Source organism: Chionomys nivalis, chromosome 8 (genome assembly GCF_950005125.1).
Source record: "Chionomys nivalis chromosome 8, mChiNiv1.1, whole genome shotgun sequence".
NCBI classification, from domain to species: domain Eukaryota; kingdom Metazoa; phylum Chordata; class Mammalia; order Rodentia; family Cricetidae; genus Chionomys; species Chionomys nivalis.
The window spans coordinates 70,095,495-70,149,331 of record NC_080093.1 but is presented as its reverse complement, the minus strand read 5'-3'; the positions used below and the strand labels follow the sequence as shown (position 1 = coordinate 70,149,331).

Sequence of the window (53,837 nt, the reverse complement as noted above, 5' to 3'; positions counted from 1 at the left end):
AAGTCAAAGCCATATGGTGAAGCACAGATTAATTGAGATGGGCTAAATCAATATGTAGGAGTTAGCCAATAAAAAGTTAGAGCTAATGGGTGAAGCAGTGATTTAATTAATAGAGTTTCTGTGTTGATTATTTCAGGTCTAAGCTAGCTGGGCGGCCTGGAACCAACTAGCGGCCTATCACTACAGTGGAGTTTAGACTAAGGCAACTCCCAGGGGAGGGGGCTTGAAATAGAACCTCCTGCCCAGCATTCCAAAGATGGATGCCAGGGGCTGGGATGAGGCCCCTGACTATAATAAGGACAGGGACAGACTTTGATCTCTGGTGTCCAGTCTTGGCACATTGGAGCAGGGAGAAGCAAGAGCAGCAAAGCACCAGATCAACAATGGCACATGAGTGACACCTGCTTCAAGATAAGGGCTGTGCAGCGCCCTCTGATGAGCTGCACTGAGGGCCTAGCCAGGAGGTAGGATGGGAGGGGCTGGTCTGGGGTGGGGCTGGGATAGGGATGGAGCTCAGGGCCAGGACAGGGCCAGGTGAGTGATGCTCCTGCCTGTGACACAGAAGGAAGTGGCAGCAGGCAGTCTCACCTCCTTCAGGTCTTCATAGAAGAGATAGAGAACAGGGTGAGAGCGTGTCAGCTCCCACCACTCCTTCACGTGCTGGTACCACGACCCATAGGACACTGGGGAAGGGAATGGGGCACAGACATGCCTGTCAGCTCCAGCTGTGCCCTCGGCCCCAGCCCGCTCTGTGCTCCAGACTCAGGTTCACCTTTCCCCTCCATGAAGTTGTCCAGGAAGCTGTCCCAGGTGCCTGGATCAGGGTGCACCTTGGCCATGTTGTAGAAGTTATAATAGGAGACGGCCACATCCTTTGCATTTCTGGCAATGTAGATCATCTGCAGAGGCAGACAGTCCCACACCCTCAGTACCAATCCTCACACACTAAACCCTACCCCAGTCCTGGTGCCACCGTGTGGTGTGTGTGTGTGTGTGTGTTTTACTAGAAAGGGATTGGTATATATATATTTTTTTTCTTTGTTTTATTGTTTTGTTCAGGGAGGGACAGAGTCTCCCTATGTAGTCCTGGCTATCCTGGAATTCACTCTGTAGATCAAGCTGTGCTTGAATTTACAGAGGTCTGCCTGTCTCTGATTTCTTAATGCTGGGATTAAATGCATGTGTCACCATGTCTGGCTGTCGTTTTGTTTTGGGAAGGGGGAGGTAAACAGGGTCTTTCTATGTAACCATGGCTGACCTGGAACTCACTATGTAGACCAGGTTGACCTCGAACTCTTGAAGACCTATTTGCTTCCACAGTGCTGAGATTAAAGGCATGTGACACCATACCTGGCCCACTCTTCACAGCACTCAATGGGGGAATTGTCTCCCGAGGTGGCAAAGGAGAAACAGGCTGGACTGTTGCTATCTTGTGGCGTGGGTACCACTACCCCGGGATTTATCCAGTGCTTGTTCTTGGCATGGGTTGGTTATGAGGGCTCATTCCCCCATGGTTCTCTTGTGGAAGGCTTGGTTGTAGCTGGGCAGCAGCACTGGGAAGTGACTAGCTGGTGAAGACTGACCTAATGCAGGGATTGGTCCTGCATGTTCGGCGGCATTCCTGGGAGGTGCTGAGAGCCAGGAGGTTGGCTTGGCTGGAAAGATGTGCAGCATCAATGCTGTTGTGGTACCTTACTGATTTTCCATGCACTTCTATCATGATATCCTGCCTCCCCACAACCCAGAAAAAAAGATTCACTGTGCCCTGAAACCATGAGTCAGAACAGACCCAGAGTTCTCTTTTATTCACATTGAGGATAAACAAGCTAACACAAAGGTCTAAAGCCAGGTTGGTCCCCAGGCGTGGGTCTTGTCAGCTCTCTCCCATGCTCTGTGAGCACCTTGTTCTGTGACCCCCTTCTCTTAGATCTGCACTCTAAACCCCACAACACTGAAAGATGGCCTCTCCCTTAATGAACCAGCTGAGACCTCGGCAACACAGGACCAAGGTCTATCCAGGACTAACACTGCCCTGGCTTCTCACCTTGACCTCATTCAGCAAACTATCAGGGACCAGAGACATGAGCAAGTTTGTCGTGAGGCATCGTGGGGCTGGCGTGTTTCCCAGAGCTTCAAGACCTAAGTGTGCATAGGGGAGGGCTGGTGATCAGGACCCTCGGGGCTTCATTTCCCCAGGGTTCCCTCACATACCTGAGGGGACACCGGGGCTTTTGAACTCTAGGAAGGGCACCCAGATATAGATGAGGTCCAGTGACATTTATCTGGGTTAACATCCTGATAGATCATGTCAAGTATCATACTGACCCAGGAGGTACCTGGAGAGGAGGAAGTGGAGGGTGAGCAGGGCTGAGGGCTCGGCTCTGCCTGCTCCAGGTGGAAGCTGCAGGCCTGGTGAGGAGACTCTTCTGGCTTCCCAGACTTCGGGTGTGGGCTGATGAGCTCATCAGGAAAGGCTTGCAAGTTTTGCTTTCAGCCATCCCCTTGGCAAAGTATTTGACCATCAGGATGGTCCGAAACAGTCAGCCCACTTCTGTTAGCAACACATCCCTACCGCCACCTAAGGCACTCCTACCTGAAGATAAAGAGCAGGAGGCGTTGGGGTTCCAAACGCTCAGCTGGAGCCCATGGAGCCAGCAAGTGCTAGGGCCGTGTGACTGGAAGGTTGATCTAACTCCAGGGCAGTGGTCACCATCTGTACAGCAGTTCAGCTTTGTTCATGTTATCACTCCTCCCTCTCTTCGATTGTATTCCAGGAGCTCGGCCCAGAGGTTAGCTGTGGATCTGCTTCCATCTGTTTCTGAATGAGGGTTCTGGCTTCTCTGGGACTGTGGACTGTAGACTGTTATCCTTTGCTTTATGTCTAATATGCACTTATGAGTAAGTACATACTACATTTGTCTGGGTCTGGGATACTGCATTCAGAATGTGGTTTTTTTTTTCCCTAGTTCCATCTATTTGCCTGCAAATTTCAAGATGTCATTGTTTTACTGCTGAGTTCTACTCCACTGTGTAAATGTACCACATTTTCTTTATCCATTCTTTTTTTTTTTTTTTTTTTTTTTTTGGGTTTTTCGAGACAGGGTTTCTCTGTGGTTTTGGAGCCTGTCCTGGAACTAGCTCTTGTAGACCAGGCTGGTCTCGAACTCACAGAGATCCGCCTGCCTCTGCCTCCCGAGTGCTGGGATTAAAGGCGTGCGCCACCACCGCCCGGCTTCTTTATCCATTCTTTAGTTGAGGGGCATCTAGGTTGTTTCTAGGTTCTGACTATTATGAATAATGCTGCTTTGAATATAGATGAGCAAGTGCCCTTATGATATGATTGAGCATCCTTCGGGTATATGCCCAAGAGTGATATTGCTGGGTCTTGAGGTAGACTGATTGCTAATTTTCTGAGAAATTGCCATACTGATTTCCACAGCTGCTGTGCAACTTTGCACTCCCACCAGCAATGGAGGAGTGTTCTCCTTACTCCACATCCTCTCCAGCAGAAGTTGTCATCAGTGTTTTTTATCTTAGCCATTCTGATTGGTGTAATATGGAATCTAAGTATTGACAGAGGTTTCTGCCTCACCAGGTCCCACAGTCGTTCAGTCCCAAAGAAATACACAGAGGTCTACATTAATCATAAACTGGTTGACCTAGTAGCTCAGGCTTCTTTTAATTAATTCTTACAAATTGTTACTTCTTACATCTTAATCCATAATTCCTGTCTGTGTCAGCCACGTGGCGTTCTCATCTGTGTCCTCCACGTCCGGGTGACAACCGCAGACTGAACTTTCCTCTTCCTAGAATTCTCTTGTTCTCGTTGCCCCACCTCTACTTCCTGCCTGGCTACTGGCCAATCAGCATTTTATTAAAAATAATACAAGTGACAGGATAAAAGACCATTGTCCTACAGCATCTAAGAGTTGTTTTGATTTGCATTTCTCTGAGGGCTAAGGATGTTGAGGATTTCTTTAAGCATCTTTTGGCCATTTGAGATTCTTCTTTTAGAATTCTGTTTAGAATTGTACCCCATTTTTTAATTGGGTTATATGGTAGTTTGATGTCTAGTTTCTTTGAGTTGTCTAATTTCTTGAGTTCTTTGTATATTTTGGAGATCTGATGTTGGGTTGGTGGAGATCTTTTCTGATTGTGTAGGTTGCCATTTTGTCTTGTTGACCATGTCCTTTGCTTTACAGAAGTTTCTCAGTTTCAGAAGGCCCCATTTATTGTTTCCCTCAATGTCTGTGCTACTGGGGTTATACTTAGGAAGTGGTCTCCTGTGCCAGTGTGTTCAAGTGTACTTCCCACTTTCTCTTCTAGAGGTTCAGTGTGGTTGGATTTATGTTGAGGTCTTTGATCCATTTGGACTTGAGTTTTGTGCATGGCGACAGATATGGATCTATTTGTATTCTTCTACAAGCCGACATCCAGTTTAGGGTGCACTTCTTAGATACCACCTGCCCAGCCCGTTTTCAACTTGGCATTAGGACAGATATAATTAGTTGGGGCACTGAGCTTGTTTAGAGGTCAGAGGCTTCTGTGTGCATGAGCAAAACTGACGGTTCACTGGGGTTGCCCCACTGAGCTCAGATAAGCATGAAGAAAGAGCATAGATGGGGAAAGTCCTGGCAGAGGTCAGACAGAAGCTGCCCATATAACCAGAGCCAGCCTGTGGAACACGATGGAGCAAGGTGTCAGGCAGGGCAAAGGCCATCTGTCTTATCTACCCACCTCATGCAGGCACTCACCTGACTTAAGAGGATCTGGCCTGTGGCCTCCTGGGCACACAGCTTACTGGGTACACAGCCTGGGGAGTGCAGGGCTCTTTCACCTGTTTGTTTGTAGAGTGCACCCACGGGTGGGCTGTTTCGTAGGATGCACCCATGGGTGGGCTGTTTTGCAGGATGCACCCATGGGTGGGCTGTTTTGCAGGATGCACCCACGGGTGGGCCGTTTTGTAGGGTGCACCCACGGGTGGGCTGTTTTGTAGGGTGCACCCACGGGTGGGCTGTTTTGCAGGACGCACCCATGGGCGCTGTTTTGTAGGATGCACCTATGGGTGGGCTGTTTTGTAGGGCATACCATGGGTGGGCTGTTTTGTAGGGCGCACCACAGGTGGGCTGTTTTGTAGGGCATACCATGGGGTGGGCTGTTTTGTAGGGCACACCACAGGTGGGCTGTTTTGTAGGATGCACCACAGGTGGGCTGTTTTGTAGGATGCACCCATGGGTGGGCTGTTTTGTAGGGCGCACCATGGGTGGGCTGTTTTGTAGGGTGCACCCACGGGTGGGCTGTTTTGTAGGGTGCACCCACAGGTGGGCTGTTTTGCTTCCCCAACAGTGGTCTACACCTGGGTTGGCTCTGGAAAATCCACTGCTGCAGGACAGGTCCTTTTCTAACAAACCAGGTCAAGGGGAGAAATGAAAGGGCAAGATGGGTGGGGCTAGTTTCCTTTCAGTTGGCTGCAGACCAGCAGTGAGGAAAACAAGAGCTGAGGGTAGGGCTTGTCCTCAGGTTTTTCTAAGAACTTCCTGGATTGTGAGAATTTGAAACCAGAGTGACAGGTATGTAAACATCTGTCACAATCATTCTGCTGCTGTCTAAAACTTCTGTTTTCACAAACCCAAAGAATTCTTTTGAGTTCCAGGGAGGCGAATAGAAGGATCCACCTCAAACAGGTCAGATATACCCTTATCAATTCCCTAGTCCTAAAAATTTTCCTAAACTTAACTTTGTCCTCTGTTCTGCCAATACCTTAAACAGGTATAAGAGACACCAGACATTTCCATACCACAAACACTGGACAGGAACAAAGAGACCAGCTACCCCAGGTTGTGACCAGCACCCAGCTTTCTCAGGTTCCCCAAGACAATGCCCACAAATAAGCAGGAAGCAGTCTTGATAATCTGCCGCCCCAATTCCTTTAACCTGTTGCACCTAACCTCCCGCCTTTTTATTATAAAAGAGATGGGAATGTAATGGTCTGTCCTGTCTCTTTAAGAGACAAGCCACGCCCACCCCCACCACACCACCACTGAGGCAAGTTGATCTTCAGCTTCCAGCTTGAGTCCCTCCCTTTCCATCTCTCTTGAAGAGGCAACTTCTGTTTCTCTCTTCTCCCAACTTCTCCCTTTCCCCCATCTCTGCTCCTCTCTCTCTCCCTCTCTCTGCCTCTCTTTCTGCTCTTCCCTCTTCTCCCCTTCCCTTCCTTTTTTTTTTTTTTTTTTGTTTTGTTTTGTTTTTCGAGACAGGGTTTCTCTGTGGTTTTGGAGCCTGTCCTGGAACTAGCTCTTGTAGACCAGGCTGGTCTCGAACTCACAGAGATCCACCTGCCTCTGCCTCCCAAGTGCTGGGATTAAAGGCGTGCACCACCACCGCCCGGCTCTTCCCTTCCTTCTCTAACCCACTAAATAAATATCCAACTTCACTCTGCATGACGTGCCTACCCGTCTTGGTCTCTCACCCACCACACGACTTCCTGCCTGGGACCCAGCTGCCTTTGTGGCCCACCATGGTCTCAGGACCACCTGCCCACTGCCTGCTGCTGCTCGGGGACCTGCAGCATTTTATTTAAAGCATTACAGGATGGACCTCATGAAGGGCCCATGGGTGGTTTAGAGCAGGGGGAAGCTGAGGAAATTACAGGCATCTAAGGGTCCTGTGAGAACCCTCATTAGAATAGTAGTTATTGGGGTAGTCTCATGAAGGCCCCAGAAGGGAGCCCCACCTCATGATCCCTGGGAAGGGAGCCAGAGAGCAACATGTAGGTGAACTACTGGGCTCTGTGGAGAGCAGGAAGCCTCTTCCACCATTTTGGTCTCAGTGTTTATGTAACTGGCCTGGCAGACATGATAGACCTAGTAGACTCTTGTGTCTCTCAAATTGTCTCTTAGACTATTGAAACAATGGACCCTAAAGAAATGGAAATTTCCTCCAGAAATATCATGCTGGGAAAAGAAAGGAGCCCAGCTAGAGGGGCAAATTGTCTTCCTGAAAGAGATCTCACATAGTCCAACACCTTGTCCAACCTCCTGACAGCATAAGACAGAAGCCCAGATGGTGTGTCAGTGGTGGGTATGACCAGGCCTTGACAGGACTGTGTGGGTATGCATATCCTTGGACAGCTATTTAAACTCAGTGAAGGACCTTGAAGATGGACTCAAAGGGTTTACTGGACCTCTTTATTCCTCTTCCCACTATAAATTTCCCTTTTCTGCTCTGAACTTTTACTTTGGCTCTTCTGGTTGGATTGCTGAGGACGGGTGGTCAGACCGACATGGTATAGGTTGGGACTCACGGGTTCAGTAACACCTGGATTGAGAGCTCGCAGCAAGCTTTACTCTGAGGGCTTGTGGGGCTCCCTGCAAACATCAGGGTTGGCAGAGGAATGGCGCGTGAGACAAGAAGGAAACACATGGTTCAGCACAACTCAGTAGCTGCTGTGAGTTCAAACTTCAAGAGTTTTACACCAGGCAGCTCACTGTACACGTATTAAAGTGCAGTACAATGTTGGAGAAAGTCTCCTTGTGTAACACAATCCTGTATGCGCAAGGAGACATGATTACACAGAAAGTCTTCTCAAAGTACCTGACACTTCATGAAGGTGAGGTCGGTAGGCTGCTGCTGCAGTATCTTCGCCAAGGGGAGGATCTGTCGTGGTCTCGGTCATACAGACAGTGTAGAGGTCATCTGGGCTATCAGCCACCTCTGGTCCTGGTTGTGGGAGTTTTGGGGGAGCCAGGTATGGAGGGACTCTACAGATAGGACAGTGCTGCCCAGACTGTTAGCCACCTCCATTCCCAGGCTTCTGGGCAGAAAACATACATATTTTCCCTCGAAAAGGCAACCATGCGTGCATAACCTGGCTTCCCTGGTGCTTCTCTGTGAGCACAGGACCTGTGTGCTCTCAACAGAGGCGTGCAGGCTCCAAGTCACAGGCACTGGTCTCCTGGGCTTTGGCTGTCAGCTTTGCATAGCCCAGCCTTACCTGAGGGATTCTCGATGGGGGACTGCCTCAGCCAGATGGACCTACGGGCATGTCTGTGGGGGCTTTTTCTTGATTGTTGATTGAGCTGAGAGGGCCCAGCTCACTGTGGACAGTGCCACCCCTACGCAGGTGGTCCTGGGTTGTGTAAGAGTCACTAAAGCACCACCAGAGAGACTGAGCCGGTAAGCAGCCTTCTCCTGGGGTCCGTTCCAGGTGCCAACCTGACTTTCACCAATGGGCAGTTACCTAGAAGCATAAGAAAAAACAAGCTCTTTTCTCCCCAAGTCACTGGTTCCAGGGTTTATCACAGTCACGGGAAAGCGAATGAACACAGTAACTGTTACCTCTGAGAAAGGCAAGGGAGTAGCAAGGCCACGTGGTCAGGTCCAGAGCCTTAACTTCACTTCATCCCTCCCTGCCCTTCTCCAAGAAAACACCAGGAGGTACCCTGAACTCAGCTTTTTTTATTGCGCTCAAGTAAAAGCTAACAAACACTGAAGAGAGAGGCAGAAAAGGACCAGGGGTGAGAAAGTTGGGGACACATGGGATCAGGTCTCTAGCAAGTCTGTCCAGTGCTCCTGGAAGGACAAAAGGGTAGGTCAGAGGTCGTCTAGGAGGACCAGGATAGGGTGGGACCAGAGCCTGCTCTCACCTCTTCTAATTCCAAGTCCTCTTCCTCCTCGGTGTCCACGTGGCACTGCCCGACCAGGCTTCCCCAGAGTAGAGACTTCTTACAGCTGCCAAAGGGTGCAGTTGGTGGAGATGGCAGAGTCAGGCATCCCCAGGCCCCTCCACCTAGGCCCTGAGTATCAAGGTGAGGTTCCCTAGCCAGGACGGAAACACGGGGCACCTTCTTTCCAGACCTACACAAGCTGGGAAGGAGCCTGGACTCACCTAGGACAACGACCCTCTAGGGGCAGAAGCTGCCCTGGCTCTTCCCGCAGGAACTCCGCTGCCAGGCAGATAATATGGGCTCTGAGGGGACAACCGGGGTGGGGGCAGCACAGGGGGCCTTCTTCATCCTGTCAGAGATGGCGGTAAGAAGACATGGGAGGAACTTGAAGTAACCAAGAGCAGCACGCAGCTCGTGAGACAAGAAAGAGACGGAAAAAGCAGGAAGCACACAGAAGAGCTATGACTTCAGGAGGCCAGGAAAGATCTCCATGGTGGCTGGTTGCCCAGTCAGAGGCGCTAATGGCCCGTGGTAGATACTGATGGGCCAGGAAACAGCCGAAAGTACCATCGTCCTCATGAGACTGGGTCAGGGTAGGTAAACTCTGGGGTCCCAGCCCCGATGTGCCCCTACCTGCAGCATACGTGCACACAGCATGCAGCTGCCCTTGGTGCCTCCATCCAGCTGGCGCTCGCTGTCAGTCTCACTTGCAGTGAGTTGCTTCGGGACCAAGGGCTGGGGTGGTACTGGCCCAAAGGCAATGGGCATGTGTGGTGGTGGCAATGGAGAAAGTTCATGGCGGAAGTCAGGTCGCAGCCAGCGCAGGGTTAGAGGGAGGCGCACCCACGGAGGAACTCGGAGCATGTGTGCCAACACACGCAGGTGGAAGGCGAAGGATGCCTCGCTGCGCAGGCGCGGCCCCACGTGAGTCAGGCGGCGTGAGGCTTGAGGATGCTGCCAGGCCCATTCAAACTATAGGAAGGGACACAGACGACAAAGTCAGGGCGGTCCAGGGCAAGGTCCTCTAGACAAACTCTAAACCCCCGGGCCAGCCCATCCTTAAGACACCTTTCTTACCCGAAGGGCGGCTACAGCAGACGGAAAACCGTGCAGGATCAGCACCATGTCCCTTGGGAGGAGAGTGCAAGGCCAATGAGTGAGTTCCTATCCCACCTCAATCCCGCTAGCAGCTGAATACCCCCCCCCCCCCCCCCCGCCACCCCAGGCCTGTGTTCCAGTTCACAGCACTTCACACCTGGTCATTAGGGCTTGAACCTTTCATGGAGATGTAAATCCCACGCACCTGCACCTCGGCCAGTCCTTGATTCCTGTCCTTTCTAAGTAGTAGTATTCTGACCCCAGCCTTGCTGACCACCACCCTTGATTCCAGTCTTCTCCCCACCCCCCCAAGACAGGGCTTCTCTGTGTAACCCTGGCTATCCTGGAAGCTGTTCTGCAGACCAGGCTAACCTCGAACTCACAGAGATCTGCCCTCCTCTGCCTTCCAATAGCTGAGATTAAAAGCGTGCACCACCACCGCCCAGTCTTTTTGTTTTGTTTTTCCTGAGTCCAGTCTTTAAAACAATTTTTACTGGTGTATATTAACTTACAAAGTAACAGTTGCATCAACACTCTCCTACTTATGTAATGTATTCTGACATTACTATTGTAACCACTTCCCCATTTTTTTTTTTGGCCTTCTTCCTCATTCCAAATAGTTACCTTCCTACTTTCATAACTTTTTCTTTAAATTCCGCATGGGAAAAAAGTTGAGATATTGTTATATAACTTAACACGGTGATGTCCAGTTCCATCCACTTTCTTTCAAGGGGTATAATTTCATTTACCATTATGGCTGAGTCAAATTGCATTTGGGGACTGGAGAGGGGATTCAGTTAGGAGCACTTGCTCTTGCATAGAACCTGGACTCTGAACTGTCTGTAACTCCCAACCCAGGAGATCTGGCGCCCTCTTCTGACCTCTGCGGGCACTGCATGAACATGTTGCACTTAGGATGAAGGCAAAACACTCAATATGAATCAAATAAAAATAAACCGGTTTTTAAAAACTACATCCTGTATATGTCACATTTTCTTTCTTCTCCCACTCACCCGTTAATGGGCCTGTGCTGGATAGTTTTATGTCAACTTGACACAAGGTGTCGTCATCAGAGAAGGGGGAGTCTCAACTGAGAAAATTCCTCCATAAGATCGAGCTGTATGCAAGCCTGTAGGGCATTCTATTAATTAGTGATTGATGGGGGGGCTAGGCCCTTTGTGGGTGGTGCCATCCCTGGGCTGGTGGTCCTAGGTCCACGGCCTCTGCATCAGCTCTTCCTTGTTTGTCCTGACTTCCTCCAATGATGAACAGTGCTTGGGAGAGTAAGCCAAATAAATGCTTTCCTCCCCAGGAAGCTTTTTGGTCACGGTGTTTCATCACAGCAATAGTAACCCTAAGACAAGCACTTTGGCTGACTCCATAACTTATCTTTTGTATTTAATTTTTTTCTTAGATTTATTTTAATATTTTATGTATATGAGTATCTTTGCCTCTATGTATGTATTTATATATGTGCACCACGTGCGTACCTGGTGGATGCAGAGGTCAGAAGAGGGCGTTCCATACCCTGGTACTGGAGTTACAGACCAGCCCTTAGCTTCTGATCTCGTTCCCCAATTAACCATCCCAAATCTTAACCCAGCGTTCACAGAGTCCACAAGGTGCCGCCCTCCCGCTACGCTCGCCCGGGTGACAGGCCAGGGACTCAGCACCGCCCGCGATCACAGAAATGGTCCCGCCTCTGTCTTCGGGCTTCTGTCCAGGCGGCCCGCCTCCAATCCGGAGCCTTCCGGCAAGACTCCGGCGCCCTCTTACCAGGGTCCTCGCCCGCTGGTCCGCCAGGCGCCACCTTTTTTGCGACCGGCGTTGTGTTGCCGGACGCGACGAGCAGGATTGACAGTGAATCCCACGTACACGCGGCCCCGATGCCGAGGGTTCTGGCAGTAGAGCAGGTAGACACCGTAGAAGCGCCCCGGTCTTGCTGTATGTCCCATCGGAACTTTCTGGGTTAGAGGTCCGAAGTGGGGGGTGGTTTCTGGGACCTCGGACCTCGGAAAGGGCGGGGTAGCCAGGACTGCAAAACGTTTGTTTAGAAAAAAGCACTCGAGGGTGATCGTCCAGCGCGCTGGAAACCCGACAGCGCCGCTTGGTGCGCCGCCTGCTGGCAGGAGGAGGATGTGCAAACGCGGCCGCAGCGCCCGCGGCCCTCCAGCTCGGCTCCGATTGGCTAACTGCTGGGGCGGAGCCTCCCAAGCGTTGCGACTTCACCTGTGCCAGGAGACGGAAGTGCTGCCTTCCAGGCCGCCTCAGGAAGGGCGGAAGTGAGCGGCGTGAGAGGAAGTGGCTTCAATGAGGGCGGAAGGCGGGGCTCTGGGCACGCCTGCCTGTTCCTCCACCGGGCTGTGGCTATGGAACTCAGCGCGGAGTACCTCCGCGAGAAGCTGCGGCGGGACCTGGAGGCAGAGCATGTGGTGAGTGCGGGGACGGGGACTCGGGCGGCGGGGAAGGGCTCCAGGGCAAACGCCCCATCGTCCGGGTCTTCTGCCGGCTAGGAGGTGGAGGACACGACTCTCAACCGTTGCGCGACCAGCTTTCGAGTCCTGGTGGTGTCCGCTAAGTTCGAGGGAAAGCCATTGCTCCAGAGACACCGGTGAGCCCCCGGGAGCCCCTCGCCCAGCGCTTTGGGCTCGGGGCGGTAGCCCCGGTCTCTGACCTCTCGGGTGGGGACTAACTCACCCCCAAGCCCCGCGATGTGGCCCATAACCCGAGGGTGCGCCTGCCTTTGTGGTTAGGCATCCGTCCTCTCCTCCAATCCCCACTTCCTGGAGACATCTCCGATCTCCCTGATCATGCTCGCCCACCACCGCAGCCGAGGGCGGACATTTCTCATTCCCATCTTTCGCCCAGGCTGGTGAATGAATGCCTAGCTGAAGAGCTCCCGCACATCCATGCCTTTGAGCAGAAAACTCTGACCCCAGAGCAGTGGACCCGAGAGCGGCTGAAATGAGGGACCCGGGCCTGAACAGCCATTAAATTGTAAATCAGGTCCATTTGGTGTCAGTGTGCTGTTTGAGGTCTCTGAGGCTGAGTCAGGTACTTGGCTTTCCCCTCCCCCCTCCATCATTGTTTGGGTATTGTCCTGTCCTTTAGTCTCTGCCGAGGGTGTCTGTCACCAAGGTCCGCCCTCAGAAAGCTGGGTGTTCCTGCTCTGCCAACCGCCCAGGACCAGAAACCCTCAGCTTTTGAGAGAGAGAGAGAGAGAGAGAGAGAGAGAGAGAGAGAGAGAGAGAGAGAAGATACACGATACACGATTCCTGTCAGTCTCTTTTCAGGCCTCAGGGGACATGGTATTCAATCCAGTTCCTCCACATCTAATCTTCTTTGGTTTTGTCTTGTTTTGTCTTGGAGACGGGATCTCAATGTGTTTTCCAGACTGTTCTTAGATTCATGAACTCAGATGGTCCTCTCGCCTCAGTCTTCATGCAGCCGTGACTCAGATGTCTATCACCACACTCAGTTCCTATCCATATTGTCAAAGCCTGTCTCTGACACTTAGCGCTGTTACCTCCGCCTCCACCTTCTCATTCTTCCATCAAATAAACTGGTCCAACTGGAGTCATAGTCGTCGCTGGTCAGGCCTTCTCCATCCCCAGGATCATTTCCTGGATGTTTTTTGTTCCTCTGGAGAGGCAGTGATTCAGTCACAGGAAAGATGCCTAGCCTGTATCTCTAGAGGAGTGACCCCTTTATTCCCCAGTGACGGCCCTCCTCCAGTTTACAGGGGAGAAGGGACTTGCCCGGGATCACATGTCCTGCCAGAGGGTGAAACACAGCTGGGCAGGCAGGCCTGTTTGTGTGCCGTTCTCTATATCCAGATAGTTCTTTGGCATGCTGAAGAAGAAAGGGCTGGGGTCCTGGGTATTCTCTGGACAGTATGAATTCAGCCTTGGCACGGCCATGATACCCTCCTGGGCCCCTCTATATCATTCCAGCTCTGGAGTCTCCCATCTACTAGGCACCAAAAGCTACTCCCATGCTGAGGATATAGCTGTTGGCAGAGTGCTTGCCTAGCACACGTTAAGCCCTAGGTTCAGTCCTCAGGGCCACATAAACCAGGCATCGTGGTGCACTCCTGGAATAGCACTTGAGAGGTAGAGGCAGAAGAGTTAGGAGTTCAAGACCATCCTGGGCTGTGTGAGACAGTCAGAAACACACAAAAACAAACACTCCCTCCTATAGACAGGGTATAAGAGATCTGTTCTTCCCTGTCTTCCTCAGACTCCAGGTCCTGTGAAATCCACAGGAAATGCTCCAAGGCCACAGAATGTTGTGAATGGAAGGGGGTTTCTTAAACTGGATCCTCAGAACTGCCCTTCAGCCAGCCCTCATCTCTGTGTTTTAGTCCAGGTTCAGGCTGTTTCCTGGTTTCTAAGCTTTACCTTTATGGGATTTTGTCTGTTTTGTGAGGTAGTTTTTGTTTGTTTGTGTGTTTGTTTGAGACGGGGTCTCAGTGTAGCCCTGGATGTCCTGGAACTTAGAGATCAGCTTGCCTCTGCTACCACAGCAAAAGCCCAGCTCACCATGTCTGGCTTATTTGTCTTTGTGGACTTGCCTGTAGTTGCTTGCAGAGGGCGTCAAGTTTCATGAAGCTGGAGTTGCGGGTGGTGTGGAGCGCCTGATGCGGATGTGGGGACCTGAACTCTGGTCCTCTGAAAGGGCCGCTGATCTACATGTCTAGCACAAGAGTTATTTTTACTTATGTGTATGTAGTAATGTGTGTGTGTGCGCAGGTGTATGCGCCTGTACACGTGAATGGAGGCCAGAAGAGGATGTCAGATGTCTTCTGTCACTTTCTACTTATTCATTTGAGGCAGGTTCTCTCCCTGAAACTGGTGCTTGTATCTCTGTTAGGCTGGAAGCCAGCCAGCCCCACAGTCCTGTCTCTATCCACATCAGACCTACCGGGGTTACAGGCGTTTGCGGGAACACCCATGCTGTTATGTGGGTGCTGGGATTTGGTTAGCATCCCTCATGATCGCAGAGCAAACACTAACCCACTAAGTCATCTTTCTGGCCTTTTGTTGTTGTTGTTGTTATCTTATTACCAGTTGTTTTGAGACAGGGTCTCCATCTTAGGCTGTCTTTGAACTTCTGATCCTTCTGCCATCACCTCCCAAGTGCTGAGATTACAGGTGTGGGTTTCCACACCTGATTTCTGCAGTGCTGGGGATCAAACCCAGGACCTGGTGGAGGCTGCCAACCAGGGTACATCCCAAGCTCCATTTCTGGTTTGGTTTTTGAGGCAGTATCTCAATTTATCACCACTCTCAACTGAGTTTCTGGCTTGAAACCCCCAGCAGTTGCTCAGTCTCCCAAGAGTCTGGATTACAGGTGTGAGTGAGTTCTGATCAGAAGTCTTGTTTTTGTTCTTTGAATTTATAGTTTGAAAAACGTCACCATGTGCTGGTTGGTTTCGCCATAAGCACTGGTGTCAGTACAATTGTATGCAGTTTGTGTGCAAGTTAACCAGGAAATGCTAATTTGGGGTTGGGGCTAGAGGCATAGCTAGAGTGATAGAGAGCTCGCCTTTCATGTGAGTGGTCATAGCTCTGTTCCCCAGCACTGCCATAGAAAACACAAGAAAAGACTTGGGTGGATTTGGAAAATCTGGGGCCCTAAGATAGGGATTTGGGTGACTCAGACCTTCCACTCCGAGATGGAGCTAGGAAGCAGAACAGCTCTCAGCTCCATCACTGGGTATCCATCCTTCCATCCAAGGCCCCATTCATTTGCTACAGTGCATTTGGGAGTGACCTGCAACCCTGCATGGGATAGTGCATTCAGAACCATCAAGGGGAAGCCCGTGGGGCTGGTCAGTTCACCAGAGTCGAAGAGGTACCAGAAAATAAAGCCATTTTATTATTTTCGTCTTATTCACCGTATGGCCTGAGGGTGGGGTGGGAGTAGAGTGAATGGCTGGCCCCGCTGAAGGCTCTGGGGTGCTCTACTTGGCCTGAACAGTCTCCTCCAGCCTGTCCATGCGCTTCTGTAGCTCTTGTACTGTGGCCTGCAGGTTCCTCATCTCTTCCTCCAGCCGAGACACAGTGTCCTGGGGGAGCCAGACTAAATCAGACCCCGCTTTTCTATATATTCCGTTCCTCTGACATCAGCTAGCCTTTCCAAGAACCCCAAAGCCTGGGCCCTTTGGTCCCGACAGCTGATAATCAGATCAATGCATTTGATTTCTAAGGCCACAGGGTCACCCACTCCTTGTCCTCCCAGAATTTCCCGCCATTTGGAGCTCAGACATCCCCACAAATACATCTCTGTCCCGATGAGACACTGAGCACACCCATGCAGCCTTTGCCCTAATCAGTCTTCCTGCCCCGACTCCCCAGCAGCCTTACTGAGCTGGGAGTGCCACTGGCCTCTGGTGTGGCTCTCTTGCGTACGCTGTCCAAGCCCCTGTTGACTCTCAGCTCCCGGCTCTTTGGGGGCACGTAGCCATCCTTGAGGGAGATGAGGAGGGGGCCAGCATCCCGGCCACCCAGCCACTCCTCAGCTGTGAGGGCAGGGTCTGGTCCTGCAGTGGGTGGATACAGGTCCTCCTGGAACAGGTCCGACTGTGGGCAAGGCCAGAGCTGGTCACGAGAGTGTTTATGTTCCTGCCCTTCCCTACAAGCCCAGTAGTCAGTTCCTACCCTGGCCCAGGGAGGAGCATAGGAACATCACCTTTCTAGGCACTGTCATGGCGATGGGCTCACATTTCCGCTCATGAAGCTTGTAGAACCTGCAGAAACAGGAAGGTGAGCGGCACTGCACAGCACGAGTGGGCACTGAAGGTCTGGTCAGAATCGGGGCACTCACCTGGCAATCTCACACTTATTCACTTCCAGGCCACGTTTGGGCATGTAGCCCATACCACGCTGGGACTCCTTGGAACTGAACATGGAAAGATAGTGCAGGAACGGAGCCTCAGAAGTGATCTCAAAATATCGGATAGAGCTGTCACCCTGTAGGTGGTGCGGGCAAGAGAGTCAGTGTCAGCACAGGCCACCAGCCTTTGTGCTCACTTACCCACTTCCCTGCCCCCAGTCACCTTGCCACAGAGGTAGACAATGTTGGTGTCAGGGTCAAAAAAAGGCAGCAGAACTCCGCTGCTTGTGTCCAGCTCCTGCAGGGACAGCGGCTCTTCTAGGTGCTTCTGTAGAGACAAAGGGGGTAGCAAGGCTGAGCCATGACAAGTCTTCACTAGACAGCAAGCAGTCAAGGGCCCTCAGACTAAGCAGTAGAAACTTCCCATCTAATAGATAAACTGAGGCCATGGTCATGTGGTAGGGTTGTGACTTAGCCTCCATCTGGCCTTGGCTCCAGTCTAAAGGGTCCCATTTCTCAGCACTCACTGTGTCCCACAGCGCCACCTGCCGCTCACTCATGCGACTGAAACCCGTGGTTAGGATCTTCCCTTCTGATACAAACACAGCATGCACTGGCCGAGTTCCCTCATGAGGACGGTCCTTTTCCTGAGAGGCAAGCATTGTGGTCAGTCAGCTTCTCTTGGTCTCACCAAGAGACTAGAACCTCGGTGGGTGCAGGGAGAGCAACATCCTGGGGCCAAGGTTTAAGGTTCAACTTACAGCCACCACAGTGCCTTTCCGAGGCTCAATGATGCGAACACGCTTGTCGCGGCAGGAGGTACAGATGAGACCGCCGTCCCGGCTCCAGTCCACACTGTAGATCGTGTCCGGGTGCACGTCGGGACCCAATGTCAGCACAGCTTCTCCAGTGCCCACATCCCACACCAGGATCACATTGTCACAACCTGCACAATTGTCCAACGTGGAACTGTGAGCACGTGCCCCCGTCAGGCCCCCAGGCCTCCCCTCCGCACCCTTATAGCACCTGCGCTGAGTAGCACATTCTGGGCTGTGGGGTGCCAGGCCACGATGCCCACCCGCTTGGTGTGACCTTCCAGAGTGACAACAGGCTCCCGCAGGGGCAGCACCAGGCCCCCATCAGGGATCTCCCACACCTGCAGAGAGGGGCATGTGAGTTGCTGGGGCTTCAGAAGCCAGGTTCCTCTGGAGACCCCTCCTGGCTCACCATCCTACCAAGACTCACCATAACTGTGCAGTCCTCAGAGCCACTGGCAATGACATTGTCATTGTGTGGGCACCAGGCGATGTCTAGCACAGGAGCAGTGTGGCCGCAAACCAGGGGCACGTTCTTGTCCACTCGTCCAGTCTGGAGGGCACAGCAAGGCTTCTGATGGAGGTGCTTTTGACCTCCAAACCCAATCCAACCTCCCCACACCCCTGCAAAGGGACACACAGGAAAGTGTGGGGTCCCCAGGAGCACTGAGGTGAGGATTTTTCCCAGTCCCAGGAAGGCTAGCACCAAACTGCCTGAGATTCTGATCCCTCTAACTCCATGTCATCTGTGGACAGCACAGGCCCTGGGCCTAGGACAAACAGGGTTGGGGTCCCCAAGAGGAGAGTGTGTGACCAGGGAGCTATGGGATGTGTCCTGTTGGATAGATAGAAGCCTGGAAGTCTGTCCCCATGCCTCTGCACAGCAGCAGTTTGAAAATGGCCTCTTCTGAGGGCCAACTGCTTCCTGTGTAGAGAGCTGCGCAGGGTGCAGGCCCAGCTTCACCCCGACAACCACTTCCTCTTCTCCTCAGCTCCCATCGGCCCTTTTAAGGTAACAACTCGGGGCCTATCTCCCCTTCCTGTTTCACCCCCTGAAGAGTCCAGGAGAGTACTGGGGCTGGAGGGCTGCAAACTTAGAGGGTAAGAAAAGGCTTTTTGCTTCATCTCCACCTGTGAGTGCCCAAAGGCTCTGTTCCTCACAGGTCAGCCCTGGAACCCTGGAGCAGCCCATCCCTGAGCAGAAAACCCCAGGCTGAGACTTGGGAGGCCTTTCCCCCACCCCCTTGTTTTGTCCCCAGAGAGCTTAAGCAAATGGCCCTGTCCCACTTTACAGATGACAACACCGAGGAAGGCTTGGTACCAGGTGCCCACTCAGGCCTGCACAGTCTCAGTGGATGGCAGGAGCCTCCTCAGGAGAGCTGCTGTACCAGAAGCTCACCTTGCCTAGGGGCAGCACCAGGAAGGCCCCTCCCCCACTGGCCTCACAGATCAGAGCCATGAACTTGGGGTTGACGGCACAGAAGCCGCTGTCCCAGGTGGTCTGCGAGACGCGCACATCCTCGTAGCACTGGTCAGCTTTGGCTGGCTGTCCAAACACATGGCGGAATTTACTGGAGCGAACCACCTGCCGGCTCATCCTGAGGGACACAGATTGTAAACTTTCTCAATTCTGGCCAACACTGTCAGCCCTAGAGCAGCCCTTGGCCTGCCTTTTGGGGTTCCAGTGTCATGTCTGAGGCACCCTGACCTATTCTCCATGAGTGACAGTCTGCTTACCCTCCCCAGTTTTTCTTATGTCAACCCCAACACTTCAAGCCACACCCTCAATCCTGCACCATCAGCCCCTACCATAGCCCGATATGGGGCAGGCACCAGGGTCCCCTTCATAGTGGTCCTGACATCCTCGAGGCTGTTCCGTCCTACGGACCTCTTGCAGAGCCTACATCCCTCACACCCACATAGAGCTTCCTAAAGGCAGGGCAGGGCTGCTCCTGCCTAGCCTTCCAGCTCAGGGATGGCACACAGGGAGATGTGTGCCAGCTTGCCCAGAAGGGAATGAAGTAGCAGGATGGCTTCCCCAGGTTTCTGGCCACAAGAAGTAGCAATGGCTTGGGTCCCAGCATCTCCCTGTACCTCTGCCTCTCAGCCTCCGCTCAGGAAAAGCAGGTGTTCTGTGCCGTCTCCACTTCCGTTAAGGAAGGAGAGGCCCACCACGATTGCCCTGAGGCCCACTAAGATGGTCACCCCCTGTGGCTGGGCAGCCAGCGAAGCCCAGGGACTGCCTGTATCCTACTGTTCCGAAGCCCCATCCTTGGGCTCAATCCCTCCACCTTCCTACTCGATGAAGGAGCCTGGGCTGCCCTGTGGAAAGCATCCTGCCCAGAGCCTCTGCCCACTTCCCCAGCCTCACCCATCTGCTCGGCCTTAATGGGGAGCCCGTTCTTGCTAGGGCTTCAACCCTCACCCACCCTGCTAACCCTAAGGAGGCTCCCAGGTCTACACAGAAAGGAGGCGAAATGCACGAGTGAAGTCTCCAAGACAAGAAGGGGCCATAAGCCCCCGCTGTGAGCAGTCTAGATTTGGAAGAAGGAAACCCCAATCTAGAGGTAAGGGCAGGAAGATGTGCCCCACCCGACCTCCTCCCCCACCCAGGTACCAAGCCCGGAAACCACGGAAAGGGGAACTTGGTCTTTTCTTGTTTTGCACTCAACCCCTTCCTGTCTCAAAGCTCCGGGCAGCTACTTGGCTCACCCCACCCTGGCCCCCACCCTCACCGCCCAGAAGCTCCCTCCCCGGGACATAGGTCCCAAGACCAGCTGCGGTCGCTCCCAGCGCGCCCACCTCCATCTTGGTCACGATGGTCCTTCGCCCTCACCTTGAAGCACTCTGGGACCTGCTTGCTGCTTCGCACTCCTTGGTCCCGAGCCCTCCCGGCCAGGCTCCTGCACAGGCTCCCTGACCACAGCCTGGTGGCCCTGACAGCTCGCCCGCCCCCACAGCCCTGCTCCCACGCTGGCGCTGGCCCCACAGGTGGCCCATGGCAGCGATGCCCGGCCCTTGTGACCAGCCCTCCCCCAGCGCCCAGTCTCACCTGCTGCGGGGAGCTGAGCGTGACCCCCGCAAGTGGAGGAGGAAGGAGAGGAGGATGGAGGAGCCGCAGGCTGGCCGCCGAGGATGCTCTGTCAAGACAATGAATGAGCAGCGGCCGAGCGCCGGCCTCCTCCTGGTGGCAGCGCCCCTTTGGGGCGGAGCTCATTGAGGCCCGGCCCTTCGCTCCCGGACAACTCTCTATCCGCGCCGTCAGCTCCAACCCCCCACTCCCCGACAGATGCTGACGCGAATCTGCTCTTCTTTTAATGTCAAAACGCAAAAATATCCCGTTCCTTCATCCCTCCCCCGGCCGCCCGCAGCCTGCTCGAGGTCCGTTCCCTGGCATCGGAGAAAGCTCCCGAAGGGCTGCGACCAGCTCGAGAGCCTTGTCGGCCGCAGGAGCACTGCTCTTGTCGCTGCCCTGAAACGGACTCCTGGGTGGCCGTGGGAATCATTTCTCCTCTCTCGGGGCTCAGGGCTTCAAAGGAGACACCCTTGCCCTCTGCTTCACAGGGTTGAGACCCAGAAGCAGTAAAAGAATTGGGCAGAGGCCGGGCGGTGGTGGCGCACGCCTTTAATCCCAGCACTCGGGAGGCAGAGACAGGCGGATCTCTGTGAGTTCGAGACCAGCCTGGTCTACAAGAGCTAGTTCCAGGACAGACTCCAAAACCACAGAGAAACCCTGTCTCAAAAAACCAAAAAAAAAAAAAAAAAAAAAAAAAAAAAGAATTGGGCAGTATGGAGCACCTGTTTTGTGCTCCGGACTGAGAGGACAAGCGAGCCAGGCTCTCCCCTCTATAGAGCTCTCAGCCTGGGGTAGGGTGGGGTGCTCTGCCACAGTTTCGAGGCCACTGAGTACAGACAAGTCTGACAGCGGGCACACAACTGACCCTCAGGGGGTGGTGGGTTGTCAAAAAAGCAAAGGCAGGGCAAGAAAGGCCTTTGCTAGAATCACAGTTCTGACTGCTGACTGTCACTCCTCCGTGTGACCTTTGACAGGACACTTTAATTTCATCTCAGCCCAATTTCCCCTCTATAATGGTCTTACTTACCCGCCTTACATGGAGAGCTGGACACACATCTACAGACTGGCAGGTACTAAGGAAAGTTAGGTCTTACAGCCAGATGTGGTGGCCCACACCTGCAAATCCATCACAGGAGAGCCTGGTCCACATATAAGTGCCAGGCCAGGGCTACATATGAGACCCTGCTTCAAAAAAAAAAAAAAAAACCAAAAGGTTCTTTTCATTATTGTCACTTGTCATGGCTTTGGCTATCCTGAGAGGGTGAGGAAACACCAGCCATGACTTTGGGGAGGTAGGGGCCAAGGCACAGTCTCGGCCAAGTTCGAGAAAGCAGGTGTGCTGATAGTCACCTGTAATCTGAGCACTCAGGAGGCTGAGGCAGGAGGCCACCCTGGACTACATAGCAAGACTCTGTCTGAAGAAACTGTTCTTCAAGGAAGAAGAAGTTCAAAGGAGCAAGAAGGGCCTGGCTCCAGTTCTGCTGGTTAGCTGTGTGATCTTGGGCAAAAGGCCCAATCTCTCCAAACCTCAGTTCTTTTAGATAAGGAGCAAAAAAGTGTCCTGCCCACCTCACGGTTCACAGGACCGTAATGGCGATTGGAGTGCTCAGTTACTCGGTGCAGGCCTGTGTTGTGCCTGCGGGTCTGTGACTGTGGGCAGGGACTGCAGAGTCTCCAGCTAAAGTGTGAGTTAGCATTAGCGGGGCGGAGAATGTGGCTCAGGGCAGAGACTGCAGAGTCTCCAGCTAAAGTGTGAGTTAGCATTAGCGGGGCCGAGAATGTGGCTCAGTTGGCAGAGTACCTACATTGCATGCGTAAAGCCAGGATCTCCAGCACCACATAAAGTAGGTGTTGGCGCTGGTGAGATGGCTGAGTGGTTAAGAGTTCTTGCTGTTCTTGCAGAGGACCTGGGTTCATTCCCCGCATCCACGTGGTGGCTCATACCCCTCTGTAGGCATGCTTGTGATGCATATACATTCAGGCAAGCAAAACAGTCACACACATTGCCTTGGTTACTGGTCTGTTGCTGTGAAGAGACACCACGACCAAGGCAATTCTTATAAAAGAAAACATTCAATCTTTTTTTGTTTTGTTTTTCAAGACAGTGCTGGGATTACAGGTGTGTGCACCATCTCCTGGCTTAGATTTTTAATTTTTATGTGTGGTGACTTGAATAAGAATGGGCCCCATACTTTAATCCCAGCACTCGGGAGGCAGAGGCAGGCGGATCTCTGGGAGTTCGAGGCCAGCCTGGTCTACAAGAGCTAGTTCTAGGACAGGCTCCAAAGCCACAGAGAAACCCTGTCTCGAAAAACCAAAAAAAAAAAAAAAAAAAAAAAAAAAGAATGGGCCCCATAGACTCCTGGGTTTGAATGCTCGGATCCCAGCTGGCAAACTGTTTGGGGTGAAGAGGTGTGACCTTGTTGGAATAGATGTTAGAGGAGCTTGTCACTGGGAGTGGACTTTGAGATTTCAAAAGCTCACACCAGGCCCAGTCAGTCAGTCAGTCTGTCTGCCTGTCCGTTTCTTTCTGCCTGGCTGTGGATGAGAATGTAAAACTCTCAGAACCATGCCTGTTTCCCACCATGATGATCATGGACTAACCCTCTACAACTGAAAGCAAGCTCCCACTGAATGCTTTCTTTCAGCTGGGTGGGGGTGGCACACACCTCTAATCCTAACCTTTAATCCTAACACTTAGGAGGCAGAGGCAAGTAGATCTCTGAGTTTGAGGCCAGCCTAGTCTACAGAGAGAGTTCCAGGACAGTCAGGACTACACAGAAACCCTGTCTCAGAAAAGAAATGAAAAATCTAGAAACAAAAGCAGGTGTGATGGTGCATGGTTATAACATCAACACGTGAGCAGCAGAAAGGTAGCAGGCTCAGAAATCCAGCATCAGGCTCAGCTGCAATAAGAGTTCAAGGCCAGCCTGGGCTACAAGAGATCCTGGCTCAGACCTTCCCTGCAAGTACTAATAACTAGTGTGTACTGTGAGCTACTATGTACTGTGCTGTTCTAAGCATTATAGACTTAAATGCTCACTGGGAATGGAAGTGCATATTTGCGGTTCCAATACACTGGAGCCTGAGGCAAGATGGCAGCCTAGGCTACACAGCAAGACTGAATCTCAAAAACAAATGAGCAAGAAACACCTAAGAGCGGCTAGCACTTGGTGGGACACTTCATTTCTCAGGGAGTATGTAGGCATACACCACCGTCACCCCTGGAGGGCCTAACACTCACACTTATACAGAGAATGAGCACATTGATAAAACCCATGCCTTTGGGGCAGTGAGCATTTGGGCCAGAGAGAGAAAGCTAGGCAGCCGTCTGCAGTTTGGGGAGAGGATGACATGGGGCTGTCATAGAGGACAGACACAGAAACCAGTGGGAGGGACTTCTCCAAAGCAGATGTCTACAGAACGCAAGAATGAGTTAGCTCAGTGGCGGGTTGGCCCAGCATCTCACTAACGCATGCCTGCCTGCCTGCGTGTGTGCGTGCGCTGGAAACCAAATCCAGGAACTTGAGCATGCCAGGCAAGCATTCTGGCACTAGTCTGTACCACCAGCCCTCATCTGTGGCACCACCTTGAATGTCTTTCAGGAACGAGGCATTCCATTATAGACCGTCTGGGATTCAGCATGTGGCCGTGCTTCCTGTCCAGTGAAACCCCTTCTCACTGGTTTAGCTCCACTGATTTGATTCAAGTTTGTGCTGTGAGAAAGAGGTTCATCTTGGAGCTGCAAGAGGTGGGGAAATCCTCTTTGCATTCTGGTTAGTAACCACATGTGAAAATGTAAACACAACCGTAATAGAGTAGCTTGTCCCCATGTAGAAAAAGCTAGTCAGAACCGTCCATGCAGAGAACTGCAGAGGCGGGATACAAAGACAGATCCTAAACATCACTGGAGTGTCTGGATCAGGCTGTGTCCAAATTGCTCAACCTTTCTGTGATATAAGTTAATAAGGTCTTTCCTCTATATAAGCCTGTAGGTTTGAGTGCCAACTGGTCTACCTGCCCTGGAGGGAGGCAGGATCAGAGACCCAAGGAGACAGACATGCATAGTAAAGATGGACCAAAATATAGGAAGTCCAAACTCTTGCAGGAGGTTCTCAAGGCCTTCTCTAGTCTGTCTCTAAAGAAGTGGAACATATGTTATGTGGAACATAACAGGACCCAATGACCCAGAGACACCTCCCTGGCTGTTTCTTTGTGGCTCCTCACCAAGTGATGTCAGCTTGTCTAGAAAGGACATAGCATGCTATTTTGATGGAGTGGGAAGACAAATGCATGCCATGTATCCTAATGGTGCCAGAGTCAGAGTCCTGGGTCATCTCACCTTCAAGTGAAAGAAACAAGCTTAGCTGAGGATAGACCCGATCCAGAGGACAATAGAGGAGAGAACAAGACAGAGCCCTGAGAACAATATTCCAGACCCATCCTTCACCCAGCGATACTTGAAGGAAGGATGTTCCATTTCTGTGAAACAACAAATTACCTACCTCTAAAAGCGTCACTTCTCTGCTGCTGTGAAGACGCCGTGACCAAGGCAGCTTACAAAAGAACGTGGTTCCTTGGGTTTAGGTTTCAGAGGGCTAAAGTCCACAATGGCCAAGCAAAGGTGTGGCAGCAGGACCAGCTGAGAGCTCACGGCTTGCTCCTCAAGCAGGAGGCAGATAGAACACTAGGAATGGCTCAGCTTTTTTAAAATCTCTAGTGCCCACCACCAGTGACACACCCCCTCCAACAAGGCCACACCTCTTAATCTTTCCCAAACAGTTCCACCAACTGAGGACCAACATATATATGAGCCTATGGGTACCATTCCCGTTCAAACCACCACCTCTCCTCCCTCCTTCTCTCCTCCCTCCCTCCTCCTTCTTTTCCATCTTGCTATTGCATCCTAGGCTAGCCTCACTTACCTGGTCTTCCAGGTCACCCATTACAGGTGCCTGGCTCATATCACTCCTTCCCAGTGTTACCAAGAATTAGACAACCAAAGTCTATGCTCATGCTATGAATATACAGCAACACCTTGAGAGTATTAATGCTAAGAAAATCATCATCATCATCATCATCTTGAATCCAATCATGCCTCTAAATATAACTATTGGTTTATAGGAAATAAGAAAGATAGATGACGCCTTTAATCCCAGCACTCGGGAGGCAGAGGCAGGCGGATCTCTGTGAGTTCGAGACCAGCCTGGTCTACAAGAGCTAGTTCCAGGACAGGCTCCAAAACCACAGAGAAACCCTGTCTCAAAAAAAAAAAAAAAAGAAAGATAGATGAACAGTCAATGCTATAGGAGGCAATTACATGAATCTTCAATGTGGGAAATTTCATAGGACACATGACCTGACTTTGACAAATAAATGGCAGTAAAAGCAAGTGGAGGAAGGGCGGGCCATACTTGTAAGGGTGGAGAGTTTCAGCCCAGCTTGAGCAAGGTTTGCCCCTGTGGCCACGGCTGTAGCTACTCCGTTCTCCAATGCATTTTCATTCTTTTTCTCTCCACCATGACCAGACACTTGGCAGACATCAACTTAGTGGAGGAAGGGTTTAGCTCACAGTTCAGAAAGACGCAGTCTGCCAGGTTGGTTAAGGGGAAGTGGGTCAGGGATGGGAGGAACGGGACAGGACATAGTGGCAAGAACAGGAGATTGCCAGCCATGGTGTGCTCTCAGCCAGGAAGGAGAAGAGGGTGAATTCTGCTACTCGGCTCACTGCTTGCCTTTCCTTTCTATTCAGTCTGAGCCCTCAGCCTGTGGAACAGGGCCACCCACATTTAGGTGGGACTGTCCTCCTCACTTAAGTCTCTTTGGAAACACCCGCACAGACACGCCAAATCTGTGTCTCCCAGGTGATTTCAGACATCGCTGTGCTGGTAATGAAGATGACCCATCACACAATGACAGGGTGGCCTGAATAAGTGGTCACTCTGATCACTTGGCACTGCTGCTAACCAGGCTTACTGCACAGGGTACCGATCACTGAAACAACAGTTCTGCAAAAGAGGTTTATTCCTAAAGCAGCTGTGTGTGGAGAAGGACATGCAAGCCTCAATCAAATCCACCTCCCTGAGCACGGCACTGTAGTGTGGGAGAAAGCGACTCGAGGCTAATCAGAGGCAGGGATAAAGGGAAAAAGGATTTATTTCAGTGCCCTTTGGGTTCATTCATTCTGGGGTAATGTTGAGACCAGACTACACCATGTGCAAACCGACTCCATACTGTAAAACAGTGGTTCTTTTAGATAGGAATTTGCCTGGAGAGACTCTATTTATTTAACAAGCAGCATTTTTTTGTTTGTTTTTGTTTGTTTGTGGGGGGTGGTTTTTTGTTTTTGTTTTTGTTTTGAGACAGGGTCTTACTAGATAGGCTTGGTTGTCCTGGAATTTGCTATTGGAGATAGGCTGGTCTCGACCACACAGAGATCTGCCTACCTCTACCTTCCAAGTGCTAAGATTAAAGGTGTGTAACACTACACCTGGCTACAAGTAGCTTTTAAGGGCGAAGGGTGACTGCACCGGGTGAACAAGTGAACGGCACGTCTGTCTGCCACCATCCCTGCAGCACAAACTGATGCAGGACCGATTTCCGGGAGTGGACGCCGCCGAGGGGTTAGAAAGACTCAGCAGTTGAAAGGGCTTGCCACTCTCGCAGGTGGCCTGGGTTGTTTCCAGCACCCACATGCTGGCTCACAACTGTCAGTAATTCTAGTTCCAGGGGACCTGACCGCCCCCCTTCTGACCTCAGCAGGAACTAGGCAAACACCTGGCACACGTGGCCACACAGACAAAACACTCACATACGTGAAACAAAATAACCTACAACATTTTTTTAAATTCTTGGGTGAACTGAGACTGTAGTGTAGAGAAATGTTGGCACAGTAAAATAATTTAAGGGAAACCAGATCTGAGAACCTATTAGACACACCATTCGGAAGAAAATGTGTAACTCCCTCTCTTCTGCCCCACAAAGTGGTTGCGGCGATTGTGGCCCACCACCCTGCCATTTAACATCTCAGTATGTGTTTGCTCAGTTGCTATCTGTTGTGTTTGCTCATCTGGATCTGCCCATCCACCCACTCATTCCTTCATCTGCCCTCAGTCCTGCCCTTTTACCTCCGCAGCTGGACTCAGCCCCACCGCTCCGCTCCCAAACCTGTGACCTGCAACAGCAGCTTCTTCTCTGGTTTAGGGCCATTGTCTCATCTATACAGAGACTTTTCCATCCTCCCTCTGTCCCAGATTTCACTTCATGGGTCTTTGTAAGTACTCCGCAACCTACCTACATATACATATACATATGTGTGTGTATACATAGACACAGTCAGTGTGTGCTAACAACATGTGATACACACATAGACACAGCCACTGTGTGCTAACAAGTGATCTGAAGACATCTTAGTCACTTCCCAATGCTGTGATAAACACCATGACCAAGGAAACTTACAAAAGAAAGCTTTTGATTTGTCTTACGGTTTCAGAGGGTTAGAGTCTGTGGTGGCAAAGCAAAGGCATGAAGGCAAGAATAGATGGGAGTTCACATCTTTATCCATGGCCGTGAAGCAGAGGAAGAGAGCATCAGGAACTACAGGTGAGTTTTGAAACCTCAAAGGCTTTTCTTGGTGACCGCCTCCTCATCTTTCCCAAATAGGCCCACTAATTGGGAACAAAGTATTCAAAAATATCAGCCTACGGGTTTCATCTCATTCAAACCACCACAAATAGTTAGTATAGCAATTAAAATTGGAGTAAGAAAACCCATGTTCTGGGCTGGAGAGATGGCTCAGTGGTTAAGAGCAGTGACTGCTTTGCATAGGACCCAGGTTCCATTCTCAGCACCCACATCGTGGCTCATAACTGTTCATAACTCCAGTTTCAAGTCAGGCATGGTGGAGCACTCCTTTAATCCCAGCACTTGGGAGTCAGAGGCAGGTGGATCTCTGTGAGTTCGAGGCCAGCCTGGTCTACAGAGTGAGTTCCAGGACAACCAGGGCTATGGAAAGAGAACCTGTTTCAAAACAAAACAAAAAAGAGGAGAACACTACAGTTCCAGGGGATCTAACTCCCTCTTCTGGCCTCCATGGACACTGCACACATGTTGCTCACAGAGAGAAATGCAGACAAAATGCCATGCACATAAAATAAAAATAAACTTTTTTTTTTTTTTTTTTAAAAAAAAAGAGACTGTGTTTACTTCTCCGGGGTTACCAAGGAAATGCAGGACTTACCTAGCATATTGCTGCCATTGGCACAACCGTTCTTTGTGAATTATTGTTATTCAGTAAATCTTGACATTGTGGAAAGACAGACCCCCCCCCGACTCCTTCCTTTAGAGATGGGATCTAACCATGTAACTCTGACTTGTCTAGAACTCACTATGTAGACCAGACATTTACAGAGCTCTACCTGGCGCAGCCTCCCAAGTGCTAGAATTAAAGGGTGTGCGCCACCACCTCCAGCCTACCTATGCTTCTGACATAGTGTGCTCATTCCAAACAAATTCTATTCTTTTAAAACAAGCCTGTGAGATGGCTCGGTGAGTAAATAGATTTGCTGCCTAGCCTGACCATCTGAGTGTGCATGAGCTCCAAAGCTTACGTGGTAGAAAGAAGTGATTCCTGCTAATTGTCCTTTGTCCTCTGTACACACGGTCTCTCTCTCTCTCTCTCTCTCTCTCTCTCTCTCTCTCTCTCTCTCTCTCTCTCTCTCTCTCTCTCTCCCACACACACACACAGAAAGAGAAGTAAAAAAACCACTTAAAGGGTGGGGTGTAATTCAGCGGTGAACAATACCCTAACACATATAGGCCCTAGGTTACACCTCTAGAACCACAGGAGGGAAAAGTTAAGCAAAGTCAGCCTGGGCTACACAGCAAGAACCTGTCAACCTGTCAAAACATAGTAAGTGTCCCATGTGTCAGGAGAACCTACAGCCCAAACCACTTCTCATCCCCCGCCCCCGTTCACACTCAGGGTTTGTGACTGACTTGTTTGTTTCTCCTTGTTTTCCCTTCCTCTTCACCTCCTTTCTTCCTGCTTGAGGCTTCTGCCTCTGGCGTGCCACATGGACTTGGCCTGGAAAAGGCCATCCATAATCCTGTGACCAGCAAATGAAACACTTGGCTTTCTCTGTGGTTCAGGGGGACTAAACTGTATGTGCTGGGCAGGTGTCCCCTGAGTCACCCCTCCAACTGCTCCACTGTCTTCCTTCTCTTGATGCCATAACCAAACCTTCTGTAGAGCACTGTCCTTTCTCGTGATGTCCCAGCATGCCACACTGTCTCATCCACACCTGTAGCCTCAGGTATCACCTTTGGTTGGCCACCTCCAGCCTGTGTCTGTGACTCAACCCCCTGCCCCTGGCCCTGTGGCTCTGACTCGTATGTCCCAATAGCACCTCAGGGTGCTTCCACCTTAGGGAGAAGGAAGTCTTGACCTTGAATCTCTCCCTTTTTCTCCATCTCTAACAGGGCTACCTGAGTTGAGTCTGTTGCACTAGGCCCCTGACCAGTCTGTTGGCCACCCACCTTCCCTTCCCGTGATACACAGCCCTTTATAACATTACCAGAACCACTTCTTAAGAGGCAAATGGAATCATCATAGCCTTGTTTGGTTGGTTTTCCAATGTTGTTTTCTACTAGGTTTCTATACAGCCTAGACAAGCTTCAAGTTCATGATCCCCCTGCCTCATTGTCCCAAGTTTTAGAACCTCAGGGGTGTACTACCATGCGGGTTTTTTTTTTTATGCCTACACTGGAAAACTCCATCACCCTAAGCTATGTTATGCTCCTGCTTTGAGCATAGTATTTGTTTTTTGAGACAAGGTTTCTCTGCAGCTTTAGAGCCTCTCCTGGAACTAGCTCTTTTAGACCAGGCTGGCCTCAAACTCATAGAGATCGGCCTGCCGCTCCCTCCTGAGTGCTGGGATTAAAGGTGTGTACCACCACCACCCAGCAAGCATAATATTTTTAAAACTTATTTCTCTCTTGTATTTGAAGTACTCTTCAAAGACATCCTGGGCCTGCGATTCTCTTCCCACAGCCCTTAACCACTATACGAGCTGCAGTCAGCCACAGTGCAGGGTTTCCCCTTTCTGTCAGTGTGCCCTGCCCATCCTCCTGGCTTCTGTTTGTTTTCGGCCCTAATTAGGATGTCTCGGGGCTCACCACAAAAGGGCCTCTGCATTGGCTCATCACACTCTGATGCAAGGACCCGAGACTGGGCTTAACTCTCTTAAGATTTGGCTCCACCATGGTTGAAGCCCTTCGTCAACTCTTGAGAACAGTATGGATGTCCTTTATGTTGAGCAGCAATGTCTCCTCAGCCACAGCGGTGGGCTGTGGGGTGTTTCGGGTGAAGCTAAATCTTCAGTGTGCCCAAGTTTCTGCCTCCTCGACTCCACCATGTCAAGGGAAAGGTGAAAATAAAGTAAATCTTGGAGAAAATAAGAAGAAACCTTTACGGTCCTGATGAAGTTCAGCTTCATATTCTACCCCCCACCCCCGCTGTGCCCTTGGTGACGTGGGAGAAGACGCTGTCAAGCTCAAGGCTCTAGAGACTCAGCCTCAGTTTTCTTTGACGAGTTTTTACCACTTTGGCTTTTGGGGTTTCATCTGTTTAGTTGGGTTTTATAAATGACATAAAGTCACAACTCCAGATTTATTGTTTAATGTGTGCGTGCTTTGTCCCTGAATATTCTAGCACCATCTATTCAAAGGCTGTTCATTCTTCCATGGAATTATCTTGGCGTCCTTGTCCAAAACCAACTGGCTTTAGTACTGTGGGTTTCTTCCCGAACTCTCTATTCTGTTTCATCGGTCTACGGAGCTCCTCTTTCTGTGTGTTTTGTTTTTGAGACAAGTTTTTACTATGTAGCCCTGGCTGGCCTGGAACTTGCTATGTTGACTAAGCCTTGAACTCACAGTGATTCACCTGCTCTCTGCTTCCTGAGGACTGGGATTAAAGGTGTGTGCGGCCATGCCTAGCTTGTGGGCCCGGTTCTCAAGCCAGTGCCACCAGGCATTCATATCTGTGGCTAGGTTGTTAACTTTTAAAGATAAGTAGCATATATCTGTGAACTTTATTCCTTTTCAAGATTACTATGGTGGCTTTTTGTCGCGGTCGTGAGCTTCTAGGCATGGCAGGCCTAGAGACGCCAACATGCCGGTTGCCAGAAGTCGGGTTTGTCGTAAGACCTATGTGACCCCAAGGAGACCTTCGAGAAGTCGCGTCTGGACCAGGAACTTGAAACTCATCGGAGAATATGGGCTCCGGAACAAGCGCGAGGTGTGGAGAGTCAAATTTACCCTGGCCAAGATCCGCAAGGCTGCCCAAGAGCTGCTAACGCTGGATGAAAAGGACCCACGGCGTCTTTTTGAAGGCAACGCTCTGCTGAGGTGACTTGTTCGCATTGGGGTGCTGGATGAGGGCAAGATGAAGCTGGATTACATCCTGGGCCTGAAGATTGAGGATTTCTTGGAGAGGCGGCTGCAGACCCAGGTCTTCAATCTGGGTTTGGCTAAATCTATTCACCATGCCCGTGTGCTCATCCGCCAGCGGCACATCAGGGTCCACAAGCAGGTGGTGAACATCCGTCCTTCATTGTTCGTCTGGACTCCCAGAAGCACATTGATTTCTCCCTCCGGTCTCCTTATGGTGGTAGCCGACCAGGCCGAGTGAAGAGGAAGAAGGGCCAGATGCCGGAGCTGGTGATGATGAGAAAGAAGATTAAGTTAATGTCTTCCCTGGACTGGAGAATTGTCTAGTTTTCCAGTTGGCTAATAAAACAGAATTAACACTTAAAAAAAAACAAAAAGGTTATTATGGTGGCCTGAACAGGGCAGTTTACATCTGTAATCTCAGCACTCGGGAAGTGGAGGCTAGGAGGTCACCATGGCTTTTAGGTCAGCCTGGACTACAGAGTAAAGCCGTGTCTCAAAATAGGGAGAAGGAGATGGGGCTGGAAAGATGGCTCAGTGCGTAAGAGCACTTGCTGCTCTTGCAGAGGACCTAGGTTTGTTTCCCAGCTCCCACACAGTAGTTCATCATTGCCTGTAACCCCAGTTCCAGGGGATCTGACACCTCCTTCTGGTCTCTTTGAGCATGAGGCACACTCGAGGTGCACATATATGCATGCATGCATTCAAACACATAAGACATAGATACGTGGGGGCTGGAAAGATAGTTCAGTGGTTAAGAGCGTTGCCTGCTCTTCCAAAGGTCCTGAGTTCAATTCCCAGCAACCACATGGTGGCTCACAACCATCTGTAATGGGGTCTGGTGCCCTCTTCTGGCCTGCAGACATGCACACAGAAAGAATATTGTATACATAATAAATAAATAAATAAATATTCTAAAAAAAGAGACATAGATACTTTTTTTAAAGAAAAGAACGAAGATGATGAAGGAACTGGGAGAGAGATCTGAGGGGACAGTGCTCACCAGGTGAATATGAGGGGCTGAGTGCAGAAGACGAGCATGGTGTGTGGTCTCAGAGCTCAAACAGCAGGATGTGGGCCACAGACAAGAGAATCCTGGCATGTCCTGAGAGGAGCGAGGGATAGCAAGGTGGAAAGCAGAAACTAGCATCCAGGTTGTCCTCTGACTTCTGCACCCACGTCACAGAGAGATGGCTCACTGGTTAAGAACACGTACTGCTCTTGCAGAGGACCAGAATCTGTCTCCCAATATCCATGTTGGGTGACTCCCAACTGCCTGTAACTGGCTCCAGGGAATCTAACACCCTCTGCTGGCCTCAACAGGCACCTCCACGCATGTGCACATCACACATACACAAAAATAAAGTAGATATTTTTAAGAGAGTGAGAAAATATATCCATCTGCCAAAGTGTTTTATAAAAACATGGCATTCTCCAGGGTTGGCAGAAGAACAATTCCCTAATTTTTTTTCTGGATTCCAGTCTGTAACAAAACAGAACTGTGGGTTGGTGCCCCAGAACCACAAAGATGGCATCGTTTGGCAGTGTGTGCTGCCTTAAAAAAATATCCCACCTCGGCACAGCCCTCCAGGAAAGCCAACCACCCCTTACTTTAAAACAAAACAAACCCCTCTCTTTTCCTTTGCTCAACGTCTACAAAAGATCCAGAGACTAAATACAATTGTAAGAGAATCAGGGGGATGACAAGATGAGCCAGCCGGTGATGGCGGCAGCCCTACACACCAGGAGACCCATGCTGGATCCCTGGAACCTGTATGAAGGGGACAGGAGAGAACTGACTCCACACAGCTGTCTGACACCCCGGCATGCACACCAACACACATGCATTGTGCACACACACAATAATTATAAAAAAAATCTCAAAAGGAAACTACTTAAAGAAGGGCAGGATGGATATCAGATACTTCTGCATCCATGAAGGTTCACCACAGGCCCCTCTACCACATCCCACTATAGATGGTTGTGAGTTGCCGTGTGGGTGCTGGGAATTGAACTCAGGACCTCTGGAAGAGCAGCCAGTGCTCTTCACTGCTGACATCTCTCCAGCCCAAGGTATCTAAATATTGTCAGACCAAAAACTATTGTCTGTCAATCTGGTAGAGATTTTTAAAGTATGTCCTTACGGTTGTCTGGAGTTCCTCTGTGTCTATTATGTCCCCCACTTTCATTTCTAATCTTGTTAACTCAGGTCTTCTATCTCTGCCTTTTAGTTCATTTGGATAAGGATTTGTCAATCTTATTGATTTCCCCAAAGAACCAACTCTTCATTTCATTGAGTCTTTGCAATTTTTTTTTGTTTGTTTGTGTGTGTTTCTATTTTATCAGTTTCAGGTCTGAGTTTATTTCTTGCCTTCTACTTTTTTTTTTTTTTTTTTTTTTTTTTTTTTTTTTTTTTTTTTTTTTTTTTTTTGATTTTCGAGTCAGGGTTTCTCTGTAGCTTTTGGTTCCTGTCCTGGAACTAGCTCTTGTAGACCAGGCTGGCCTCGAACTCACAGAGATCCGCCTGCCTCTGCCTCCCGAGTGCTGGGATTAAAGGCGTGCGCCACCACCGCCCGGCGCCTTCTACTTTTGTTGAGTGTGATTTCTTCTTTCTGTTCTAGAGCTTTCAGGTGTGCTGTTAGTATGAGATCTCCCCAATTTCTTTGATACATGCACTTAATGCTATGAACTTGCTTCTTAGAACCATGTGATTGTTTAAGTATGGATATTCATTTTCATTCAATTCTAATTTCTTTCTTAAATTCTGTATTGACCTATTTTCGCTCAGTAGAGAGTTGTTCAGTTTCCATGAGTTTATAAGCTTTCTGTTTCTTCTGTTGTTGTTGATATCCAGCTTTAATCTGCGGCAGTCACTTAGAAGACAGGTGTTATTTCACTACCATTTTCTTGTACCTTTTGAGACTTGCTTTGTGTCCAATTATGTGGTCAGTTTTGGAGAAAGTTCCATGAGATGCTGAGAAGGTAAATTCTTTTGTGTCTGGGTGAAATATTCTGTAAATATCTGTTAGGCTCACTTGGTTTATAACATCAATTAGCTCTAGCATTTCTCTGTTTAGCTTTTGTCTGGATGACCTGTCTGTTGGTGAGAGTAGGGTCTCATCATTGGTGTGAGAGGATCAATATGTGATTTAAGCTGTAGCAGTAGGGTTTTTTGTTTGTTTTGTTTGTTTTTTATTAACCAGGGTACCCTTGTTTTTGGTGCATGGATCTTATGAACTACAATATCCTTTTGGTGAATTTTTTCTTTGATGAGTATGTAGTGTCTTTCCCTATCTTTGGTTTGAAATCTATTTTATCAGATATTAAAATGGCTACACCATTTGCTTGAAATATCTTTTCCCGTCCTTTGACCCTGATAATGCCCATCCTTGACATTAAGGTTTGTTTCTTGGATACAGCAGAGGGATGGATTCTGTTTTTTAATCCATTCTATTGTCTGTCTTCTTCTTGGGAGATCAAGACATTGATGTAAAGAGATATCAATGAGCAATGTTTGCTGATTCCTGTTATTTTGTTGTGGTAGTAGCGGTGGTGGAAAGAGAGAGAAAGAAATAGTATTTCCTCTCCTGATTTTTTTCTCTGGGATTATTTATTTCTTGTGTTTTTCTGGGTGTGGTTAATCTTTTTAAATTGGAGTTTTTGTTCTAAAGCCTTCTGTAGACCTGGATTGGTAAATAGCTATTGCTGAAATTTGGTTTTATCATGGAATGTCTTATTTTCTCCATCTTTTGTGAGTGAATGTTTTGCTGGGTATCATACTCGAGGCTGGCTTATGTGATCTCTTAGAGTTTGTAGTACATCTGTCCAGGTCCTTCTAGATTTTAGAGACTCCATTGAAAAGTCAAGTGTTACTCTAATAGGTCTGTCTTTGTTTGTTATTTAATCTTTTTCCCTTACAGCTTTTTTCCATCTTTTTAAATTTTATTGATATTTATTGAGCTCTACATTCATCTTTGCTCTCCTGCCTGCCTCTCCCCTCCCCCTTCAATCCTCCCCCAAGGTCCCCATGCTCCCAATTTACTCAGGAGATCTTGTCTTTTTCTACTTTCTACTTCCCCATGTAGATTATATCTATGTAAATCTCTCTTAGTGTCCACATTGTTGTCTAAATTCTCTGGGATTGTGGTTTTTAGACTGGCTTTCTTTGCTTTATGCTTAAAAACCACCTATGAGTGAGTACATGTGATAATTGTCTTTCTGGGTCTGGGCTATCTCACTTAAAATAATGTTTTCTAGCTCCATCCATTTGCCTGCAAAATTCAAGGTGTCATTATTTTTTTCTGCCGTGTAGTACTCCATTGTGTAAATGTACCACACTTTTCTTATCCATTCTTCTATCGAGGGGCATTTAGGTTGTTTCCAGGTTCTGGTTATGACATACAATGCTGCTATGAACATAGGTGAGCACATGTCCTTGTGGCACAATTGAGCATCCTTTGGATATATACCCAAAAGTGGTATTACTGGGTCTTGAGGAAGGTGGTTTCCTAATTTTCTGAGAAATTGCCACACTGACATCCAAAGGGGTTGTATCAGCCTGCATTCCCACCAGCAATGCAGAAGTGTTCCCTTTACCCCACAACCTCTCCAGCATAAGTTGTCATCAGTGTTTTTGATCTTGGCCATTCTTACAGGTGTAAGATGGAATCTCAGAGTTGTTTTGATTTGCATTTCTCTGATGACTAAGGATGTTGAACATTTCCTTAAGTGTCTTTCAGCCATTTTAGAGTCTTCTGTTGAGAGTTCTCTATTTAGGTCTGTACTCCATTTTTTTTTATTGGATTAAGTGATCTTTTGATGGCCAATTTCTTGAGTTCTTTGTATAATTTGGAGATCAGACCTCTGTCTGATGTGAGATTAATGAAGATTTTATCAATTCTGTAGACTGTCGTTTTGTCTTGTTGAGCGTGTCCTTTGCTTTACAGAAGCTTCTCAGTTTCAGGAGGTCCCATTTATTGATTGTTTCTCTCAGTGTCTGTGCTGCTGGGGTTATATTTAGGAAGTGGTCTCCTGTGCCAATGCATTCGAGTGTACTTCCCACTTTCTCTTCTATGAGGTTCAGTGTGGCTGGCTTTATGTTGAGGTCTCTTACAGCTTTTAATATTCTTTCTTTGTTCTGTATATTTAGTGTTCTGATCATCATGTGCCGAGGGTAATTTCTTTTCTGGTCCAGTCTGTTTGGTGTTCTGTATGCTCCTTGTACCTTGACAGGCATTTCCTTAGGTTGGGGAAGTTTTCTTCTATGACTTTGTAAAAAATATTTTCTATGCCTTTAAATCCGGGATTCCTTTTCTTCCTCTAGTCCTGCTCTTCTTAGATTTGATCCTTTCATAAGTGTCCCATATTTCATTGTGTTCTCGATGTTTTGTGCCAGAACTTTTTAGATTTAACATTTTCTTTAACTGAGGTATCCATTTCTTCTATCCTGAATTCAATGCCTGAGATTCTCTCTTCTGTCTCTTGTATCCTGTTAGTGAAGCTTGCCTTTGAGGTTCCTTTGAAAGCCTACATTTTTCATTTCCAGATTTCCCTCAGTTTGGGTTTCTTGTTTGTTTGGTTTTGGTTTTTCGAGACAGGATTTCTCTGTAGCTTTGGAGCCTGTCCTGGAACTCGCTTTGTAGACCAGGCTGGCCTCGAACTCACAGAGATCTGCCTGCCTCTGCCTCCCGAGTGCTGGGATTAAAGGCATGTGTCATCACTGCCCGGTGGGTTTCTTTATTGATTCTATTTCCACTTTCAGGTCTTGAACCGTTTTATTCATTTCCTTCCATTGTTTGTATTTTCATAGATTTCTTTAAGGGATTTAATAATTTCTTCTTAAGGATCTCTATCACAGTCACACAGGCTGTTTTAAGGTCTTTGTCAAGTTCATCAGCTGTGTTAGGATATTCAGGACCTGCTGTGCTCTAAAGGCGACATTTTGTCTGGGTATTATTGATTGGGCTTTTACCCTGGCTTCCAGGTTTGGGAAGATTGAATTCTAAGTGCTGATAATTGGTCTTGTTTTGTTTGGTGGGTGTTTTGTTCTTCGGTTTCTTTTGCACTCTCTTGGAAGGGTGTGGTAGCTGTGTGTTCCTGGTAGAAAATTCTGGATTCCTGCTAGGTGTAGCCAGTAGCAGTTCTGGGTACTGGGAGTTGACCCTTAGGAATGGGGATGGGCTGAGGTGGGAAGGAGGAAAGCAGGGTGTTCCACCAGGATTAGTTCCCTGGCAATGGGGACAGGTAGAGAGAAGAGGTCACAACTAGTGGTTTGCTGCAGAGTTGGGGGTGAGACTGGGGACTGGATTTGGAGGAGAGTGGGAAGAGTGGAGAGCTGAAGCTTGGCTACTGACTGGGCCAGGTCCCCCGGGAAGGCCTGCTGGAGTTGGGGGCTGGGATAATAGGCTGAGTAGGGTGGAAGGTTGGAGGGAAAGATCAGCAGGAGTTAGGGGCAGACAGGAGAGGCCACAGCAGGTGGTCTGCTGAAGAGCTGGGGATGAGACTGGGGATTGGATTTGGAGGAATGAAGGAAAGAAGGGAGAGGAGAGGTGAAGATTCAAAGTATCTTACCTGCTTGAGTGTAATGGTTGCTTTTTTTGTTTTGTTTTGGTTTGTTTTGAGTTTCTCTGTGTAACAGTCCTGACTGTTCTGAAACTCACTCTGCAGACCAGGCTGATCTCAAACTCATAGAGATCTGCCTGTCTCTGCCGCCCCAGTGCCAGGATTAAATGCTTGATGCACCACCACCGACTGGCTAGTGGGTGCTTTTGAGTTGACAGCTCCTGCCTTGGTGAGGGCTCTCACCTCATCTCCCTGCGCTGCTCACTCCCAGGGCCAGCGAAGCACAAGCCTAATTGGTCTTTTATCAGTAAAATTCCGGAGTCAATTATGGGGTAAAACTTGAAAGGGAGAAACAAAGGAGCAGCCATCCTCACCTCTTACCTCTCTGAATCCTATGCTTGAAGGGGCTGAGATCCTGTCTATGTCCCCCGCCTTATCACTTCCTGTCTCCTGTCTGTACAGACCTCCACACCTCTATGGTTAAGTAGTGGCTAGCTCTGCCCTCTGATCTCCAGGGAAAGAAGGAAGGAAAGAGGAAGGGAAGGAGGGAAGAAGGGAGGGAGGGAGGGAGGGAGGAAGGAAGGAAATCAGCTTGCCAGGTGTAGAAATGCCTTTAATCCCAGCAATTGGGAGGCAGAGGCAGTCAGGTCTTTGTAAATTCAAGGCCAGCCTGACCTACAGAGCAAATTCCAAGCCCACCAGGACTACCTAGTGAGACCTGGTCTTTTTTTTTTTTTTTTTTTTTTTTTTTTGGTTTTTCGAGACAGGGTTTCTCTGTGGTTTTGGAGCCTGTCCTGGAACTAGCTCTTGTAGACCAGGCTGGACTTGAACTCACAGAGATTCGCCTGCCTCTGCCTCCCGAGTGCTGGGATTAAAGGTGTGCGCCACCAACAGAAAATTACTTTAATTAAGTGGTAGTAGAAATAAATCACTTGAATCCAGGTACTATTTAATTCCCCCCCATAGGCTCATATGTTGTCCACGCTACCCTTGCTCTGCCCTGTCTCAGCCTCCCAAATGCCAGCATCGTGCACAGACGCTACTGTGCCCAGATCTAAATGTCATTTCTTACTCAGTGAAACGTTAGCTGTCAAACTACAGTAACTAAAAATTAGCTCACATGTCTTAGGAGATATTTTACATATAGACTATCTAAAATAGGTAAATCTGTAGAAACAAAAATTAGCTTGGTGGGCTAGCAAGATGGCTCAGTTTGATCCCTTGGACACACATGGTGGAAGGAGAGAACCAACTCCCAAAAGTTGTTCTGTGACACACACACACACACACACACGTGCACGCGCTGTGGGGCATGTGAGTCCACACATAAATACACACTCCAACACAAAAACAAAATTTTTTTAAAGAACAGTGAAGCATTTTATTTTGTTTTTATTTATTATTTATATTTTCATTTTGGTTTTGGTTTTTCGAGACAGGGTTCCAGTGTTTCTCTGTGTAGCATTGGCTGTCCTGAATTCTCTCTATAGACGAGGCTGGCCTTGAACTCAGATCTACCTGCCTCTGCCCCCTGAGTGCTGGGATTACAAGTGTGTGCCACCACCACCCAGCCTTAAAATTTTATTTTGTTTGTGTGTGTGTGTGTGGGGGGATCATTCAGAGTCCAGAAGAGGGGTTGGACCCCCCAGACTGGAATTACAGGCAACTTTAAGACTCCCACTGTGGATGCTGGATCTGAACTCTGGCCTTCTGCAAGAGCAGCAAATACTCTTAGTGACTGAGCCGTCTCTTCAGGCCTGTACAGTGTGTTTTAATAATTATGAGGATTTACTCAGTGAGTCCAGTGAGAGCTACTGCTCCCTCATCCAAGTCTACTGTCAGCCAAGCCTGACACTCAGAGTTTGAGACTTCCCACTCCCTGTCTTTCTCCTCTGTTCCTTCAAACTGTGAAAATTGTGAAAAAGTCTCTCTCTCTCTCTCTCTCTCTCTCTCTCTCTCTCTCTCTCTCTCTCTCTCTCTCTTTCTCCCTGAGACAGTCTCATGTAGCCCAGGCTGGCTTCAAACTCACCATATAGTGAATAGTGAAGGAAGACCTAAAACATTTACGATCCTCTTGCCTCCATGTCTCAAGGATTAGGATTACAGGGATATGCCACTCGCTGTCTGCCAATACAACTTTCTATCTTCCTTCTACAAGAGTTTTTTTTTTAAAGCAATACTTCTGGAAATTTCTATACTAAATATAACTTGGAAATGTCTTTATGTTCCACTGCATCGTCTTGAAATGTTTGTATTGACCTCGCCAACATTCCTAGACCTGGTTTTCTCTGGAGGCTTCTACTCCAAAGACTGAGCTGAGGGAACAGTCTGTCCCTGCACCTCAGCTCTCAGGAACCAGGACCAGAATCTTGTGAACCTCATGGTCCCCTTCATCATGGTGGGGCCTACATTCAGGGCAGCCAGAGCTCCTTGTTAATCTGTGATGAAGGCCAGACCACAAGTAACTGTGTACTTTGTCCTGCCAACTCCACCCTTCCAATAAAGGAGCATCCAGCTAGTTCTGTCTCAAATCTGTTGTGTAGTCTCTCACTGCTTGTCTCTGTGAGAAGTACTCTTGAGATGCGGAAGGGGCGCAGTTACAGGAGGAAAGCCTCGGTCCACGGTCAGCTGACACAATTGCTTTTAGGCTGATGGAGAGACAGAAAGGACATGGCAGAATAGGCTGCTCGCCTCACAGCAACCACGTAACAGAGAGCAAAGGGGCCCAAATATGACCTACTCCTCCAGGGCACCAGCCAGTGACCTACTTCCTCCCACTAGGTCCCGCCTCCTAACAACCCAGCCAGCTGTGACTTTCATTGTTGAGTTTAGCGGTTTGATGATCCAAATGCTGCTCTATAGCTCATGGCTCAGGATCACGTCCTCATCCCACAGTCCTTCGAGGGACACAGGGACACTTTGTATCCAAACCATGACAGGTGAAAGAGTCCAGGTTGCTGTTCCCAGCATGGTCTCACATCCGTTGTTCAAACATCGGGTATCGTCTTGGCAGTGTCTAGGTTTTTCACCCTCCGTGACTGGTGGGATCGTGTGACATCACTGACACCAGCTGAGGCTCTTGTCAGGAAACAGCACGAATTGCCACATTCTGTCTATATTTGTAGATGTCTTCATCAACACTGGAATGTGTAAATGTGTCACTGTGACACCCAGGAGCTGACTGGCATCTTCACTGTTCCCGTTGCTACCAACAGAGGCCCTGGCCTCCTCATCCTAGCTCTCCGTGGCCTCCTCGCAGCTCATAAATCTTAATTCCTTCATTTCGGGGCATTCATTGACCCCGAAGGACCCCTTTAGGGGTCAGGTGGCTGACCAACGCAGGGGGAGTTATTTACGAGACTGAGAAACAAAATCTCGAGCTCGTGTGACGTCAGAACCCAGGAGGACAGGACAGATTTCTTTCTGTTTTCAAGACAGAGTCTCTCTGTGTAGCCCTGGCCTCTCCATAGGCCAGGCTTGACTGGAACACAGAGATCCTCCTGCCTCACCTCCTGGGGGCTGAGATAAAAGGTGTGCACTGGCAAGACCAGCTCCTGATTTTCTTTTCGAAAGATAGAGATTGGGCCCTTCAATCAAGGCTAGCCTTCTTGGAAGAGATGTGACGAGCCTGAGAAGACCTCAGGAGCACCCTGAAACTATGTCAGAGTGACCCAACAGCAAAGGCCTCACAGGCTCAGTCGACAGGGAATTTCTATTTTTTTATTTTTATTTATTTTTTTGAACCATCTTCAGCCTCACTTGCTACTCACTCTGCCATCTTGGTTTTCCCTCTAGGGCTTTCTACTTGTGTGTGTGTGTGTGTGTGTAGGTGTGTGTTAGTATGCTTGTGGACATATGTGTATACAGGTACACCTATGTGCAGATGCAAGTGGAGGTCAGAGGTCAACATTGAGTGTTGCTTCCTAGATGATTGATTGATTGATTGATTGATTGATTGATTGATTGATTGATTGATTAAACAGGATTTCACTTGCTACACAGACCAGGATGGCCTGGAACTCACAGAGATTCACCTGCCTCTGGCTCCTGAGTGCTGGGTTTAAGGGTGTATATCAACACACACTTGATTCGACCTTTTGTTTTGGGTTTGTTTTTGTTTGTTTGTTTTAGACAGGGTCGTGGGGTTGGAAAGGTGTTTTAGTGGTTAATAGTATTTGCTCTAGAATCCCGAGGGCCAGAGTTGGGATCCAGCACCCATGTAAACGTGGGGTGTCCACAAATGCCTGAAATTTTAGCTTTGGGGGATATAATGCCCTCTACTGGTCTCTGCACACTCACACAGCCAGGCACATGTACACACACACCCACACATTTGAAAAATATCTTTTTATTTTATGTGTATGAGTATTTTGTCTGCATTATATCTGTGTAGCATGTGTGTGTGACATCTGTAGAGGCCAGAAAAGGACATTGGATTCTGGAACTGAAGTTATAGGCAGTTGTTAGCTAGCAGGTAAGTACTGGGAACTGAACCCAAGTCTTCTGCAAGCTCAACAATTGGTCGTAATGACTGAATGAGCCATCTCTCTGGCCCCAAACAGAAATATAAAAATTGTTTTCTTGATTTCATTAAAAAGTAAAAAGATCCTCAATTGGTTATCCAGTACCAATGTGTTACCCCAAAATCTTATTACAAAACATTCACCCAGCTTCCAGTAGGCCCATGCTAAGTATGAGCAGACACCCAAGTCACCAGACACTAAAAAAGCATCTGATGTAAAATCCATGTGTCCAAATTAACAAAACCCCAGCCTCCCCTCTTGCCTCCCCCATGGGGTAATGTCTTTATCTGTCCTCTGTTTGGAACACTGGGGGCTGTGTGGTTTATAAAGAATGGAGATTCATCCAGCTCACCATTCTGGAGGCCAGGAAGTCCGTTCTCAGGGTGCAGGCATCGAATGAAACCCAGTTTCTGTGCCAGGCTTGAGAAGAAGAAAGCTTCACACAGGGGTGCATGCCTTTAACCCCAGCACTGAGGCAGAGGGAATAGATTCCTGGTAGTTTCAGGCCGGCCTGGTCTACATAGTGAGACTGTCTCAAGGGGAAAGAGGAGGAAGGGAAGGCTCACTGACTCCTCACTGTGCGACACTCTCAGGCTCACTGACTCCTCACTGTGCGACACTCTCAGCCGGATGCGGCAGCAGAAAATGGGCATCACTGCTCCTGAGAAGTGGAATTCAGACTGAGCTTTTCTTGCACTGTCCTCACGCAGCTCACACCCAATTCTGTAATAGTAGACGAAAACAGAAATTAGTCCCCAGATGCACTCAGCCAGCTTAGTGAGTCAAACAGACCCAGAACGAGACCTGAAGATTCTCTGGGCAAGGAAGACTTCACAGGCTTCTTGAGGGTTTCATAACCTAGAGTGAGATCGCACTCCTGCCCCTCCCTCTCCTCCCCCTCTTTTCCCACCACTAGTGTGTGTGTGTGCGCATGTGTGCGTGCGTGCGTGCATGTGTGTCTGTGTCTGTGTGTGTTTTAGCTTTAATTCCAGCCATCAGGAGGTAGAGGGAGAAGCAGGCAGATCTCTGTGAGTTCAAGGCCAGCCCGGTCTACATAGTAAGTTCCAGGGCTACATGGAGAGTCCCTGTCTCAAAGAAAAAAAAATCAACAACAAAGAAGACAGAGTCCCACATAATCCAGGCTAGCCTCACTCAAACTCATATACAGGCAAGGATGACATTGAATTCCTGATCCTCCTGCCTCCACCTCCCACATGCTGGGATGCTAGGCAAACTGCTGTATCGCCAGAAGAGTGTGCACAGTACATGGTCAGGGGACTAGCCATCCCTCCTGGGACAGAATTAACCTTTGTCTCCGTGCTGTTCTTTCTACCACCGAGTCCTCCTCTCACTGATAGGTGAGAGTTGACTTATTTTTTCCTAGGAACTCTGGTTTGGCACAATTATTGTGACATTGTTTCTGAATGGTCCAGACAGATCCCTTTGCCTGCTTTTACTTTTTGTTATCCCCTCTCGATTCTTTTTTTTTTTTTTTTGTTTTTTTTTGTTTTTCAAGACAGGGTTTCTCTGTGGCTTTGGAGCCTGTCCTGGAACTAGCTCTGTAGACCAGGCTGGTCTTGAACTCACAGAGATCCGCCTGCCTCTGCCTCCCAAGTGCTGGGATTAAAGGCGTGCGCCACCACCGCCCGGCCCCTCTTGATTCTTTATAAGCCCAATTTGAAAGCCTATCTAAGTTACTGAGGCCTGCCAGAGCTGCTCATGACCTACCATGGGACTCAGGAAAGCCATGGGAAACCCCAGCCTAGCCCTGAGGTCCCTGCCGAATTAACCTGCTTCTTAATTCTCTGGTGAACACAGTGCTTGTGGTGGCTTGAATGGGAATGTTCTCCATAGTCTCAGGCATTTGAACACTGAGTTCCCGGTTGGTGGCACAGTTTGGGAAGGTTTAGGAGGTGTGTCCTCTCTGGAGGAGGTGTGGCCTCACAGGAGGAGGTGTGGCCTCTCTGGAGGAGGTGTAGCCTTACAGGAGGAGGTGTGGCCTCTCTGGAGGATGTGTGGCTCTCTGGAGGAGGTGTGGCTTCACTGAAGAGGTTGTGGCCTCACAGGAGGAGGTGTGTTCTCACTGGAGGAGGTGTAGCCTCACAGTAGGAGGTGTGGCCTCTCTGGAGGAGGTGTGGCCTCTCTGGAGGAGGTGTCACCTCACTAGAGGAGGTGTGGCCTCACGGGAGGAGGCATATCACTGGGGGTGGGCTTGAGAGCTTAAGGCCCTGCACTACTTCCATTTGGCTCTTTCTGCTTTGAACTGATGGTTGAGGTGGAATCATCCAACACAGTGAGTGAAACAGACCCAGGAAAAGACCTACAAGCTTCTGTGCGCTCTCAGCTTCCTGCTCCTGCTCTATGCCTCATGCCTCACCACCATGGTGGACCCTTAACCCTCTGGAACTGAAAGTCAAATAAACTGTTTGTTTGTTTGTTTGTTTGTTTGATTTTTGAGCCTGGAACTAGCTCTTGTAGACTGTCCTTGAACTTACAGAGACGCACCTGCCTCTGCCACCCAAGCACTGGGATTAAAGGTGTGCGCAACCACCGCCCAGCTATAAACTCGTTCTTCTATAAGTTGCTTTGGTCATGGTCTTCTCATAGCAACAGAAAAAGTAACTAATTAGGTGTGATAATGCACGCCTTTAGTCCCAGCTCTCAAGAAGCAGAGGCAGATGGATCTCTGTGAGTTCCAGGCCAGCCTGGTCTATGTAGCGAGACCCTGTCTCAAAACAAAAACAAGAGAAGGGATTGGTAACTACTTGCAATCCTATCTTGGCCAATGAACTGGGCACAAATGCTGCCCTGCCATGCCCAGTTGCCCAGTAATTCCTGTTCTTTCTCCATGGTTTTCCAGCCCCTCATAGTCACAGTGACCTCAGCCAGTGACAAACAAGTGTTCGTAATGACGAGTAAGCTCAGGTACTAACTTTCTCATGCTGCCTCGGATGAGGGGCCTTTGTCTCAAGGTGGGTGACTGTGTGATGTGGTCGGTCCACTTCGATGGTACTCAGACCCCTCCCATCTCCATCATGTCTGGCAGCTTCATGAGCCGGATTGTGAGGCTCTTCCAGTGTGTTTAAAGTCTTTCCCAATCCAGGCAGCTGGGAGGCTGAGTGTCCCTGAGTATCACAGTTCCTGTGCCGGGCCTTTACCGGGGCTTCTGTTTGCTGAGTATGGACTTTCCCTTCCTCTGTGTTGAAGATTGGACCTGAAGGGTATCTTCCATCACTTCTTTGTTTCTCCCTTCTCCTCATCTGGTTCTTTCCTGTCTTCTGCTTCGTGACCGTTGGCTTACCGGGGTGCATGAGCTGCTTGTCCGTCCAGTGACTCACAGCCAGCACAGGCCACCTGAGATCCTGCCCCGCTGATGCTGCTTTCCGCCATTTTCTCTAGTCCATCAGCAATGTCGGGAATATTCCACCTTCAGAGAAGCAGCCTTGGTTGCAGATCTCACCACCCAGAGCAGAGGCAATGCACTCATCCCTACACCAAGAAGGCCAGCCAGCCATTCCAGACCATATGGGGCAGAACAGCCACATGGAGACTGTCCCCACGGACACTCTACCCTCAGACAGCACAGTGCCAGGTGCCCATCTTATATCACCCACAGCAGGGCCAGGGCAACTGCTCTTCCCAAAGTCACCTTTGCCCCTGCCGTGTCCTGATGTGACTTTTACTGGGGTGTCATTTTCTATTTACCCCATCTGGGGCAACCGCAGTCCGGGAATGCTTCTACTCAAGTCTGAGATGGATGAGTCAATGGTCACAAAATAACACACCAAGTCACTGGCAACTGCTTGGCAGACATTACCAGAGAAGAGTCTCGGCTCCCCTGCAACTGTAACTGAATACACACTGTCAGGGAGAGAAGGGGCCTCCTGAGCCTCCTGAGCCCAGGGCGCCTTACTCACCCTGTTCCTCCCCACGGAGGAGTGGTCCCACTCCCGAAAGAGCCCGGTGCAGAAGCTTTGTCATGCCAGAGGACAGAGTTCCACAGCACACAAAGCAACCTAGTGCCTGGTATGGAAGGCAGACCCAAAGTGCGCATGTCCCACATAGGTGTGTGTGCTGGAAGAGCAAAGAGTCATGTGCATGCAAGCGTGCACGGGCACACACACACACACACACACACCAGATAACACCCCAAACCGAAAAACAAAAGTACCACATGAGGCTACAGGACAGACGAATAAGTCAAAGGGGCTGAGCCAGCTGCTTCTAGAGAACAGGAAATGGCTGTCTGGGGAGCACCAGTTTTTTCATCTAAACCACACAGATTTCTGACATGTACATTTCTACCTTCACAGAACTCACAAATAAAAATAAACTGGGCAGTGGTGTGCACGTGCCTTTAATCCCAGCATTTGGGTGGCAGAGGCAGGTGGGTCTCTGAGTTCAAGGCCAGCAGCAAGTTCCAGGACAGCCAGGCTACACCCTGTCTTAGGAAGGAGGGAGGGAGGGAGGGAGGGAGGGAGGGAGAGAGAGAGAGAGAGAGAGAGAGAGAGAGAGAGAGGCTTTTGAAAGCCACCAGGGAACGCCAGCTGAGTGTGCTAGCCCCTGTAATAATAGCAGCTGGGAGGCCGAGACAGCAGAATCACTGTGAGTTTGAGGTCACATAATGAGACCCTGTCCAAAAAAAGAAATTGAAGGAGAAATCCCAGGTCCAGAGAGACAGCTCAGCAGTTCAGAGCACGGGCTACCCTCTCGGAGGACTCAGGTTTGGTTCCGAGCACCCAGTGTGTAACTCTAGTTCCGGGATCACATGCCATTTTCTGGCCTCCACAGACAAGTCATACACATAGTAGTACACAGACACACACACACAAAGGCAAGACAACCATACCCATGAAATATAATAATAGAAAAATTAAAGTGTAGCAGAAGTTTTGATCGCGCTTCATTGAAGTGTAGGGCCTTGCACATATTAGGTAAGTACTGTACTGCTAAGACAAATCCCCAGCCCTTGTTTCATTACAAAAAAAATTTTTAAACCAGATGCACACCTTTAATCCCAGCACTCGGGAGGCAGAGGCAGGTCTACACAATGAGTTCCAGGACAGCTACGTTAGAACGACCCAGCCTTAATAAAACAAAACATGTCTGGCAGGGCACAGGCCTGTAGTTCTAACACTTGGGAGTCTGAAGCCGGAGGACATCAAATCTGAGGCCAGCCTGGGCCACACAGTCTTAACTATCAAAAGAAGAAGGTGGTAGAAAAGAAAAATTCCTGACAAATAACTCGGAGGCCTTTTGATGATTCATACTTTATCTTTATGACTAAACATTTGTAAAGCTGCAGCGATAAAGTATCGTCATGATTTTTATGACAAAGCAATATAACTATTTTATTCAGTTTTCAATTCAGCGGGTGGGCTGAACAATTCTGGTCCGTAATTTTTTTTGGCTCTCCTCCCCATCAAGAGGTCTACAGGGCGTCCCTTGAATCTGAACTTGGCATCCCTGAGTAGAATGTGGAGGAAACAAGTGTACGGGACTCTCAAGGGTCTTCACCCTGCTCTCCGCAAACTCACTGCTGCAGTCTGGGATGCCCGCAGCCTGCAGAAGAAATACAGCTAAGCTGGGCACAGTGCACAGACCTAAAACCCTGTCACTCGGGAGAAGGCAGGGGGATCGTAAGTTTGAGGCTGGCCTGGGCTGTGTAGTGAGTTCTAGTCCAGTTTGGGAGACACAGATAGACACTGTATCAAGAAGAGGAGGAAGTGGAGGAGGAGAAGGAGGAAAAAGAAATATTCACGGTAGCCATGGTACAGCTGCTGACACAGCCAGCAGGGGAGGACTCTTACTGGCTCTACGGCCGCCAGTCCCACCCTTCAGCCGCCCGGATTACAAGTGTGCAGCCAGGAAGCCGGGTAGGAAGCAGGTTCCCACCCCAGCTGTGGCATCCTTCCTCTTGCTCCGGGCTTCAGTGGTCCCAGTGAGACTGAGTTGGGGTTTATCTCCTCTACACTCTAGACTCCACTCACAGAGCCAAGGAGCATCAAACAAAAACAAAAACAAACAAACAAACAAAAAAACAAAGTCTTGTTTTATGCCACAAATGTGGGGGTTTTGTTTGTTCACACACTATCTGTGTAGACCACACTTCAACATAGTGTCCCCCTGCCCCAGCCTATAGCTGAGATTAGAGGCATGCATTGCTTGCTTTGGTTTTGAGGTGGGTTTCCCTATGTAGCTCAGGCTCTGCACGAACTGGGAAAGCCAGGGAGGTAGATCAACAGGTAAAGACACTTGAGGACAAGCTTGATGACCTGAGTTCAGTATCTGGAATCTGTGGGGCAGAAGGAGAACTCTACAAGTTGTCCTCTGACCGCCACACATGCGCATTTCACAGGCACACACACACACACACACACACACACGCACAGGTTTGTTGTGGTTTTGTTTTTTTGTTTTTGTTTTTTGAGACAGGGTTTCTCTGTAGCTTTGGAGCCTGTCCTGGAACTTGCTCTGTAGACCAGGCTGGCCTTGAACTCACAGAGATCCACCTGCTTCTGCCTCCCAAGTGCTGGGATTAAAGGTGTGTGCCCCCTGCTGTTTTTTGTTGTTTGTTTGTTTGTTTTGTTTTTTAAAGAAAAGGCAGAAGGCTTCTACAACTCACACGGACAGTAGTAGGATGGCTGCAAGTAGATTAAGCTGAAATTACAAAACAGGTTACCACCAACAAAAAGGCTACAGCTATATTTGGAAGAAGGAAGAAACCAACCCAGAGCTTGGGGTGGATGGTGTAATATCAACAGATGACCAAGAGGAAACAGAACTTTGCAACTTTCATCTCGTTTGTCTTTTCAACCAGAAGAAGTTAATCAGGATTTAAAAGATTTAAGATTGCAGTTAGGGGCTAGGGTCATGCAGTGGCAAAGCAACTGCTGGCACAAGCAAGGCTCTCTGATCCCCAGAAGAAAAAAAAGAAGCAAGCAAACTAACAAAGAGAGAGAGGGGGAAGAAAAAGAAAGAAAGAAAGAAAGAAAGAAAGAAAGAAAGAAAGAAAGAAAGAAAGAAAGGGAAGAAAGGAAGAAAGGAAGAAAGGAAGAGCGAGCAAGAAATTATAGTCAAGAGGAAATGGGAAGGGGATGAGGGCATTAACTCTATCAAAACGTCTAGACCACAGACTTGGATCTGGGGTCTTCCTTTCGCCCCCAAGAGAAGCCGTGTGCAGTCTTGCAACTATTGTAGATAAACTTTGAGAGTTTTGGAAAAACAAAAATTCTGAGGATGAAGAATGTTCTGCCTTACACTTATAAACTATCTTAAATGCTTTAGCCATGAGTGTTGGTATCAGCGACCCTGGCGAGCTGTTAGCAGTGTAGACATGAGTGTTGGTATCAGCGACCATGGGGAGCTGTTAGCAGTGTAGACATGAGTGTTGGTATCAGCGACCCTGGCGAGCTGTTAGCAGTGTGGACATGAGTGTTGGTATCAGCGACCATGGGGAGCTGTTAGCAGTGTAGACATGAGTGTTGGTATCAGCCACCCTGGCGAGCTGTTAGCAGTGTGGACATGAGTGTTGGTATCAGCGACCATGGGGAGCTGTTAGCAGTGTAGACATGAGTGTTGGTATCAGCCACCCTGGCGAGCTGTTAGCAGTGTGGACATGAGTGTTGGTATCAGCCACCCTGGCAAGCTGTTAGCAGTGTGGACATGAGTGTTGGTATCAGCGACCATGGGGAGCTGTTAGCAGTGTAGACATGAGTGTTGGTATCAGCGACCCTGGCGAGCTGTTAGCAGTGTGGACATGAGTGTTGGTATCAGCGACCATGGGGAGCTGTTAGCAGTGTAGACATGAGTGTTGGTATCAGCGACCCTGGCGAGCTGTTAGCAGTGTAGACATGAGTGTTGGTATCAGCGACCATGGAGAGCTGTTAGCAGTGTGGACATGAGTGTTGGTATCAGCCACCCTGGCGAGCTGTATGGCAGGAAGAGCAGGAAGTTGCACGAGCTGATCAACTTCACTTCCTTCTCTCTTGGGTCGCCCAGTAGCGTTACTCCACCGCTAACAGGAGAACTTTGAGGGCTTCCTTTGCTTTCTGCCTTGATCTTGGGAAGAAATAAAGTCGTCTGGGAAATGCAGATGACACTGGGAAATAGGGACACAGGCTTAGTCGTTTGGTGGTGTTAGACTCTAGCGTCCAAACACCGAGGAAGAGTCGCCCCCAGAGACCATCTCATACACCACAGCCGATGCAAAAGCATGAGGATTTTATTAATTCTGTCATGACAGGGTCCCCCAGCATTCGGGAAGCCGAGGGACCCTGAATAGCTGGTACAGTCTTTTTTTTTTTTTTTTTTTTTTTTTTTTTTGGTTTTTCGAGTCAGGGTTTCTCTGTGGTTTTGGAGCCTGTCCTGGAACTAGCTCTTGTAGACCAGGCTGGTCTCGAACTCACAGAGATCCGCCTGCCTCTGCCTCCGGTACAGTCTATTTTTAAAGGGGCCACAGAAGCAAGGGGGGTTGTTCTTTGACTATTTTGATTGGCTTATTCGAAAGGGCTATTACCAATAATTGACTGGAGAGCTGTTGCCAGATCAGGTGAGGTAAGAGGTCATTTTGACCCCGTTTCCCAGGGGACTGAACCAAAACATACGTATATGGGTAATTGTTCAGGAACTGAGTATGTGTGAGTGTAGCTGTTAGGTCCTTGGTTCCCAGGGGAGGAGGGGAAGCAACATGGCACGGAGGCTGAGAGGATTCAGAATTGTCAAAACTGGCTTCAGGATTGTCTTAGAGTCTTACAGTGGCTCCCCAACAATTTGAACATTAGCCAAGTGTGGTGATGCACACCTGTAATCCCAGCACCTGAGAGCAGAGCCAGCCTGCACACCTGTAATCCCAGCACCTGAGAGCAGAGCCAGCCTGCACACCTGTAATCCCAGCACCTGAGAGCAGAGCCGGCCTGCACACCTGTAATCCCAGCACCTGTGAGCAGAGCCGGCCTGTATACACCTGTAATCCCAGCACCTGAGAGCAGAGCCAGCCTGCACACCTGTAATCCCAGCACCTGAGAGCAGAGCCAGCCTGCACACCTGTAATCCCAGCACCTGAGAGCAGAGCCAGCCTGCACACTTGTAATCCCAGCACCTGAGAGCAGAGCCAGCCTGCACACTTGTAATCCCAGCACATGTGAGCAGAGTCAGCCTGCACACCTGTAATCCCAGCACCTGTGAGCAGAACCAGCCTGTACACACCTGTAATCCCAGCACCTGTGAGCAGAGCCGGCCTGTACACACCTGTAATCCCAGCACCTGTGAGCAGAGCCAGCCTGTACACCTGTAATCCCAGCACCTGTGAGCAGAGCCAGCCTGTACACCTGTAATCCCAGCACCTGAGAGCAGAGCCAGCCTGCACACCTGTAATCCCAACACCTGTGAGCAGAGCCGGCCTGTATACACCTGTAATCCCAGCACCTGTGAGCAGAGCCGGCCTGTACACACCTGTAATCCCAGCACCTGTGAGCGGAGCCGGCCTGTATACACCTGTAGTCCCAGTACCTGTGAGCAGAGCCAGCCTGCACACCTGTAATCCCAGCACCTGAGAGCAGAGCCAGCCTGCACACTTGTAATCCCAGCACATGTGAGCAGAGTCAGCCTGCACACCTGTAATCCCAGCACCTGTGAGCAGAACCAGCCTGTACACACCTGTAATCCCAGCACCTGTGAGCAGAGCCAGCCTGCACACCTGTAATCCCAGCACCTGTGAGCAGAGCTGGCCTGGATAAGTAGGGAGACCCGCTTTCAAAAGCTACCAAGCCTGCTGCCACAGGCCCATACTTCCAGCTACTGAGGAGGCCGAGGAAAAGGAACACAACTTCAAGTCCACCCCAGACTCAGGACTATTCAGGAATATGCTGGGTGACTTGTCAAGGCCCAGTCTCAAAACAAAGCAGCAAAGATCAAGAGTTCAAAGTCATCCTCGGTGACATAGCAAGTTCAAGACTAGCCTGAGCTATTTGCCTGAAAAAAAATTAACAAACAAAATCAAAATCAAAAGTACTAAGTAGCAGAGCATTTCCTGGCATGCATGAGGCTCAAATTTCCAGGACTTGAAAAACAGAAGTAAGAATAATAATCTAGCAGGGCATGGTGGCCCATGCCTTTAACTCCAGCACTTGGTAAAGGCATGAGAATCTGAGTTTGAGGCCAGCCTGATCTACAAAATGAATTCAAGGCTAGCCAGAGTTACATAGTGAGGCCTTGTCTCAAAAGAAATTTTTTTGGATTTTTCGAGACAGGGTTTCTCCGTAGCTTTTGGTTCCTGTCCTGGAACTACCTCTTGTAGACCAGGCTGGTCTCGAACTCACAGAGATCTGCCTGCCTCTGCCTCCCGAGTGCTGGGATTAAAGACGTGCGCCACCACCGCCCGGCCTCAAAAAAATTTTATAGAGTCAGCAAAAATATTAAAGTAATGACCTATGGGAATTCATTCCTTAATAAAAGATATCAGGTTGGGCAGTGGTGGCGTATACCTTTAATCCCAACACTCGGGAGGCAGAGGCAGCAGATCTCTGTGCATTCAAGCCTAGCATGGTCTACAGAAAAAGTTCTAGGACTGGCTCCATAGCTACTGGGAAATCTTGCTCAAAAAACCAAAAAATAGGCTGGAGAGATGGCTCAGAGGTTAAGAGCATTGATTGCTCTTCCATAGGTCCTGAGTTCAATTCCCAACAACCACATGGTGGCTCACAGCCATCTATAATGAGATCTGGTGCCCTCTTCTGGCATGCAGGCAGACATGGAAGGAATGTTGTATACACAATAAATAAATAAATAAATAAATAAATAAATATTTTTAAAA

General features: G+C 49.4%; 3 protein-coding genes and 2 pseudogenes across 7 annotated transcripts; 2 read left to right on the top strand and 3 right to left on the bottom strand.

Moving 5' to 3' along the window:
* Positions 1-309: 309 nt before the first annotated feature.
* On the bottom strand, positions 310-2,537 carry LOC130879907 (sulfotransferase 1A1-like; annotated as a pseudogene).
* A 4,947-nt stretch (positions 2,538-7,484) lies between these two features.
* Positions 7,485-11,882, bottom strand: Slx1a (SLX1 homolog A, structure-specific endonuclease subunit). Of its 4 annotated transcripts, XR_009057623.1 has the most exons (7): positions 11,541-11,882; positions 9,744-9,795; positions 9,300-9,638; positions 8,888-9,015; positions 8,646-8,730; positions 8,338-8,571; positions 8,202-8,239 (listed from the first exon to the last, which is right to left on the bottom strand). XR_009057623.1 is itself a non-coding variant. In XM_057779963.1 (6 exons), the coding sequence occupies exons 1-6, from the start codon at positions 11,717-11,719 to the stop codon at positions 8,222-8,224; spliced, it is 801 nt and encodes a 266-aa protein (XP_057635946.1). In that variant the 5' UTR covers positions 11,720-11,726; the 3' UTR covers positions 7,485-8,221. The 4 variants fall into 4 exon arrangements, 3 of the variants coding, with proteins under 3 accessions (XP_057635946.1, XP_057635945.1, XP_057635943.1); XM_057779963.1 differs by lacking the exon at positions 8,338-8,571 and having other exon boundaries at positions 7,485-8,239; positions 11,541-11,726; XM_057779962.1 differs by lacking the exon at positions 8,202-8,239 and having other exon boundaries at positions 8,254-8,571.
* Positions 11,619-13,307, top strand: Bola2b (bolA family member 2B). Its single transcript, XM_057779964.1, has 4 exons — positions 11,619-11,677; positions 11,819-12,196; positions 12,278-12,375; positions 12,633-13,307. The coding sequence occupies exons 2-4, from the start codon at positions 12,134-12,136 to the stop codon at positions 12,730-12,732; spliced, it is 261 nt and encodes an 86-aa protein (XP_057635947.1). The 5' UTR covers positions 11,619-11,677; positions 11,819-12,133; the 3' UTR covers positions 12,733-13,307.
* A 2,314-nt stretch (positions 13,308-15,621) lies between these two features.
* Coro1a (coronin 1A) lies at positions 15,622-20,611 on the bottom strand. 2 transcript variants are annotated; one of them, XM_057779663.1, is made up of 11 exons: positions 20,469-20,611; positions 18,816-19,014; positions 17,847-17,969; positions 17,628-17,757; positions 17,363-17,547; positions 17,129-17,248; positions 16,825-16,929; positions 16,593-16,738; positions 16,458-16,515; positions 16,133-16,348; positions 15,622-15,834 (listed from the first exon to the last, which is right to left on the bottom strand). In XM_057779663.1, the coding sequence occupies exons 2-11, from the start codon at positions 19,011-19,013 to the stop codon at positions 15,730-15,732; spliced, it is 1,386 nt and encodes a 461-aa protein (XP_057635646.1). In that variant the 5' UTR covers position 19,014; positions 20,469-20,611; the 3' UTR covers positions 15,622-15,729. The 2 variants fall into 2 exon arrangements, with proteins under 2 accessions (XP_057635646.1, XP_057635648.1); XM_057779665.1 differs by lacking the exon at positions 20,469-20,611 and adding an exon at positions 20,253-20,332.
* Positions 20,612-24,121: 3,510 nt separating this feature from the next.
* LOC130880336 (40S ribosomal protein S9-like) lies at positions 24,122-32,233 on the top strand (annotated as a pseudogene).
* The last annotated feature ends 21,604 nt before the right edge of the window (positions 32,234-53,837 follow it).

Excerpts from the sequence above, each read along its gene's own strand:
- Bola2b (XM_057779964.1), top strand. The coding sequence starts at position 12,134 with ATGGAACTCAGCGCGGAGTACCTCCGCGAGAAGCTGCGGCGGGACCTG. Across the intron at positions 12,197-12,277 it reads ACCTGGAGGCAGAGCATGTG|GAGGTGGAGGACACGACTCT; the intron begins GTGAGTGCGGGG and ends TCTGCCGGCTAG. Across the intron at positions 12,376-12,632 it reads CCATTGCTCCAGAGACACCG|GCTGGTGAATGAATGCCTAG; the intron begins GTGAGCCCCCGG and ends TCTTTCGCCCAG.
- Slx1a (XM_057779960.1), bottom strand. The coding sequence starts at position 11,719 with ATGGGACATACAGCAAGACCGGGGCGCTTCTACGGTGTCTACCTGCTC. Across the intron at positions 9,796-11,540 it reads ACCAGCGGGCGAGGACCCTG|GGACATGGTGCTGATCCTGC; the intron begins GTAAGAGGGCGC and ends TCTCCTCCCAAG. Across the intron at positions 9,639-9,743 it reads CTGCTGTAGCCGCCCTTCGG|TTTGAATGGGCCTGGCAGCA; the intron begins GTAAGAAAGGTG and ends CCCTTCCTATAG.
- Coro1a (XM_057779663.1), bottom strand. The coding sequence starts at position 19,013 with ATGAGCCGGCAGGTGGTTCGCTCCAGTAAATTCCGCCATGTGTTTGGA. Across the intron at positions 17,758-17,846 it reads CTGAGGACTGCACAGTTATG|GTGTGGGAGATCCCTGATGG; the intron begins GTGAGTCTTGGT and ends CCCTCTCTGCAG. Across the intron at positions 16,739-16,824 it reads TTGTCTACCTCTGTGGCAAG|GGTGACAGCTCTATCCGATA; the intron begins GTGACTGGGGGC and ends CACCACCTACAG.